The sequence below is a fragment of the Anolis sagrei genome, chromosome 1 (assembly GCF_037176765.1).
Source record: "Anolis sagrei isolate rAnoSag1 chromosome 1, rAnoSag1.mat, whole genome shotgun sequence".
NCBI classification, from domain to species: Eukaryota; Metazoa; Chordata; class Lepidosauria; order Squamata; family Dactyloidae; genus Anolis; species Anolis sagrei.
Window position 1 is genome coordinate 170,792,176 of NC_090021.1, and position 72,089 is coordinate 170,864,264.

The 72,089-nt window shown below is 42.9% G+C and overlaps 1 pseudogene; it reads left to right on the top strand.

The window, feature by feature from the left end:
• The first annotated feature begins 20,821 nt into the window (after positions 1–20,821).
• Positions 20,822–57,133, top strand: LOC132768685 (glutathione S-transferase LANCL1-like; annotated as a pseudogene).
• The last annotated feature ends 14,956 nt before the right edge of the window (positions 57,134–72,089 follow it).

Consider the following 72,089-nt stretch of genomic DNA (forward strand, 5'->3'; position numbering starts at 1 on the left):
GGAATGGGGAGATGACCAGGGCAATTGACAGGATCGCTCCGGAACGTCCCCTCTCAAGTAACCGAGCTAAACCAGCTCCTTGGTTCACTGAGGAGCTGGCAGCGATGAAGCGAAGGAAGAGGGTACTAGAGAGCGTGTGGCGTTCGGACCCAAGCGAGCCAAATCGAACACGGTTTGTGTCCTTTTTAAGGGCATATGCCGCGGCAATAAAAGCCGCAAAGAAAACTTTCTTTGCGACTACTATTGCGTCTGCAAAAAACCGTCCGGCGGAGTTGTTTCGGATTGTCAGAGGTCTTTTAACTCCCCCTACTTCAGGTGGGAGCCCTGACAATTCGGCCACGCGCTGTGAAGCATTTGCTCGGTTCTTTGTAGACAAAGTCGCTTTGATCCGCTCTGGGCTGGACGCCACATTAAATGCAGTCTCCGTGGATGTGACACAAGCACCTGCTTGTCCTATTTTGTTGGATTCTTTTCAGTTTGTGAAGCCCGAGGATGTGGACAAGATACTTGGAGGAATGAGGCCCACCACGTCCATCCTAGACCCCTGCCCATCCTGGCTTCTGAAGGAGGCCAGAGGGGGATTGGCCGAGTAGGTAACGGTGGTGGTTAATGCCTCCCTTCGGGAAGGCAAGATTCCAGTGAGCCTAAAACAGGCTGTTATAAAGCCGCTGTTGAAGAAACCATCATTGGACCCCACCAAATTCGACAACTTTCGGCCTGTTTCCAATCTTCCCTTCTTGGGCAAAGTCATAGAAAGCGTGGTGGCCTCACAACTCCAGGTATTCTTGAGAGACACGGATTATCTGGATCCGGCACAGTCTGGTTTCAGACCGGGACATGGTACCGAGACGGTCTTGGTCGCCTTAGTCGATGATCTGCGCCGGGAGCTAGACAGGGGGGTGTGTGTCCCTGTTGGTGCTTCTGGACCTCTCAGCGGCCTTCGATACCGTCGACCACGGTATTCTTCTGGGGCGCCTTGCAGAGATGGGTCTTGGGGGCACTGCTTTGCAGTGGCTCCGGTCATTTCTGGAGGGTCGTACCCAGAAGGTGTTATTGGGGGACTCCTGTTCAACACCACAGCCTTTGACCTGTGGGGTTCCTCAGGGCTCCATCCTGTCCCCCATGCTGTTTAACATCTACATGAAGCCGCTGGGTGAGATCATCCGGAGTTTTGGGGTGCGGTGTCATCTGTACGCAGATGACGTCCAACTCTGTCACTCCTTTCCACCTGCTACTAAGGAGGCCGTCGAAGTCCTGAACTGGTGCCTGGCCGCTGTAATGGTCTGGATGAGGGCGAACAAACTGAAATTAAATCCAGACAAGACAGAGGTACTCCTGGTCAGTCGTAAGGCCGAGCAGGGTATAGGGTTACAGCCTGTGCTGGACGGGGTCGCACTCCCCTTGAAGGCGCAGGTTCGCAGCTTGGGTGTGACCCTGGACTCGTCGCTGAGCCTGGATCCCCAGGTTTCAGCGGTGACCAGGGGAGCATTTGCACAGCTCAGGCCTGTGCGCCAGCTGCGCCCGTATCTTGGGAAGTCTGACTTGGCCACGGTGGTACACGCTTTGGTCACATCCCGCCTCGACTACTGCAACGCTCTCTACGTGGGGCTGCCCTTGAAGACGGTCCGGAAGCTTCAGCTAGTCCAGCGCGCGGCAGCCATGTTGCTAACAGGAGCAGGGCGCAGGGAGCATACAACGCCCCTGCTGTCCCAGCTCCACTGGCTGCCGATTTGCTACCGGGCCCAATTTAAGGTGCTGGTATTATCCTACAAAGCCCTAAACGGTTCCGGCCCAAAATACCTTGCAGACCGCATCTCGGCCTACGAGCCCACAAGGACCTTGAGATCATCTGGGGAGGCCCTTCTCTCGGTCCCGCCTGCCTCACAGGCACGTCTGGCGGGGACGAGAGAGCGGGCCTTCTCGGTGGTGGCCCCCCGGCTGTGGAACGCCCTCCCTGCTGAAGTTAGACAGGCGCCCTCCCTTATGGCCTTTCGTAGGAGCCTGAAAACATGGCTTTTCGAGTTGGCCTTCAACTGAGTGCTATATCATTGGAAATGATGACCGGAATGGACTACGATTATGAAACCGATTTTGACCCCATGACATGACGAAGCGGATTTTTAGTATAAGTATATGTTATGTAGGAGTAGATTGTTGTGTACTTTTTGATTTATTGTAAACTGTCCTTTCTATGTTGTTGTTCACCGCCACGAGTCGCCCTAGGGCTGAGAGTGGCGGTTAATAAGTGCAAGTAATAAATAAATAATAAATAAGCTTCCTCAGAGATCAGCTTGCCATAGATGCAGGCGAAACGTCAGGAGAAATGCCTCTAGAACATGGCTCTATAGCCCGAAAAAACCCACAAGAACCTAGTGATTCCAGCCATGAAAGCCTTCGACAATACAAGGAAAAGAGATTTTAAAATGGGCTCAAAGCCAACCGTAAAAAACTCTGGCATAAACACTGAGAACTGGGAAGGCCTGGCCCTTGAGCACTCCAGCTGGAGGTCAGCTGTGACAAGCACTGCTGCAGAATTTGAAGAGGCACGAATGGAGGGCGAAAGGGAGAAGCGTGCCAAGAGGAAGGCGCGTTAAGCCAACCCCGACCGAGACCGCCTCCCACCTGGAAATCAATGCCCTCACTGTGGAAGAAGATGCAGAGCAAGAATAGGGCTCCACAGCCACATACGGACCCACAAGAATACTGGAAGACAATCCTCTTCGGAAAATGAGGGATTGCCTAAGTAAGTAAGTAAGTAAGTTTACTAAATGCAGCTTAGGAAAGCTACCTTTAGGACTTCAGCTCCCAAGAATCCTCCAGTCTGCATAACCCTGTTGGTTGAGGAATTCAGGGAGCTGGTGCTGCTTAGCAGTAACTCTGCACCTTGGAGAAAAGCAATGGAAGGAAACAGCAAGGGAAGCAGCAAAGGTGTGGAAGGGTTAAACACACAACACATGTTCACTCCACCTCGCTATAAGTTTCACACTCTTACTGCAGATCTTAGCCGTGGCAGGAATTCCCAGACCCAGGTTCAGCCTGAAGGGTTAGTGCTGTCTGCACAGCATGGGCATCAATATTTGTCTTTCAGCTTCCTTATCATTTCTGCCTTTAAAGGAATAGATCAGTGAAAACGAATAAGGCCCCATGTACACTGACATATGCAAACTTCTTGCCACTAGAAAATTTTAGTCTATGTTTAGCTTTAACCAAGAAAATAAGTAAATAATCATTGTCATGTGTATGTATGCTTTTTTTCTCCTAAAGCGTTCCTTCTATTTATTTCCAATAAATATTAGATACTGTGCCTAACGATAAGTGTACCCTCTTTTTCCCCTTATTATGAATTCTGATGCTGTTTAGTCACACTCCCCTAACTACTCAACACATTGCTGTTGGGGTTGCCACGAGAAGTCACAGACAAGGGATTAAGCTTCATTTTCAAATATGAGAACCAGAAAGTGTGCATGGGAATCCATTTACATAATTCTACTACTTCAATAATGTAAAAGTATGCAAAACGTATTTGAAAGATAATATGTCTTCTTTTAAATAGGAGACCTAAAAAACCTCTAGTTTCCTTTCAGTAATACAGAGTATATTTATTTACATAAATCATGCAGATCAAGTTTTGGGCCCAGCCTTACCGACGCAAATTCTGTTGGTGAGCTTGATGCAAACTGTTTCGCACAACTCAGAGCACAGCAAGAACGAGATCTTGGAAAAGTTGCCCTTTGTGGGGACTTCAGATCGCATAATCCCCCAGCCACTCCAGTCAGTAGCCATGTGGCTAGTGATGCTTAATTTTCAAGCTTTAGAAAGTACTAAGGCCTGAATCGGTGAATCTCAAACGCAAGCCCCTAGATCAGAGCTTTCCAAGCATTGCATGTTGGTGACACATTTTTAAACATACGACTTTTAACTGCCATGGCTCAGTGATATAGAATAATTGAAGCCATTTTGCAAGGCATAGATAGATAGATAGATAGATAGATAGATAGATAGATAGATAGCCAAAGGGTGTTGGTGCCTCACCAATGGGGTCGAGGAAGCACCCTTCCTGGGCTCCTTTTCTTTCTTCTTTTCAAGGGAGCCTCGATTTGAGGAACAGGGTCAAGGAGGCATCCTTCCTGGGCTCATTTTCTTTCTTCCTTTCAAGGGAACATGGGTTTGAGGAATGGGGTTAAGGAAGCATGTGCCACATGCTCCCAAATAGAAGGGAAGAAGTCACTCTTGGCAGTCAAGCAGGCTGTTTCGGGCAAAAACAAAAACAAAACTCATAGCAGCTGAGCCCTTGCCATTATGGCTGTTCAGAGAAGCAGAAGAAGCCAAAGGAAAATGGTTAAAACGGATCTTTGCACAAGTGCAGTTTCCATTTCATCCCTTATTGTGACAGTTCTTATCGCTTCTGCTATAGGTTGATTGTGCCAAGCTGAGCTTCACACACTTACAAGGAAACTTTTTTTTCTGGAATGCTAGAATCAACTTCATAGTGACATTCAATTTTGGCAGAAGCTTTCTGTGAGCCCAGGGAACAAATTTTCCAAGTTTTTTTTCCCAAAGGCTCTTTTAACTCCAAACATTTGCCACCACAGAGGGATGACTACAGAGAGCAAAGGAAGATATGCTAGTAGGTTTGTCACCACGTAAGCTGTAAATTACTTACTCCTCCTTTTTTCATACCCACCATTTCTAACAGGTTAACATTTGTATTTGGTTATCACATCCTTCCCATGAATTCCTTCAAGGAGTCCAAAATCTCCATGTGTGTTTTTTTTGTTTTCAGAATCAAAGTACCTCTGTGTCTGTCGGCCCTGGATTCCCATCTGGATAGAACTGCGCTGTGAAAATCGGCTTGTTCTCGTGCATTATTCCCTGCAGAGATTTGTAGAAAGAGGTTACTCGTTCTCCTTTCTGGGAACAGGAAGATTATCAAAGTGCTACTTAGGCAAACCTGAACAGCAAAGGAAGTTTAAAAGGCTGATAAGATAAGGGGAAGAACTGAAACGTCTACATCCCAGGTGGTTTTCAAACAGTGTTTTATCTAGTGCTTGAAAAAGTTAACATTTTTGAAAATAACTCCCAGAATCTGCTAGCTAGTAAGGCCACCGATCATGCTGGCTTACAGATTCTGGGAGTTGACATTCAAAATGTTACTTTTCTAAACTTTGATTTTATTGATTGAACTGCTGAGCAACTCATTTTCTGGTGACTGCAATGTATCTGGAATTCATTGAACTCTGCACATGTTCTGGGAAGGATTTTAACTGGATTCCCTTTGGGGCTTCTGCACTCTAGAACTATTGAAATTGATACGACTTTTAACTGCCATGGCTCAGTGATATAGAATAATTGAAGCCATTTTGCAAGGCGTAGATAGATAGATAGATAGATAGATAGATAGATAGATAGATAGATAGCCAAAGGGTGTTGGTGCCTCACCAAAGTACAACAACTATTATTTCATAGCATTGAGCCATGGGGTAAAAGCTTGGAAGAATATGTGAATATGTTTGAAAAATTGTCAAAAATGTGTTTCTCGGGTGTTTGGAAACCCTTCCAAGGAGAATCCTGCATTAACAAGAATCTTCATCATTTAGTGCCTATTGTGTACAAGATTCGCATGCAGTAAATAGTGTTTTTATGCTCAGGAAACAGCAGTTTCTGTATAGAAATATTTTTCTGTGCTGTTTCCTGAGCAAAAAAAAAAACCACATGTGAATGTTACAAAGAATACACCTCAAACTGCAAAAACTGCATTTTCAAAGAGTTTCTCACAGTGGAAAGAAAATTGCTAAAATTATTCATTGTTTCCTCCAAGAACTAAATTGGCAGCAATTATATCCCTATATGAACATGACTGTGCTGGGAAGATGGCAAGAAAGAAGGGGCAACAGAGCAGTAAAGACATCAGAAGAGCTGCAAGACCAAGAACAAGCCACGAGAGTAAAGATGAAGATCCACCCAGAGGAAAAGTCTTCCTGCCATACATCAAGGGTACCACTGACCGCATAGGGAAGCTGATGAGGAAACACAACATACAAACAATCTACAAACCCACCAAGAAAATCCAAAAAATGCTACGTTCAGCAAAGGACAAGAGGGATCCTCTCACCTCTACAGGAGTCTACCGTATACCATGCAGCTGTGAACAAGTCTACATAGGGACCACCAAATGCAGCATTGCCCAAACACAAATCAAGGAACATGAAAGGCACTGCAGAGTACTTCAACCAGAGAAGTCAGCCATAGCAGAGCACCTGATGAACCAACCTGAACACAGCATATTATTTGAGAACACAGAAATGCTGGACCACTCCAACAACCACCATGTCAGACTACACAGAGAAGCCATTGAAATGCACAAGCATGTGGACAATTTCAACAGAAAGGAGGAGACCATGAAAATGAACAAAATCTGGCTACCAGTATTTAAAAAAAACTCAAAAATTACAACAGCAAAACAGCAGAGAGGAAACAACCAGGCACATCTTAACACCTCTCAACAAAAGATTTTCCCAGGCTCAGGCTGGCCTTCAAATGCTAATGAAGGTGGTCAGCTGAAACATTCACACCTAGCCTCAGCAGAGAGCTCTTTGCCCCACCCCAGCCATTCCACAGATATATAAACCCATTTTCCTATTTCCAACAGACCTCACTACCTCTGAGGATGCTTGCCATAGATGCAGGCGAAACGTCAGGAGAAATGCCTCAAGAACATGGCCCTATAGCCCGAAAAAACCTACAAGAACCTAGAGCAGTAATAATTGGCTCACTTATCCAGACCGTACTGATGGACTCAGAGTATTGTGATATACATTCCAGCCAATGGTGCTCCTTGTATATCCATATCAGTGCTGGCACCATCGATTCGTTAATGGCGGACGCGACCGCGCAATACGCTAAAAAACCTCCATATGGGACAGGGGGAACTTTTGAAGCTTCCCTCTCCCTCTGTTGTTGACTGTTTTTTTCACTGATTAAACAAACAACAACTATAAAACTTGCCCCAGACATGCGGAAATAATAACGAAACGATTTCAAAACGATAACAAAACGAATACAAAACGAATTCGAAACAATTACGAAACGAATTGAAAAATTCGTTTCGTTTTTTAGGTGCTCCTGAATGGTTCGTTATCGCTTCGTTATAAAAAAAATAACGAATTTTTAACGAATTACGAAATTACGAAACGAAACCGCCCAGCCCTACTGTATACCCCCTTTCCTTGACAGTGATATACTGGTTACCTAGCCCTTAAACAGGTGACCTGCATTTAGAGTCTTGGTGGTGGGTCTGTAAGTGACTGTAGAGACCTATGACCTCATCACACTCACCAAATTCAGCATCCTAGGATGATAGAGCCCCATACTGGCCATCACACAATGTTGTATGACTTCCAGCAGAGGTCTCACCCCCAATCGGGGTGGAAGCATCCTTGGACACTTCCCTCATAATACAGAATCTTCCCCAGGAGGGCTATGTTTCCCACATGTGATTAGGAAAGTGAAGCCAAGAGAAAGCTGCATGTGGGGTAACGGATTCGCCCCACTGCTCCTCACTTACAGACCCACCACCAAGACACTTCACCTGGCCTTTGTAATAAGGTCACAATTCTAGATCTGCATGGTCTTTCACAACGAGGACATACATTTCTAGATGGAATGCGGTCCCAACAAGGGTTTGTTTGATGCACCTTCCTCTTGTGCATATTATACAAGTACTGACGAACTTGCCTTGGCTATCTATTAGCATTCAAATCCAGTTCAGATCTTGCTGTTGACATAAGAAGCTTTGAACACCTTGATATTTATTTATTTATTTCCAACATTTATATGCCACCCTGAAGAAGACTCAGAGCGGCTTACAATTTATTTATTTATTTCGTACACTTTTGCCCCGCCCTTCTCCCCTCAAGGGGGGGGGGCACTCAGGGCAGCCTCACATAAGCACCCACGATGCTATCAACATATAAATAATCAACATTTACATTAAAACATTAAAAACAATTCTTTACATTAAAACATTAAAAACAAGATATTTATACATAGAATATATTATATTATTAGCATAACACAATATCAGTATTATCAGTATTATATATTACTATATTGTTCTATACCATTATATGGTAATATATTGTGGTACATAACTTCCCCTGTTGTTTGCATTTAATCATTTTTACCATTTTGTTCAAATCAATATAGTAAGTGGTACAGAAATAGGCTCAATACATAAATAGCTCCATAAGTCATCCATTTTGCCTCCATCCCCCCCCCCCCCCCAATATATTAAAGTGATATATGCAGAGCTGGCTTGGGTGGCTGACTTCTGATGGCAAATTTCTGATGGCAACAGAGTGTACTCATTCAATTGTTGCCTCCTTGACTCTATAATCCTGATCTCAAGTTTCTAAACTGTCATCTTTCTAGCAAACAATAGAATCAGCCAGTTTTCTGAATTAAAAGAAGGAATATGGTGGAATATGGCGGAATTAAACGATACCTCATCCATCATGAGGAGACAGCAAAGCCTAGAGAAGACAATTATGCTGGGGAAAGTGGAAGGTAAAAGGAAGAGGGGCCGACCAAGGGCAAGATGGATGGATGGCATCCTTGAAGTGACTGGACTGACCTTGAAGGAGCTGGGGGTGGTGACGGCCGACAGGGAGCTCTGGCGTGGGCTTGGTCCATGAGGTCACAAAGAGTCGGAGACGACTGATCGAATGAACAACAACAAAAACGATACCTTTGGGACTGGTGTGAGTTTCACAGTTTTCAGTCCATTTCTTCAAGTGCACCAAATATATTTACACCAAAATCCAGAACATTTCTAGTCCCAAACATTTTAAATAAGAGATACTCAATTTATAAGAAAGGACAAATATTAGCTCTAGAGCAATGGTTCTCAACCTTCCTAATGCCATGACTCCTGAATACAGTTCCTCATGTTATGTTGACCCCCAACCATAAAATTAGTTTCGTTGCTACTTCTTAACTGTCATTTTGCTGCTGTTATGAATCGTCATGTAAATATCTGATATGTAGGATGTATTTTCATTCACTGGACCAAATTTGGCACAAATAACTGATACGCCCAAATTTTAATACTGGTGGGATTGGGGGCAGATTTTGTCATTTAGGACTTGTAATTGTTGGGATTTATAGTTCACCTACAATCAAAGAGCATTCTGAACTCCACCAACAATGGAATTGAGTCAAACTCGGCACACAGAACTCCCATGACCAACAGAAAATACTGGAAGGGTTTGGTGGGCATTGACCTTGAGTTTTAGAGTTGTAGTTCACCTACATCCAGACAGCACTGTGGACTCAAACAATGATGGATCTGGACCAAACTTGACACAAATTCTCAATATGCCCAAATGTAAACACTGAGAGTTTGGGGGAAATAGACCTTGACATTTGGGAGTTGTAGTTGCTGGGATTTATAGTTCACTTACAATCAAAGAGCATTCTGAACCCTACTAACGATTGAATTGGGCCAAACTTTCCACACAGAACCCCCATGACCAACAGAAAACATTGTGTTTTCAGATGGTCTTTGGCGACCCCTCTGACACACCATCACGATCCCTCCAGGGGACACAACCCCTAGGTTGAGAAACACTGCTCTAGAACCCCCTCAGGGAGATAAGGAGGAATTTAAATAACGTTGTTGTTGTTGTTGTTGCTGATGCTTCTGCTGTTGTTAGCTTGGGTCATTATCTGGAATGGTGTGTTTTCCTGTTTGGCTTGATATAGCGCACTGAATGAATCTGTTCATCCAAAATGATAGAAACAGGGGTGGACTTGAAAGTAAGAAAGGGGCTTGACAGAAAAACCATTATAATTGAGGACTCTTATATAGGATCACATTTTCCCAAGGTACCAACAATTTCTTCTTATTAACTAAAGCATTTTGCACTGTCCAAGGCTGTCTTTCTAGAAGTGATGAGCTTCACTTCAGCAGTAGCATCGTCACACTGCTTGACTGTGAAGTAGTCCCAAAGCGTCTTTTGCTAAGTGCACTAGGATTCTTCTGGATGATTTACAAAAGGTAAATCTAATTTATTTTGGTTGTTGTTATTTAAATTATAGGTAATAGAATTTGTTGCAGTTTTTCAAATATCAGCAAGTTGCATAAGGCATTTCTATGGCATGTTGACATCCCCGTGAAAAGACAGATGGTTGCACACCTTCAAACTCTTTAAATATTCCAGAATGGTTGTGCGCTGATACCAACGACTGAGTGTGTTCACCAATTGAGAGAAATTAGATGTCAAATTAAACAATTGCTATGAAATATTCCAAAGTGTGTTATTTTACTTTTTTGAATATGTAGATTTTGCTACTGACCAAAATGAATTAGGCTCTTGTTTTTAATATATGATTTTGTAAGCCTGCAGCATACATAAATATCCACAATCAAGCTACGATTATTATAGAGTAATCCTGATAAATTCGGCTGGTTGGCTCTAGAATAAGTGAATTAGTGGCTTGCTAAGCAGCTGTAGTGGCTTGCTCAGTGTGAATGCCTTTCTGGAAAGCTATTGCTATCAATAATTAATTATATACTAATATATATACATTTTAAAATTCTCTCTTGATATTCTATTGCACAAAATCTTTCCATAATATAGATATCATTACTAAAGTAACATGGAGGGAGGGATGAGTTTAAGATGCATGTTAGAACTGGCCAAATTTTGAAATCTCCCACTACCAAAATCTTACCAAATACATTAGAGATTTTTTTTAAAAAAGAAGAAGAATGTTACAAAGATATAACCATGTGAGACTATGGTTGTATTGGCTTTCCATTGTCTCCAAAGTCATTGAGAAACACAATGAAGGGAAGCCAAATATCCTTCTGTAGAAAACTTTGCCAGCCATTTCTGCCATTCAAAACCCTTCAACCATTTATTCCAGAGCTGGTTGCAGAGGCCTTTTCAAAGCCCTGAGTCAGAGAAATGCTGAGAGTTTTTGCAGCTGAAGACTTCTCCTAGCTGAAGAAAAAACAAGGACACTATCTCACAGCTCCATTTGACCCACGTTTTCCAAACACCAACTAAGCTCGTAATTGTTATCAGAATTATTTGGATTATAATTCTGATTACCGACAAGACAAACTGGAAGAAATTTACCAATTTTCTGGAAAAAGAACAAATAAAAATTGTCTTAAAATAGGAATAAAAGAAGGACCTTCCGGACAAAGATAGGGTAGGTTATAGGATAATCTTTATTTTAACACTAAATTGTAAAAGAAAGAAGACAAATGCTCACTTGAGGTATCTGGAAGTTAGAGGGAAAATGTCATACTAGATGTTTTGTACGTTGTTGTTATACAGTGTTCGGTTCGTTAGTTTTGTAGATATTATTTGTTGTTTGTTATTTTTGTCAGTTTGTTATGTCAGTTATTAATTATAAAACTCAATAAATATTTATCTTAAAAAAAGAATTATTTGGATTATTACCGATGTGTGAAGATTACGAAAGCCAAAGAAAAGGATATTGCGGTATGTGAGTGGTACCACAGGGTTTTCAAGTTCCTTTGTCCAATTTCTTGGGTAAAGCGCTGGGATGAGCAGCGTGAACAGGGAACTTTTGCTGGCAAGATGTGAATCTTCAACTTCCCTTCATCTAAATTGGATATTCCCTTGGAAAGTCCTCACAGTGGCTATTATTATGACCTCATCTAGATTGTTCAATCAAGCTTTGAATTGTTTCAGCAGATTGAATTATTCAGATATTTTTGTGAACTTTTTGTGAAAAATCTACCAATAAAAATAAGAAGAATTTGTGTGTGTGTGTGTGTGTGTATATATATGGGGGAAACACAATGGAAAAGTAGTGATTCTCTCCAATCAAATGTAAAATTATCCTGTTTGGCTTCTGTTGTTATGTTTTGACTGGTCCAACACTTGACACAACAATATAAAGATTATCTCAGGAACAGGTATAAAAAGGACATTTGAACTTCATGCTGGATACAGATAGGTTTGGGTTTTCCAGGAGTACATCTACATTGACCATTTGTCCCAAAGGCAGAAGGGGGTAAATAATCTCTGTACACAATGGAAATTCGGGTCAATGCTGTCTTGAATTATGTTAACAAAAGTCACAGGTTGCTCTGAATTTTTCCTGAGAATCCAGACCAAACCACATCTTTGGACTCATGTAAACATGTATTCAGGTTCTAAGATGGAACTGGCCACAAGTGTGTGCATGGTCATATCATGTTTCCCAAATTCAAGCAGGTGAAAATATATGAGGTTTTTTTTTACTTTGTCTGTGATAGAGATGTCAGTCCTTATAGTTTTTATCCCTGCACAATGTGGCAGGAAAGCAAAACATAAAATCTCATTTCCATGAGGCAGTCTGATTTTAGAAGTTAGTCCCAGACATTTTCTATGTATTTCTCAGCATGCTTTTATTTTATTAGTAACTTGGGTGCCTGGCAGTACCCAGGTTATTTGAAAAAGTCAGTTTTTATTGTACAAAATGCATAAGGTTGTGGGGGATCTACAAGTCACATCATGACAGGTTAACCCCGAAAAACTCCATCAGTACTTAAAGTTTGGTATATTGGGTAAGTTTGCTCTAGATCAGGCATAGGCAAACTTTTTTGCCTTGGGGCTGCATTGTGAGCCTGACCAAGACAGCTGGACCAGGAGGGAGTGGGCCTGTGAGAGGGTGGGGCCAGCAGAGGGTGGAGCAGGGCCCGAGTCATCCTCAGGTTGTCCTCCCGGCATAGGGATAGGGCTGCTCACCCCATCCTTATGCTGGGAGGAAAATGAGACATACGGCAAGTGCCCCAATCCTCCTCTCCAAGCTTCCTCTCCCGATCTTCAGGCCATCCTCTCGACATTATACTGGGAGGAAGGCAAGACCGGCGATAACTGAGAGCGCTCTGAAGAGCTCTTCGCTGTGGCATGCCTTCCTTGGGCCATCCATTTGGCATAAGGATGGGGCTACTGACAACGTCCTTATGCCGGGAGGAGAGTGAGACATGCTGTGACAGAGAGCTGCTGTGTGCCTTCCTTCCCTGTCCTTTCTGCATAAGGATGCAAAGGGCCATCATGTCCTTATACTAAGAGGACAGGGAAAATGAGGAGGGCCTGAGATAAGCGACCAGGGAACCACATTGGGCCCCTGGGACTTAGTTTGCCCATGCCTGCTCTAGAAGCACCATTGGTGGGGTTCAGTGTGCTCTCTAGCTGTAGGGTAAACTTCAACTCCCACTACGGTGGGTCAGTCCCCTCAAACCCCTCCAGTAGGTTGAGTTAGTAACGGGAGTTCTGTGTGCCACATTTGGTCCAGGTCCACCATCAGTGGAGGTCAGAGTTTCTTTGATTGTGGGTGAACTACAAAGAACAAGAAAGGAAGGTCAGTATCCCCCCCTCCCCCAAAGTCCCCCAGTAATCAAATTTTGGCATATAAGGTATTTGGATTCACAGTGCTCTCTGGATGTAGGTGAACTACAACTCACCCAAATCAAGGTGAATTTTCTCCAAAGACCTCCAGTATTCTGTTGACCTGTATATCCCAGCTCTGCCTCTCCATTTCAGCTTTGTTTTCTTCATGCTTTGAACATTTTGAAAGAGTCTTTCTATCGCTAACTGAAATATCTTTAAAAGCAGCATTCAATATTTTTCTCTTCCTTTAATTACATTTTTTTTTCAAATTGCTCCTGGGGGTTTTATGGATCTCCCAGATCTCTCCTTTGCCTAGTCGGCTGCATTGTTACAGGCTCTGTGTTTATTGCTTTGCTCATATTGCTCTTTATATCTCCCCACCACTTAAATTCACTCTCTCTGGCTGTGTATTAAATGCAGCCAGCTTCAATACTTGGGGTTTCTGCTCTTTTCCAAAATGTAGTGAAACTTTACTGCAGCTGACCCTTTCCAAAATAATCCCCAGTTATGACCTTTTTTTGAGAGAGAGAGAGAGAGATTTAGGTTAGGTTTGAAATGAAGGGGGATTCATTTTTGTCAGTACTCCTCTATACATGCAGAACACCTAGGGTTTAAAATGCAATTAAATATAGTTATCTAGGCTTATTGTGGAAGTATATCTTGTTCTATTAAAGCATAAAAAATAAGGAAACCTAGATCCTGCAATGCTAATTCAATATAACTAAGTTTCTGTATGGTTCCTGGTAGAAAACCTTCGAGACAGGGATAATGTTATTCCACCTGGTACTTACAACGTCTTTTACAGACACCCAGTTGCCACCATCCTTTGGAATCTTGTGGAATCTTGTAATGAGAAGTGTGATAAAAGAAGGGAACAAAAATAGTCCCTGAACGTATAGTAGTCTATAAACATTTATGGGTTGAGTAGGAGGCAATGGCAAATCTTTTCTGAACATAGATCCAGCCTGAGGTGTGGAGGCTGCTAAGACGATTGAGCAATGACCCCTCGCAAACTAATATTCAGGCCAACATAAAGGTAGATCAGATAGCACATTAACTTCTGAAGAATGGGAAACCCAACCTTGCCACCAAAGTAGGAAGGAAACCAATAGTCAGACAACCATCCTCAGAGGATGCTTCCCATAGATGCAGATGAAACATCAGGAGAGAGTGCTTCTAGAACATGGTCATATTACTCACTGGAGCGTCATACAGGGAGCACACCACTCCTCTGTTATGTCATCTCCACTGGCTGCCGATCCAGTTCCGAGCACAATTCAAAGTGCTGGTTTTGACCTACAAAATCCTATACAGTTCCAGCCCGGCGTACTTGTCCGAACGCATCTCCTTCTACGTCCCGCCTCGGAGTTTAAGATCTTCTGGGGAGGCCCTGCTCTCGGCCCCACCTCTGTCACAAGTGAGGTTGGAGGGGACGAGGAGCAGGGCCTTCTCGGTGGTGGCCCCTCGCCTGTGGAATTCGCTTCCCAGGGAAATTAGGTCATCGACATCCCTCCTCTCGTTTAGAAGGAAACTAAAAACATGGATATGGGACCAGGCCTTTGGGTAATCTGGCAGACAGACAAAGGAAATGACGACTAGAATTGGTTAGGATTACGACAATGCGGAATGAATTTATGGATTTTGAGCTCGGCGAACGTTGATTATTAGAGTGATTTTTATTAATTGTGTTGTATAACTGGATTGTTTTGTTTTAATTCTTGCTGATATATATTTTACCTTACTGTTGTATTGCTGGCATCGAATTGTGCCTTCTGTAAGCCGCCCTGAGTCCCCCCTCGCGGGTTGAGAAGGGCGGGGTAGAAATGCGCAAAATAAAATTAAAAATATATATAGCCCAAAAAAACTACAACAACCCACTGAGGGGAAAACCATGGCAGGGTCCAGTTCCTTCCCAGTCTCTTTTTCTTTCTGCTGTTCTTCGAAATGCCACATTGTTAGCCTTGGTGTGGTTTTAACAAGCTTTCTCCACAGGCACCCCAGTGCTTTCGTGTCATGTCAGCCGAGGAAGGCAGCAAAGCTGACGTGCAAGATCTTAAGAAGCAGACCGAGAGTCTGGCTGTGGGGAAGTAATGACTAATCTTGCAAACGGCCTGTCACAACACCTCTGGAAGCCCGTTACGTTGTTCAGCACTTTTCCTTTTCACCGAAGGAAACCTAGCTGGGCTTGATCAGCCGATCTGTAATGTTATTCCCACCGAGCTCCCCATCCATGCCCTTTGGTGTCACCATCCATCACCTCGGCCTCTTCAGATATTCAGAAAGGTTGCAAAGGACTAGGGGAGTCTAAATAATGCAACAGAGCATTGTACATTATGGATACGAACCCAGGAAGGCAGAAAGCATCTGCGGCAGGGAGCGTTACAACCCGGCGTCACTTCTCATAAAACTTTCCTCTTGTTTCGATGGAAGAAAAATCCACGCTGCAAGGGCTGACTTGCGTGAGCAGAACGGCAGTATCAGCACAGGACACTCAAGATTGCCTCTTTTCTTCCATAAGAGGGCAAACCACAATTTCCTGGATTTTCCCCCCCCAATTCATTCATTGCATAATTTTGAGGGGGTCCCACATTCATGAATATGAGCACATTTTATATACCTAATCTGACGGTAATTTTATAAAATAAAATGAAACAAGCTTGTGCACACGGAACTATCGGAAAGTGCAGGTGTCACTATCTCAGGTCCCTTCTACACTGCTATATAATCCAGATTATCAAAGCAGATAATCCACATTATCTTATTTGAACTGGATTATTATAGACTGGATCTATACTGCCCTATATCTAAGGATCTGATCCCAGATTACCTACTTTGAACTGGATTATATGAGGCCCCTTCCACACAGCTATGTAAAATCCACATTGAACTAGATTTTATGGCATGGTGGATAACCCAATTCAAAATAGATTTTGTGGGATTTTCTGCCTTGATATTCTGGGTTATATGGATGTGTAGAAGGGCCCTGGGATATATGGCTGTGTGGAAGGGCTTTTAGTGAGCAGTTTTTACAAGCAAATTCACTGCTAATAAGGAACCAATATTTATAGCTAAAATATTTGGAGCATTAGATAGATTCTGCGCAGCCTAAAAATCATCATTTTTTAATTCTTTAGCAAGTACACATGACGCCAGGCCCAGAATATCAAGGCAGTTAATCCACAATATCTGCTTTGAACTGGGTTATCTGAGTCCACACTGCCTTATAATGCAGTTCAATGTGGATTTTATATAGCTGTGTATAGCTTCAAATTCATATCCGGGTCAGTGCAAACAGAGGAAGGTCAAATCCTCCCTCTTAAGGTTTACCGTGTATTTCAGGATACTAGATGACTTTTTAGGCATGTAAAACCTTATAAAATTTTGGGGGTCGTCTAGTACCCCGGGTATAAAATTAAAATAATAATAAAATTACTGGTAGAGCCTCTTGGTGTGGAGGGCCTCGGCCACGGGCTCCCTTCCTCCTCCGCTGCCTTGGCTCATGGCAGCCTCCCCGTCCTTCCTCTCTTCCTGGCTGCCACACTGGTCATGCCACTCTCCTTCTTCCTGGCCAGGCCCTGCAAGAAGTGCCTCTTTTCCCGCGAGACAACATTGTCTTGTGGGAGAAGAGGAGCTTCTCGTGAGTCCTGGCCAGGAAGAAGGAGAGCGGCCTGACCAGCACGGAAAGCCCTTCTGTTCAGGCAACTCTCATTCTTCCTGGCCAGAACTCGCGAGAAGCACCTCTTCTCCCGTGAGACAACATTATTATTATTATTATTATTATTATTATTATTATTATTATTATTAGATACATAGCAAGATTAGTACACAGCAAACAAGATCACTATGCTGGCTGTTGTATTGGATCACACATCGGACACTTCCCAAGTGTCTAGGACCAGGGGTCCTCAAACTAAGGCCCGAGGCCCGGATACGGCCCTCCAAGGTCATTTACCCAGCCCTCACTCAAAATCAACGTAAGTCTGAAATGACTTGAAAGCACACAACAACAACCAGGGGCGGCTCGTCCATTACGCAAAGTAAGCAGTCGCAGTACACTTTTTTTGCCAGGGGCGCAGAGGCGCTTCTGTAAATGCCCCTCGACCACCACTTGAGGAGAGCCCCCTTGGCTCACAACAGCCCTAGCAGTCCAGAGGGAGCCTCGGTTTCCTTGTCTCACTGCCGGGCGATCCTCTTCCCGAAGGGGCCGGGTCCTTGAGCCTCGCCTAGCCCCTCTTGTTCCTGCTCCATATCAATGATTGGTTGGGGGGGGGGGAATACTGTTTGCTTACCATTGAAATGTACCTAGGGCCGCCTCTGACAACAACAATCCTATCTCATCAGCCAAAATCAGGCCCACACTTCCCATTGAAATAGCTCTCAGGTTACCTGGCATGTAATGAATTTATATTTGTTCAAATTGTTCTTCATTTTAATTATTGTATGACTTTTAAGTGTTTTTTTTGCACTACAAATAAGATATGTGCACTGTGCATAGGAATTCATTCATGTTTTTTTCCCCAAATTATAATCTGACCCTCCAACAGTTTGAGGGACTCTGACCTGGCCCTCTGTTTAAAAAGTTTGAGGACTTTTGGTCTAGGACTGTGTGATGCATCGAGAAATAATGTGTGCAGATCTGAGTAGGGTGGCCTTTTGCAGCTGAAAGATGGTGATTTTGTCAGTGCCGATTGTGTTTAAGTGCAGGCCAAGGTCTTTAGGCACTTACTTAGGCGATCCCTCGTAGTCCGAGGATGATGGTCCTCCAAGTTCGGTGTCCTAGAGGTGGGTTCGTAGGTGGCTGTGGAGCTCTATTCTTGACCTGCATCTTCTCCCACAGTGAGGGCATCAGTTTCTAGGTGGGAGGCGGTCCCGGTCGGGGTTGGCTTGACGCGCCTTCCTCTTGGCACGTTTCTCTCTTTCACCCTCCATTCGTGCCTATTCAAATTCTGCAGCACTGCTGGTCTTTCGGCACTGCACCCACTGGGACCACCTTGACTGGCATCTCAATCTTTAAATCATCGTGTTGTGGATTATTATTATTATTATTATTATTGTAAATAAAATTATTTTTATTGATCACTCAATAAGCCTTTTCAAAATACACAATATTAACACAATGTACAGTATACATCTAGTCCGAATCTATATAAATAAAAAGGTAATGTTCGTTTGTGGGATTAACATAATTCAAAAACCACTGCACAAATTGCCGCCAAATTTGGACACAAGACACCTAACAACCCAATGTGTGTCCTTCACTAAAAAAAATGATTTTGTCATTTGGGAATTGTATTTGCTGGGATTTATAGTTCACCTACAATCAAAGAGCATTCTGAACCCCACCAACGATGGAATTGAACCAAACTTGGCACACAGTTCTCCCATGATCAACAGAAAATACGGGAAGGGTTTGGTGGGCAGTGTCCTTTGGTTTTGGAGTTGTAGTTCACCTACATCCAAAGATGACTGTGGACTCAAACAATGATGGATCTGGACCAAATTCTACAAGAATACTCTATATGCCCAAATGTGAACACTGGTGGAGTTTGGGGGAAATAGAGTCTTGACATTTGGGGGTTGTATGTGCCGTCGCGCCTGGGGGCTATTATTCTTAATGAAGGAGGGATGGACGTGGCATCTTTCCCCCAGGGGATTGCTTCTTGCCCTCCTATAGGAAATTGGAACTCCCAAAAACCCAAAACGCTGTAAATAGCTCAAAATAAGTTTTATTTATCACAAAGTCATTTCTTCAAAGCAAGGAGCTGGAAAACTTTAGAGGGGTAAAGGAAAACATATGTTACAGTCTCAATCAGTCCTGGGTCCAAGGGGTTTGAAGCTGAGAAGCCTCACCAAGTTTCCTCTTTCCTCAATGGCTGTGAATGCCGGAGCAAACCACAACCCCAGTTCAGATGGCCTATGTCTTGAAGATTCAGAATCTTCCTCTGGTGCCAAAAGAACCGGCTTGAAGGCGCCTGGGTCTCCTCAATAATTGTCCAGGACGATCTGGACATAAAGCATGAGCCCCAGGGGTAAAAAACCTCAGAACTGGTGCTAAGAGGTAACTTAAATCAGGGTCCTTTAGAGTCAGGTCTCTTACGCATGTCCATCTGGTACGAACTCTGAAGGCAGAATGAAAAGAAAAAGGAAGTTATCCCCTCTTGCAGGAAGAGGTGGAGCCAAACAAGCAACCAATCCATACAACTATACAAAAGCAGGGTAAAAAGGGGCAGGATTAAGCATGATACAACAGTTTAAATCTTGCAACTAACAGTTCTATACATAGGTGGCGCCACTCGCACCGTCACATTGTAGTTGCTGGGATTTATAGTTCACCTACAGTTAAAGAGCATTCTGAACCCCACCAATGATAGAACTGGGCCAAACCTCCCACACAGAACCCCCATGTGGGCCACAGTAACGCTTGGCAGGGGACGGCTAGTACAAATATTTTATTGATTGTGTCATTTTATTATTCTAAATCCATGTATTTTTTCATTTCATTATTGTCCTTATGTATCATGAAATAATTGCATGTGTGGTAGCATAGTGTCTAGATCTAGGGAAGTAATGCTACCCCTCTATTCCGCTTTGGTTAGACCACACCTGGAATATTGTGTCAATTCTGGGCACCACAATTCAAGAGAGATATTGACAAGCTGGAATGTGTCCAGAGGAGGGCGACTAAAATGATCAAGGGTCTGGAGAACAAGCCCTATGAGGAGCGGCTTAAGGAGCTGGGCATGTTTAGCCCGAAGAAGAGAAGGCTGAGAGGAGACATGATAGCCATGTATAAATATGTGAGAGGAAGCCACAGGGAGGAGGGACCAAGCTTGTTTTCTGCTTCCCTGGAGACTAGGACGCAGAACAATGGCTTCAAACTACAAGAGAGGAGATTCCATCTGTACATGAGGAAGAACTTCCTGACTGTGAGAGCCGTTCAGCAGCGGAACTCTCTGCCCCGGAGTGTGGTGGAGGCTCCTTCTTTGGAAGCTTTTAAACAGGGGCTGGATGGCCATCTGTCAGGGGTGATTTGAATGCAATATTCCTGCTTCTTGGCAGAATGGGGTTGGACTGGATGGCCCAGGAGGTCTCTTCCAACTCTTTGATTCTATGATTCTACGGTATAGTTATTTATTTTAATGAATTTACAATAAAGAATGTTTATGTACAATAAATAAATCCGTCCTCTTAGGAGCCAGGCCTGACGCCTCTCCCCAAACACATAGTGGCAGGATGATGACGTCACCTCCAGAGCATCATCCTCCTGCTTTGGACTCAGGGGCGTGACGACAACCCTTGAATAGTTCCCAGTCTCAAGGTGCCGTGCCGCCCTTCTCCAGCAGGTGGCGCCCGAGAGCTGTTCTAGACACTCCGTTGCGGGGATGGGGATCCGCTGCGCATGCGTCAAGCGGGCTCCTGGCTCACCGCGGCGTGGGAAGAGAAGGGTGCTGGATGCCAGGATGCGGGGCGGAGGGTCCTCCTGGTAGGGTCCCCTCTGCCCCTTCCTTCCTTCCTTTCTGCTTCGATGGGGCTCAGTGATTGGCTGGGCGCCTGGTGCTGCGCGTGCGGATGCTGCCGGCGCGAGAGGGCGGCCGCGCTCCCGGAGAAGGAGCCCTTGGTCAGGTGAGCCCACTCAGCCAGGCACAGTCCAAGCACTCCCGACAGATGGCCTCCCGGTTTCAAAGCCTCCAAAGAAGGATCCTTCACCAGACTCCCAAGCAGAGATCTCCACTACTGAACAGCTCTTACAGTCAGGACATTTTTCCTAATGTTCAGGTGGAATCTCCTTCCCTGCCTTCCCTGCCATTTGAACCTTACATCTGCAGCCCAGATGGTGGTGGGCCTAAAAAACATAAAAAACACCACTGGCGGCCTCCTATCGTGTTTGATTGTTGTGTAATGTTTTTGATTCCTGTACAATATATTGTGCCTATAACAATATATTGCGCTTACGCTTGAGGCTCAGGCGTCAGCAGTGTCTGGGAGGGCTTTCGCACAATTAAGACTCGTGCGCCAACTGCGACCGTACCTCGCAAAGGCTGATCTGGCCGGAGTGGTCCATGTCCTGGTCACCTCTAGGATGGATTACTGTAATGCGCTCTACGTGGGGCTGCCCTTGAAAACAGCTCGGAAATTCCAACTGGTTCAACGAGCAGCAGCCAGGATGTTGACTGGCGCTCCCTACAGAGAGAGGTCAACCCTCCTGTTCAAAGAGCTCCACTGGCTGCCATTTATCTACCGAGCCCAATTTAAGGTGCAGGTGCTGACCTACAAAGCCCTGAACGGTTTGGGACCTGCCTACCTGCGTGATCGCATCTCCGTCTATGAACCCACACGCTCTCTTCGGTCATCTGGAGAGGCCCTGCTCATGATCCCACCTGCATCGCAGGCGTGCTTGGTGGGGACACGAGACAGGGCCTTTTCCGTGGTTGCCCCCCAACTCTGGAACACCCTCCCCAAAGATCTTAGACAGGCCCCTACATTGGCAGTCTTCAGAAAGAACTTGAAGACCTGGCTGTTCCGATGTGCCTTTCCCGAATAGGAAACCTTTTTTCATTACCAAGTCCCACAAGCACTTTATTAAAGCCAAGATCGCTGCACACTGCACACTGCACTTGTCCATAAGCCCCATTTCCACCTGTCACATCAGCACTTTTAACCCTTGTACCCTTACTCTGGCCTGGCCCAGTTTTATTGTGTCTTAATGGATTGTTTATTGCTTGTTGTTCTAGATTGCTTTAGTTATTTTAATTTGTTTAGGTTTGTATTGTTGTATTATTATTGAGGCCTTGGCCTTTGTAAGCCGCATTGAGTCCTGCGGGAGATGCTAGCGGGGTACAAATAAAGTTTAATAATAATAATAATAATAATAATTGCTGTCTGTGCTAGGGTGAGACCCTAGTATTTACAGCCTCTACAACTGACGCAGGGGGTTAAAGCACTGAGCTGCTGAGCTTGTTGATCGAAAGGTCGCAGGTTTGATTCCGGGGAGCGGCGTGAGCTTCCGCTGTCAGCCCTAGCTTCTGCCAACCTAGCAGTTCGAAAACATGCAAATGTGAGTAGATCAATAGGTACCGCTCTGGCGGGAAGGTAACAGCGCTCCATGCAGTCATGCCGGCCACATGACCTTGGAGGTGTCAATGGACAACGCTGGCTCTTCGGCTTAGAAATTGAGATGAACACTACACCCCAGAGTCAGACATGACTGGACTTAATGTCAGGGGACTACCTTTACCTTTACCTTACAACTGTGATCCAATTGTATTGTCGAAGGCTTTCATGGCTGGAATCACTGGGTTGTTGTAAGTTTTTTCGGGCTATATGGCCATGGTCTAGAACAGGGGTCCTCAAACTAAGGCCCAGGGGCCGGATACGGCCCTCCAAGGTGATTTATCCAGGCCTTGCTCAGGGTCAACCTAAGTCTGAAAGCACACAACAAAAAGAAGAAGAATGCTATTTCATCAGCCAAAAGCAGGCCCACACTTCCCATTGAAATACTAGTAAGTTTATATTTGTTTAAAATGTTCTTCATTTTAATTATTGTATTTTTAAAGTGTTTTTGCAATACAAATAAGATATGTGCAGTGTGCATAGGAATTCGTTCACTTTTTTCAAATTATAATCCGGCCATGTATTGTCAAAGGCTTTCATGGCTGGAATCACTAGGTTCTTGTGGGTTTTTTCGGGCTATAGGGCCATGTTCTAGAGGCATTTCTCCTGACGTTTCTCCTGCATCTATGGCAAGCATCCTCTGAGGTAGTGAGGTCTGTTGGAATTAGGACAATGGGTTTATATATCTGTGGAATGGCTGGGGTGGGGCAAAGAGCCTCCAAATACTAATGAAGGTGGTCAGTTGAAACATTCACACCTAGCTCCAGCAGAGAAAAGCTCCTTGCCCCACCCCAGCCATTCCACAGATATATAAACCCATTGTCCTAATTCCCACAGACCTCACTACCTCTTAATGATGCTTGCCATAGATGCAGGCGAAACGTCAGGAGAAATGCCTCTAGAACATGGCCCTATAGCCCGAAAAAACCCACAAGAACCTTATAATCTGGCCCTCCAACAGTTTGAGGAACTGTGACCTGGTCCTCTATTTAAAATGTTTGTGGACCCCTTGTCTAGAGGCATTGTCTCCTGACGTTTTGCCTGCATCTATGGCAAGTATCCTCAGAGGTTGTGATGTCTGTGGATATTTGCCATAGATGCAGGCGAAATGTCAGGAGAGAATGCCTCTAGGACATGGCTGTATAGCCCGAAAAAACCTACAACAACTTAAATGAATCACTGACCGCTTCTCATCACTCCTTGTGGGGGGGGGGGGGGGTGCGACATGACTGGACTTAATGTCAGGGGAAAATCTTTACCTTTACCTAGACCCATATAATGCTGTGTGACTGGACTGACCTTGAAGGAGCTGGGGGTGGTGAGGGCCGACAGGGAGCTCTGGCGTGGGCTGGTCCATGAGGTCACGAAGAGTCGGAGACAACTGAACGAATGAACAACAACAACTGTACTGAACTGCATTACCGTATATGGGTCTACATGTGTAATATAGAGTTCCAAACTGCCTTACATGGCAGTATTGATTCAGTCAATGCTGATTTTTTATATTTGAAGAGAAATGATGGACAACAACATGAGCCCTGGCTGGGGAGTTTGTCTCTTCTTTTTCAAAAGCCTCTTTTGATTTTTTTTTAAATGATCATTGGTGGTTTTGTGTAATGACTACCAGCTGACTGGTTCCCTCCTCTTCTGGGGCTCAAATGAATTAGGCAAGAATTTGGGTATGATTGCAGATCATGAGGATAGATTATCTGAATCTTTGAGTGGGTCAACCTTCAGCGGAAAAAGAGTTATCGCAGTTCTAAAACAAACACACACCTCTGAAGAACTGCTCCATAGATGTCACCTTTTGACCCAGTGTGCGTTTTTGTGAAAAGAATATGACAACGCGTACCCTTTTGCCTTAGAAATATGTGCAGTTTGCTAACTTTACCATAGCTTTCCCTAAGGAAAAGAGGATGTTCCTAAAGCAATTTGTCCTGAATCAATAAGATAAATATCATGGTTTGGACCCAACTTCCTTTCAACAACAGAGTGCACAAAATGAAACTCTCCCCCTTCAGCTCCTTGTGCAACTTCCGAAATCTTTTATGCATGTTGCGGTAGTTTTAAGAAAAATGTGATATATAGACTGCATGTTCAGTACAGTTAAACTGCACTATATGGGTCTACATTGACCACATAATGCAGATTTAGACTGCATTATATGGCAGTGTAGATCCAGCTCGTTTAAATTATTAGATATCTACACAAACCATATTTCTCTGCGTTTTATCTTAATTTCATAATTAAAAGAGAATTGGAAAATATAAGAAGGAAAGAAAGTAGAAGTGGGGAAAAAAACATTTTCAAAGATCATTCAGGAATGCTTTTTTAAAAGCATGTGTTTAAAGGGTGAATTTAAAACCTGTTCCTGGCCCAAAAAAAGTGCATATTCGTATGACTATATATCCCTGCAGTCATGTAAAACAAGTGATTGCCTTCGTATACCCTGGTGTGGATTGCTCCAGCATATGTGCATGTTTTAAAAGCCTTAACCAGTTTATCGAAGCTGTCAAAAATGGAGCCATGGGCACGCAGGTGGCTAAACAGAAGCACAAATGGAAAGCAATTACAATGAGAACTCTCTGCAACCACTTCTTGGTTCTGATCTTTCTGTTATTAAACAAGTCTTGAATTTATAATTTGGTGAGGAGAGAAATAAGAAATCTGCTTTTGTGTACATTGAGATATCCACGTGAGCGCATATACGATCCAGCGCATCACAGAGACTTTTTTTTAAAATAAAACAACTTCTGCCAGATGTCCCTTGTCCATCTTGTGGATTTGTAAAATCTGCTACAAAGAAAGGTGTCAGAATGATGTGGGATCATTTCCTGGGACTGACGCCTGTGTCTGGATTTATTTAATCCAGATTTTGCCACTGTCTGGAAGTGCCCTCTCTCACACTGTGGGCAATTGGCACTGAATCAGGCGAGCACTGTGCAGCTGCCATCCAGTTACCAATCTGGTTCGGGAGACAAAATGCTGCTTATGACCCCTTCCACATGACCATATAAAATCCACATTGAACTGGATTATATGGCAGTGTGGAGTCAGATAATCCAGTTCAAAGCAGATATTGTGGATTATTTGCCTTAATGTTCTGGATTATATGGCTGTGTGGAAGGACCTTCAGAATCCTTCTCCCACCCAGTCACACCATTTCATATACAGGATTCTGTCAACTGGGTTAACGTACAGTTTATACAACTGGAAAGCTGCACTCAATTGTAGCTTCCTAGGCACCTAAATCCAACCATTGGTTCTAACTTGAGTAAATCTATTGATTCAATGGAAGTTACGTAAGTGTTGATTTATCAAGTCTCCTTTAATTAAATGGTTTTACTGCTATTAATAGTTTGTAAGGCCAGTGTGCATTGCTACTTGTATGAAATGCTGATAAAGGAAACTGTTTTTCCAGTGAATACAGCAAATCATCTCATGATGCAGGCGAAACGTCAGGAGAGAATGCCTCTAGAACATGGTCATATAGCCACAAAAAAACTACAGCAACCCAGTGATTCCAGCCATGAAAGCCTTCGACAATACATTCAACTCATGATAGTTAACCTGAATTTACCAGTGACCAAGCTGGAAACATTATAGCAGTGGGTTTCTCTTTCTTTCTCAGGTAAGTAAAATCCATTTTTTAAATATATGTCCATTTTGTTTTTGTTTATGGTAGTTGGTAGATTTCTAAGTTTATTGGTCTTCCTAAGACATGAAGCTTACAGAATAGTCCTTCCAAGCGTAAGAGAGATAAAGCCCTTTTCTTATCTTCAGCGAAAGAGAAGTGACCAAAGTCTTGGTAACAGGACAAATTCCATTGCCATTGGGATTAGTAGTATCAGCTGACACAGAAGACATATGGGACCCCTTCCTGATCCTAACGTGGCATTTATGAAGGCAAGGATTTCAAAATACCTTAGAATAACCAAAATCACAGTGTTTAAGAATAGCTCCCGAAGTAACTGGGGACCCTTCCACACAGCCCTATATCCCAGAACATCAAGGCAGAAAATTCCACATTATCTGCTTTGAATTGGGTCATCTGAGTCCACACTCAGATAATGTGTGATTTTTGCCTTGATATTCCTGCAATGTCAGTATTAAGGGGAAAATATAGGAAATAATAATAATAGTAATAGTAATAATAATAATAATAATAATAGTAATAAACTTATTGTTTTCAAATGCCGGCTGAGATCTTTTGGCTCGGCACCCAGTGCGCCAATGACCACTGGGACCACCTGTACTGGTTTATGCCAGATCCTTTGCAGTTCGATTTTGAGGTCTTGATAGCAGCTGAGTTTTCCTGTTGTTTTTCCTCAATGCAACTGTCACCCCGTATGGCGACATCAATAATCCAGACTTTTTTCTTTTCTTATGATTCCACCAATTCTTTACTGCTGGCAGGTGGTACTTGTGATGTAAGTTCCAATGAATCATCTGGGCCACAGAGTTGTTTGTCGTCCATCTGTGCGATTTTCTTGCAACAGCTCCTAGACACTTGGGAAGTGTTTGACTTGTGATTTTGTGATACGAAATCCAGCATATAGATCTCGTTTGCTGTGACATACTGTGTTTTTGTGTCAATAGTAATAAACTTTAAATCCCACACATAAGTTCGATTCAGAGGCACTTTCCCACATGCAACGAATGCTTTCTCTTTCCTATTCTACCACCACAGTCATCCATTTGCTTTTGCTGTTTTGATATCTGCTGGAGGACTAGAGAGAACACCTTAGACATTTTGTAAACAGATATGATGTCCAGGCATTTTCATATACTACCTAAGATGCCAAGTGGGAGGCCTAGCTAAATTCTGGACAAATCCCATGAGATGTTAAATATGTGATAGCAGTGTATGCAGAATAATATAGCATGTAAGATTATGGTTTTAGTTGTACAGAATTTCATAGGGATTTGAAGCTTAACCCTTAGTTTGAAATACGCTACCTTGAGAACAATCCAACAAAGTGTAATGGCTTGAATATTTATTTCTTTATTTTATTTACAGTATTTATATTCTTCCCTTCTCACCCCGCAGAGGACTCAAGGTGGATTCCAATGTACATATACATGACAAACATTCACTGCCTTAGACACACAACATATATAGACAGACACTCAGAGGCTATTTAACATTCCAGCTTCTGGCCACCAAGGGAGCTGTCGCTTCACCGTCTGTTTGTAACACTAATGAAGTACTTCCTCATTCTTTGCATACTTCCTGGATATTTTTATGGCCTCGTAAATCAGTTAAATTAGCCTCCCCACATAAGTGGTACCTAAATTTCCTACTTAACAGATGCAACTGTCTTTCGGGCTGCAAATGCGACAAGCTACACAATTTTGGTCAGAAGCTCACTCCGACCTGGGCTGGCTTCGAACTCATGACCTTTCGGTCAGTAGTGATGTTAATGCAGCTGACTCCCAGCCAGTCCTGGTGCTGGACAAGGACACTGGGAGAGCAGTGTTTGGATCATCACTCAGCCATGGAAACCCATTGGGTGACATGCTCTGAGCCTCAGAGGAAGGCAAGGGCAAACCCTGTCTGAAAAAATGTCCAAGGAAACCATATAATAGGGTGGTCAAGAGTCAGAAATGACTTGAAAGCACACAAGAACAAATCTTACGGGTAGTATGCAAGGGCTTGAATTAAGAATTGATTTGGTCTCGTAGGCAAATCGGCTTCTTAATCTCTGCTCCCCATCTTAAAATCAGAAAAGTCCATATCCCCAAACTGTGACGGGAGGAATGAAATACAGATCACAGGGTGCCCTTCATCCTACACCATCTGCATGTGATTTGGGTTTATCTTTGACTTTTCCTCTGACGTTTCTCTCTTCTATGAATAAGGAAAGATGTGTGCATGCATTTAGACCATCCAAAAATAATCTTCTTCAACATCAGCTGTGTTTATCGGAATTGAAATGCAGTGCCAAAGGGAAGCCAAGCATCTGCAATATGCCCCAGCCTCTTGGCACCTTTTGCAGATGTTTTCCTGTTAAGCTCAGCTCTCCAACTGGCTTCTTGGCTACCATTTGTTCTTTTCATCGTCTACATGAAACCTTCCCTCCTTTTTTAAAAAAGCCCTGTAGAGTAATCTTCTATTTCCCAAACTATTTTACACACTGCACAATTTTGCTTCAGTGTATGTGACAGTAAACACTGGAAGTATGAAGAACGGAAACATGTTCCTAAATGCTTAGACATAGTAAACTGTCTCAGGGATAGGCCCTGATTCCTTGGGCCGTGCCTGACAAAATTTGCACTCTTTTGAACTTGTCACTGGTGTGCCCATGATACCTCTGGTCTTGCAGTAGATTTGTCCTGCGGTTGATTTCTGGTGAATCAGCATGGGCTGTCAAGCAACATCGCAATGTGCTATTTCCATCCTTTTTGTCAGACTGCAGCCAACTATCAGAAAGTACCACTGAAAACCTGAGTAGCCTCTGAGGGCCCCTCGGGGAGAAAAACAGCAGTGTTGTAGCCTGAAGGTAATGATGTTATAGGTAACCTAGGTACCCTTGGGGGAATACAGCCATAAATATTTAAAACTAGGTTTATAAACATAGATAATTGAAAGAAAAGCAGACTTAAATCAGTTAGAGTCCTGTCTGAGGGTGATTGGGGATTTTGATTTCCCCTCTTTTGGTTATTGCTTCCTGAGCAAGCAATTCTTTGTTTCCTTGAGCTATCCGAAGGAGATCCAACTCGCTCGTTTGAAAGTGCTGAGCATTTTAAAGCATCGTATGCATTGCCAAGCTCTTTTGCTGCAATTTAGTAAACCGCAGTGTGTCATCTGAAACGTAACAATGGTGTTTCTATTCCCACCCACAGCTGACTCCTGAGTTCACACAACACCTGAACAATAAGATCAGAGAGCTTCTGAAACAGATGGAAAGGCAGCTCAAATCTGCAGACCCCAGAGATTGCACTGGCTATACAGGCTGAGCAGGTAGGATGATGGATCTACAAAGATGTGTGAATTTAATGCATCTGTCATTCAGCTAAACTGTATGTCTTGGCCCACGAAGACCTACATCAGGGATGGAGAATTTGTCAGCCTCCAGATTTTGGGCTGCAGTTGTCATCCTTTACATCTGGAGAGCTGCACACTCCCACTCCTTGATTTAGGAAATGCTGAGTGGACATGTGATCTTGTTACATTTCTCAAGTTCAGCACGTATTAGTTTCACTGAGGCCTGAACAAGAGGGGACTACACAGAGCTTAATGAAGGAAAGACAAAGCAAAATGTCATTGATAAATATTTAAATAATTTGAGTTGTGGAACAGCTATGGTGGCTGGTGAGGATATGGGCAATGGTGTGTGGCCATTCCTGAAATCCCTTCAGTATAAATCGTCTTTCTTCTTAATAATTGACATTGTTTGGGCCTACATCTGGTTATAGTCCCAGTTGGAACAGATAAATGGTACTTGAGTGCTTGGTGAATTATTAATTTCAGTGGGTTTATGTCCAGTCGGAATTATAGTTGGGTTGAGCTCATAATAATTCCCTTCCTGTGTGTTTCCATCTTCTTCTTTTTGGTGATCATATTGCTGGTTCCACAAGACACTCCATTCCTTATCACATTTCTCATATGACATTCCATTCCTGGTCCTGTTGTCTTGTGCTTTTGTCATTAACAAGGCACAGAAATCTAGAAAGCAAATAATAAATAATTTGTAATCTTGGAAGAAGTGGAGGGCAGGAAATAACAGAGACAAAGGATTGATATACATTACTCGTACATTACCAGCCAAAATCAGGGCAAGATGGAAGTGTAACAGGTGATAAAAGGAATAGACAACTAATAGGAGAAGAAGGGTTGATTGATCATTGATCATTCTAACTGATTCAAACGTTACACCATTTAGAGAGGGCAGTACATTGGCTACTTGATGGAATTCATACGAGGGCTGAATGAAAAGTAATGCCTCCACCTTCGTAACTCAACAGATGGCAGTACTCGTATGTGGCAGGTACTGGCTTGTTCAGTAGAGTCTCCTCTACAGTTCCATTTTGGTGGGAAGCCTTAGCATTGAATGGTTGTGTTGTTAAAGTGCAAAGTATGAAACCTTCACAGTCGGTCAATTCGACTTAAGCAACGTGAAGTCATTGAATTCTTGACACCAGAAGGTGTCACCTCAACATCTTTAAACTTACTCGCCCAACGACGCATAATATTCACATCAATACAATCACCATAAACATCTTGCATTCTCTGATGAATCTCCTTTGGGGTGACACCTTTTGCTGCCAAGAATTCAGTGACTGCGCGTTGCTTAAGTCGCATTGACTGGCTGTCTGCGCAGGTTTCCATACTTTAACAACACAACCATTCAATGCTAAGGCTTCCCGCCAAAATGGAACTGTAGAGGAGACTCTACTGAACAAGCCAGTACCTGCCACATATGAGTACTGCCATCTGTTGAGTTACGAAGGTGGAGGCATTACTTTTCATTCAGCACTCTTAATTTGTCCATGCTGAAATGAACTCAAATTCTTCATCCATATCAAGGTATTGATAAAACCTATGTTTAGTAAATCCTAGTCAGCTAGTTAAAATCTACACTAATTTGCATTGTAAATAAATTAATATGGATGAAAATTTTCCTTTGTTGGAAAGCATTTTTAAATGTTAGCTATTGAGCCCCATTGTAGCCCTGACTTGCAAAAAATTGTAAGGTGAATTGGACGAACCAATGCAGAGTTAACAATACTTGAACGGGTGTAGCTAATTCCAATTGCAGAATCCTTAAAATGTGATATATGTTTTCTTTTTTAAAAAAAAATCCTAGAGATTGAAAGTTTCACTTTAGGCATCTCTTGTAAAGGTACCTTTTGGGCAGCAGAAGAAGAATTGCACCTCGGTCCCTTCGTGTGAGGCAGGATCTGTGTCTCCATGTTGCCTTTTCTTTATTCTTACCTTCGAGGTTCCAAGTTTTACAAGCTTGTCTTACATGATTGGAATTAAAAATGAGTCTCGGAGGGTCACAGCCAGAGAATGGGATGTGTTGCTATTACAGTGCTTGCCTTTCCCCCTCGGAATCCAAGCTTGCTTAATTGATTCAGTGTGTTTCAGGTTAGAAGAAATTAATTGGGCCAACGCAACAGCATTCCATCTTAATTGCTTCTGCAGGAAAGGCTTGTTGAGCATCTCCTCATGTAGATAATCTCCTGGCAATCTGAAATCAATTGGCACTCATGTGGCAGCTAATAAGAGAAATTGGGAAGGAACAGTCTCAGCTCTTTCCTCCGCAATTCCATTACAAGGCTGAAGGATCACAGTCACGTTTTGGTGTGGGCTGGTGTTGGCTTTCAGAAGCCCAATTCCCTCTGGTTTAATCGTTCCTTGGATTTACACCGTTTATTTATTTGAAACAATTATATTCTGCCCTTCTCACTCCAAAGTGGACGTGTTGCCAGCACCAAGCAGTCTTGCTTTTTGCTTGCACGTTGTCCACCATAACTGCATAAGATTTGTTTTCTTCATTGTGATTGTGTTACCATGAGGGAAGATACGTCTCACCATTTGCAAGCATTCTCTGGTGATGGAGTTAGAAAGCTAGCACCAATTTCCCCATTGGTTAACTCCCAAGTCTCATTGCATCCTACATGTTAGAAGGGTCATGTTACCTCCTTGTCCAGGTCCTGGTTGACAGCTATTGTCCTCCCAACCCTTCTATACGCCTGTGAGACGTGGACTGTCTAGAGATGTCACATGCAACTCCTGGAACGATTCCATCAGCGCTGCCTCTGGAAAATCCTGCAAATCTCTTGGGAAGACAAGTGGATGTCAGCATGCTGGAAGAAGCAAAGACCACCAGCATTGAAGCGATGGTCCTCCACCATCAACTCCGCTGGACCAGCCACGTTGTCCAGGATGTCCGACCACCATCTCCCAAAGCACTTGTTCTACTCCGAACTCAAGAACGGAAAACTGAATGTTGGTGGGCAGGAAAAGAGATTTTAAAATGGGCTCAAAGCCAACCTTTAAAAACTCTGGTATAGACACTGAGAACTAGGAAGCCCTGGCTCTTGAGCGCTCCAGCTGGAGGTCAGCTGTGACCAGCAGTGCTGCAGAATTTGAAGAGGCATGAATGGAGGGTGAAAGAGAGAAACGTACCAAGAGGAAGGTGTGTCAAGCCAACCCCAACTGGGACCGCCTTCCACCTGGGAACCGATGCCCTCACTGTGGGAGAAGATACAGATCAAGAATAGGGCTCCAGAGTCACCTATGGACCCACTGCCAGTACACTGACCTTGGAAGACTATCCTACTCAGACAACGAGGGATCGCAGAAGAAGAAGAAGAAGGAGAAGAAGGAGAAGAAGTAGAAGTAGAAGTAGAAGTAGTTGACAGGTGCACCTAGTACCACCAAGAGCCAATGATGGTGGCCTTGGCTTTTGGTTTACTGGGTCACTCAGTTCCCATTGGGAAGTTTGAAAGGTAGAAAGCTGTACTGTTAAAAAAAATGAGGAAATGCAAGTGACATTTGCCAGAGACGTGTGCTATTTGTTGACAATATAGGAAAGAAGCATCCTTCATGAAAAATGAAGAAAAATGGGCCCAAAATGGACCTTCTTTCCTTTTTTTTCAGGAATCCCTGCTTTTATTTTTTTCCCTCTGTTTCTTATGTATCCTTAGCTTTTCTCTTTGGTGCTAATTTTGCCCACTCCTCCCCTTTCCTAGTTACTCACAGTCCTGAAGAAGAAATTTAAGAGGCTTTTGTAAAGACGTTCTTTAACAGCAGACTAAAGAACGACTGCTGTTACATCTTTAATTAAGATGCTTGAAACATTTGGGCCTCAAACTATGCTGAGTTTGGTAAAAGAAGGTGTTTGTAAAGCGATCCAAATCTGACCCTTCTTTTTTGTTGACTACAGTAAAACATACCGCATTACCTAGTACTATTTTTGCTTTGTGCAACGATTAGGAATTATTAGACTGTATCACTTTTCATCTATAAAGCAGCAAATTTAATGTTTGCTTAAGGGAAGAAACCTAAATATTTACATATGAAACTGTTTCTTCTGCAGAGTTTGCTGCCAAAATTAGCTTGCAGGTGGCAAATCCTATTTGCATATTAAATGAAGATACGTTTGATGTCTTGTTACTCTTCTCTCTTGGTAAAATATTAAATTAAAGCTGGGACATATTGTGTGTGATCCAAGCAATTGTGTGCATCTGTTTATAAAGGTAAAGGTAGTCCCCTGACATTAAGTCCAGTCATGTCTGACTCTGGGGTGTGGTGCTCATCTCCATTTCTAAGCCGAAGAGCCAGCGTTGTCCGTAGACACCTCCAAGGTCATGTGGCCGGCATGACTGCATGGAGCGCTGTTACCTTCCCACCGGAGCGGTACCTATTGATCTACTCACATTTGCATGTTTTCGAACTGCTAGGTTGGCAGAAGCTAGGGCTGACAGCGGAAGCTCACACCGCTCCCCGGAATCGAACCTGCGACCTTTCGATCAACAAGCTGAGCAGCTCAGTGCTTTAACCCACTGCGCCACCGGGGGCTCCTGCCTCTGTTTATACTTGCTCCTTTTGACTCAAACCAATTGCAGGCAGTCCTCCACATTTGCAGGTTTCACTTTTGCAGATTTGATGATTCGCCAGTTTGATTAATATGTTCTGCCTAGTGACTTTATCACATTGGGATATAATCTGTTTACATCAGTATGCACCTCATATTGTTTTAGGACTGGATGCATACTGTATTGAGACAGGATGCATACTCTCCTCATCACACCTGATTATTAGTAATCTTATGATTTGAAAATTCTGCGCTTTGACTCATCACACCATGGAAGGCCAGCTCCTCCCAATCCATTCAAAACACCCCCTGCATCGCACTATGACCTTTTAAAAAGTATCATTGCTAATGGGGTGCATACAGATTTTCTTATCATACACAAAAACAGCGCTTCAGCAATGGATGATTCGGTAGTATTTCAAAAGACACTATTAAAATTTTGTCTGCAAATAATCTGTGTTTGCGATACTTTGCAGACAGCTTCCAACGGAATACTGATGGGATGGGATAAACATCATGTGATGGGACCTGTCTGAAATAATTCTCAAACAGTCTCAGAAATGGAGTATTTCCTAATGTGATAAGGTCCTAGGAATCTCTAGATCAGGGGTCCTCAAACTAAGGACCGGGGGCCGGATACGGCCCTCAAAAGTCATTTACCCGGCCCTCGCTCAGGGTCAACCTAAGTCTGAAACGACTTTAAAGCACACAACAACAACAACAATCCTATCTCATCACCCAAAAGCAGGCCCACACTTCCCCTGAAATACGAATAAGTTTATATTTGTTATAATTGTTCTTCATTTAAATTATTGTATTGTTTTAAGTGTTTTTTTGCACTACAAATAAGATATGTACAGTGTGCATAGGAATTCATTCATGTTTTTCAAATTATAATCCAGCCCTCCAATAGTTTGAGAGACTGTGACCTGGCCCTCTGTTTAAAAAGTTTGAGGACCCCTGATCTAGATCGTCCAGACACTGATTCACTTTATTTTATAATGCAACTAATACTATTCAGAAACAAACCCTTCAGTTAACATAAGTTCAACCAAAAGAACTTGAGTTAAATGTTAAGTAGAACTAATGCTTAACATTGACTTATTCTTCTTTTATCTATCTCTGAGAGTACTTTGCATGTTTTATTATGTATAGCCTACATATATTCAGTTCTAATAGGAATAATTAGTAAAACAAATTAGTGTTTTATTGGAAGATATAAATCATGTCAAAGCTTATTATAATCCGTTTTTTAAAAGTAGTCTTTTAAAGCAAGTTCTTTTAGTTGAACTTCCAGAATTGTTAACGGTAGAAAGTATTAAAGCATAGTTTGTCAAGCTTTTTAACACAGAAAATAATGTATTGTCGAAGGCTTTCATGGCCAGAATCACTGGGCTGTTGTAGGTTTTTCAGGCTATATGGCCATGTTCTAGAGCAGTGTTTCTCAACCTGTGGGTCCCCAGGTGTTTTGGCCTACAATTCCCAGAAATCCCAAACAGTTATACCATGCAGCTGTGGACAAGTCTACATAGGGACCACCAAACGCAGCATTGCCCAAACAAGAATCCAGGAGCATGAAAGGTACTGCAGACTACGTCAACCAGAGAAATCAGCCATAGCAGAGCACCTGATGAACCAACCTGGACACAGCATTTTATTTGAGAACACAGAAATGCTGGACCACTCTCACAACCACGTCAGGCTACACAGAGAAGCCATTGAAATCCACAAACATGTGGACAATTTCAACAGAAAGGAAGAAACCATGAAAATGAACAAAATCTGGCTACCAGTATTAAAAAATTCTAAAATTGCAACAGCAAAAACAGCAGAGAGAAAAACAGGCAGGGACATCTAATCACCTTTCAAGAAGAGTTTGCTCCAGGCACAGTCAGCCCATTGTATGCTAATCAAGGTGGTCAGTTGAAATATTCACACCTAGCCCAACTTACAAAAACCCCTTTGTCTCACCCTGGTCATTCCACAGATATATAAACCCCTTTTCTTCCCATTTCCAGCAGACCTCACCTCTGAGGATGCTTGCCATAGATGCAGGCGAAACGTCAGGAGAAATGCCTCTAGAACATGGCCATATAGCCTGAAAAAACCCACAAGAACTGAGTGATTCCGGCCATGAAAGCCTTCGACAATACAGTTTACCAGCTGTTAGGATTTCTGGGAGTTGAGGGCCAAAACGTCTGGGGACCCATAGGTTGAGAATCACTGTTCTAGAGGCATTCTCTCCTGATGTTTCGCCTGAATCTATGGCAAGTGTCCTCAGAGGTAGTAACCTCACAACCTCTGAGGATGCTTGCCATAGATGCAGGAGAAACGTCGGGAGATAATGCATCTAGAACATGGCTATATAGCCCAAAAAACCTACAACAACGCACAGAAAATAATGTTTCATGTTAAAATGAGTCCATGACCAGGCCCATAGTCCGGGGGGGGGGTGTCTTTAAGGGTTTAACCCCCCCCCCCCGAAATGAGTCAGGCTAAAAAAAACCTGGTTTGCTCATGAATTGGTTAACTAGTTAAAGTTCATGTGTAAACCAGTTTGTTTTAACCTGACACATTGATTTAAATATCAACATTGTTGTTCAAGGGCAGTTCTTACACTTCCTGTGCAAAGGGTTATTCTCTTCTGTGGACATCTTGTCCATTTACACAGCCCTGACCAGTGGTGTGTTAGCCTAGTGCTATGAAAATGACTGCATCCTACAATTGGTCTTTCTTTTCATAAGAATAGTTCCAAGTACACACCTTTTGAAGATGTGGCTAATGGTAACATGCCTCTGCACTGCCCTCATTGGGAATGCTAAAACTGTGAATGCCTAGAGAACAGACAAGGTTATTAACTTCAGCAGGATATGGAAATTTGCCCGTAATATACATGGAGAATTGAATAATCTGTGGTGTGAAGCTTTGGAGATTACCCATGCAAAATGAGAAAATGATCTAAATTTAAAACTCTCCCCAGTACAGCGGAAAGTAATTTTGAAGGCTGCTCCTTTTTTTCTTTCATTTTTTTTAGCTGCATTGAAATCTGCCAACACCGGCTCTCTTAATTTAGTCTTAAATGCAGAGACCTGTGTTGTCTTACAAATGGTTAATGAAATGGAAATACGCTGCAAGGGATAAAATGAGAAATCTGGAAATGATGCAGGCCGCTGGGTCCCATTATATTGTTTGAGGATGCCCACAGACCTGTCTTCGGTTCAGTTTTCCAACAAGCAGGGTTTTGTGTCCTGTGACAAATTGTTTGAAAGAAGTTATACCAATGGCCTTTAAGCTGAACATAACGTACGGTCCATAGAGCTCTATTTATGAGGAATGGTCTTGATATTTCTGATAACCACCCCAGGTGAATCAGTGTTCCTATCTGGGCTTTGGGGAATATTTTAAGTATCTGTTTAAAATATTATTGTGAATTGCCAGTTAGATTTCCTGCAGCTCATTCTTTACAGCAGAGGTGAGAACTGGAGAGTCTTTCAGGTGTTGTTAAATAACATTTCTTATAACTAGATACACAAAAACATTTGGAGAACTGCATGATGTTCAACAACCTTATGGCATGGCTTATTTATCATTCACATTAATTGGTGTAACTTTCCCAAAGCTCACAAGTCCATAGCACAGACAGGATTTGAATTTAGATCTGGTTTGCCTTTCATACCAAACCAAAGTGTTTAAACCAGAAAACTGGAAATAGAAGGACAGCAAGTTGTTAAAGTGTTTTGATTGTGTATCCTTTGATTGTGTTATCATACATTCAGCTCATGATTAACCTCACATTAATACTAAGCCCATTTTAGGCATTGCACTTTGAATCTCCGGCCATATCTCCTGCAACCATTACTGCTTCTGTATACAAAGGAATCTACCTAAGGGTATACCTACATGGTCAAATTAATTCGGTTTGACACCATTTTAACTGCCATGACTGGATAGCATTGAATCCCAGGAATTGTAATATGATGTGGCATCAGCACTATTTGATAAAGAAGGCTTAAAGACTTCATTAAAAAAATGATTCTATAACATTGAACCTATGGCAGTTAAGATGGTGCCCAACTGCATTAATTCTACAGTTTAGATGCAGCTTGAGTTTACTTCCTCAGTTGCATCTAAGAAAGTAAACTCACTCTATGAAACATCATGCTACCAACTTCATTATCTCATTGGATCCCCCGGTGGCGCAGTGGGTTAAACCCCTGTGCTGGCAGGACTGAAGACCGACAGGTCGCAGGTTTGAATCCGGGGAGAGGCAGATGAGCTCCCTCTATCAGCTCCAGCTCCTCATATGGGGACATGAGAGAAGCCTCCCACAAGGATGATAAAAACATCAAAAACATCTGAGTGTCTCCTGGGCAATGTCCTTGCAGACTGCCAATTCTCTCACACCAGAAGCGACTTGCTGTTTCTCAAGTCACTCCTGACACTACCAAAAAAAATTATCTCATTTATTATTTATTTTTTAATTTACTACATTTATATTCCGCCCTTCTCAGCTCGCAGGGGACTCAGGGCGGTTTACAGTCAGTATCAAAGACATAAAATACAATTAAAAAACCGTCAATTTAGACATAAAACCAAATAAAACAATCAATATCAATAAAAACATATATCAATTTGAGTCTCCTAATTAAAAGCGTTATCCAATAGTATCGTTGAGAAGTTCCGTTTTTTCCCCATGTCTTTTTTATAGTGTCTGCAAGCACTTGTTCAAAGAGCCACATCTTGACCTGCTTTCAAAATGTTAAAAGGGAAGGGGCCGATCTAATATCCCTAGGGAGGGTGTTCCATAGCCGAGGGGTCACCACTGAGAAGGCCCCGTCTCTTGTCCCCGCCAGCCACGCTTGTGATGAAGATGGGATCGAGAGTAGGGCCTCTCCAGACGATCTTAAAGTCCTGGAAGGTTCATAAGGGGAGATGCGTTCGGACCGGTAAGTTGGGCCAGAACCGTTTAGGGCTTTATAGGTTAGAGCCAGCACTTTGAATTGTGCTCGGTAGCAGACTGGCAGCCAGTGGAGCTGGCGCAAAAGAGGAGTTGTGTGCTACCTGTGCGCCGCTCCCATTAGCAACATGGCTGTCGCTCGCTGGACCATCTGGAGCTTCCAGACAGTTTTCAAAGGCAACCCCATGTAGAGAGCGTTGTAGTAGTCTATACGGGATGTAACCAGAGCGTGGACTACTGTGGCCAAGTCAGATTTCCCAAGGTATGGGCGCAGCTGGCACACCGCTGAAACCTGGGATCTCAGGCTCAGCGATGAGTCTAGGATCATACCCAAGCTGCGAACCTTAGTCTTTAAGATAATACAAGATTCCTTTGCATACTGGTATTTCCAGATTAAGTTTGAATTCTGCTCCCATGTTTATGGTCCAAAGGAAGGAAGAATTGTTAGCTGAAAAAGCTGAGAAATAGACTATTGAGTTTTTCAACATATTACGTTCATGATGGTGTCCCTGGTGGTGCAGCAGGTTAAACCACTGAGCTGCTGAACTTGCTGACCAAAAGGTTGGTGGTGTGAATCTGGGGAGCAGGGTAAGCTCCTGCTATTAGGCCCAGCTTCTGCGAACCTAGCAGTTTGAATACATGCAAATGTGGGTAGATCAATCGGTACCGCTTTGGCGGAAAGGTAACCGTGCTCCATGTGGTCATACTGGCCACATGACTTTGGAGGTGTCTATGGACAACACTGGCTCTTCAGCTTAGAAAGGGAGATAAGCACCACCCCCCAGAGTTGGACATGACTAGACTTAATGTCAAAGAGAAACCTTTACCTATGTTCATAACATATTAAAATACTGTAATGCTCATTTTATTTTTAAAATTTAAAATAACACATGGTTTGAGTGTTTCATTAGGACTCTGGAAGGCCAGGATTTTAGTTACGTAACATCCAGGCATTAATCTGAGTGGTGTTCTGTTTTTCCTAAATCTTTTTTCAGGCATTGCTTTGCTATACTTGCATCTATATGATGTGTACGGAGACTCGTCCTTCCTTCAGATGGCTCACGAGTATGTCAAGAAGAGCCTCGGCTGCCTAACAAAGCGATCCATCACCTTTTTATGTGGGGATGCTGGACCTTTGGCGGTAGCTGCTGTGGTATCCCACAAGCTGCAGAATGACAAGCAGGCAGAAGACTGCATTGCTCGGTAATGTCTTGAGAATGTGTGAGCGGATGGCTTCTCCTCAAGTTGGGCTTTCAACAGCATAAGTTTAGCAGTCTAAATTTCATGGAGAGTAGTGCATCGGAAAACTGGGGCAGAGAGGATCGTCTTTGTTTCCTGTTGCAGCCCTCCTTCCCACCTTCCTCCAGGATCTTTTCCAAAGGTCTCCAGAGTCAGATCTTGCAAGTAGAAATGGGGAGAAGAATGATTGTTTTGCTGGTGCTGCAGCACCCATGTGGTGTGGGATATAGGCCAGCGTATCATCGAGTGTAGGCAAGGTGAATATGTGGAAGGGAAACAAAGAGGCCTCTTCAGTTCTGTTTTCATGGAAACTCAAGCGTATTGAGGAGATGCAGCTTTCCATTGTGTCAGCTTGGAAGAAACCCAGTGCAGCTTGTTACCAATGTAGTGCAACCCTCCTGTTTAAGGAGCTCCATTGGCTGCCGTTCATTTTCCAGTCCCAATTCAAGGTGCAGGTGGTCACCTTCAAAGCCCTAAACGGTTTGGGACCCGCCTACCTGCATGACCGCATCTCCGTATATGAACCCACACGATCGCTCCGATCATCTGGAGAGGCCCTGCTCACGATCCCACCTGCATCGCAAGCGCATTTGGTGGGGACGAGGGACAGGGCCTTCTCTGTGGTAGCCCCCCGACTCTGGAACTCTCTCCCCAAGGACATCAGACAAGCCCCAGTGTTGGCAGTCTTTAGGAAGAGCTTGAAGACCTGGCTGTTCCAGTGTGCCTTTCCAGAATAGGGAACTCCCATCATCATGTTCCAAACACACTTTATTAGAGATTTAAGATTGTCTGCACATCGCACCTACCCCTAAAATCCTTTACATTTCACCTGTCATGTCCAGCACTTTTAATTTTTTCATTACAGTTGGCCCGGCCTTTAGTTTTAAATGCGTCATAATGTTATTGTTTTAATGTTTTACTGTTATTGCTTTAATGTTTATTGTTTTGCTTTATGAGTTTTATTGTATTTGTTATGCTGTTGTTTTATTGAGGGCCTTGGCCTTTGTAAGCTGCACCGAATCCTTCGGGAGATGTTAGCGGGGTATAAATAAAGTTATTAATAATAATAATAATAATAATAATAATAATAGCGTATACTGAGATTATTGAAGGAGGAGGGGACAGGCAGGGTTTTTATGAGGGGTGTGTGTGTGTGTATGTCTGTGTGTATTTATATTTGTACAATATAATTCATTTATCAAAATATTTACACAATTTACCTTATAGTTCTCAATACGTAATTGAATATAATGCCGTTGTGAACTATTTTTCAAGTGTTGCAAACGGTGTGACCAATTCTAATATGGGCCTGGAGTTGCAATAATTGAATAGGCATTTCTTGAACCTTATCCATAACTAAAGAGCCTTCTTTATCTATAGTAATTCAGCTAGATATAGACCACATGTGTTAAACTCAAGACCCACGAGCCAAATCTGGCCCTCCATGTCGTGTGTCCCGTCCCCCCCCCCCCAAATATGCTGGACTCATCATTAGACATCAAGACTAACAGATGGGAGTTGTGATACAGTAACATCTGATGGGCTGCACTGTTCTATTTAGACATGATAGTGAGGTTTGAATTCAGATACAAGGCTTGTGGATAGGATTCCTGACTTGAAATGCCCTTTAACCTTTCCCCAACTTCTTAATAATAATAATAATAATAATAATAATAATAATAATATTAATAATAATAATAATAATAATAACTTTATTTATATACCACTCTATCTCCACGAGGGGGACTCAGAGCGGTTCCCAAGTAACATCACAGAAACATACAAAGTAAACAGCATAACATAAAATTCACAAAACGACATAAGCATAAAATTATCACAATAACACATGTACATTAAAAAAATATTCCTGCCTATTCAGAGCAATTAAAAAGCCGGGCCAAGGCTAGTGCAAACTCAAAATACGTCCCGCTGTAACGGTCTGGATGAGGGCGAACAAATTGAAATTGAATCCAGACAAGACAGAGGTACTTCTGGTCAGTCGCAAGGCCGAACAGGATATAGGGTTACAGCCTGTGCTGGATGGGATCGCACTCCCCTTGAAGGCGCAGGTTCGCAGCTTGGGTGTGATCCTGGATTCATCGCTGAACCTTGAGCCCCAGGTCTCGGCGGTGACCAGGGGAGCATTCGCACAGCTTAGGCTTGTGCGCCAGCTGCGCCCGTATCTTGGGAAGTCTGACTTGGCCACGGTAGTCCACGCTCTGGTTACATCCCGCTTAGACTACTGCAACGCTCTCTACGTGGGGTTGCCTTTGAAGACGGTCCGGAAGCTCCAACTGGTCCAACGTGCGGCAGCCATGATACTAACAGGAGCGGGACGTAGGGAGCATACAACCCCCCTGTTGTACCAGCTCCACTGGCTGCCGATCTGCTACCGGGCTCAATTCAAGGTGCTGGCATTGGCCTATAAAGCCCTAAACGGTTCCGGCCCAAAATACCTAACTGACCGCCTCTCGGCCTATGAGCCCACGAGGACTTTGAGATCTTCCGGGGAGGCCCTGCTCTCGATTCCACCTGCCTCACAGGCACGGCTGGTGGGGACGAGAGATAGGGCCTTCTCGGTGGTGGCTCCTCGGCTGTGGAACACCTTTCCCGTGGACATCAGGCTAGCCCGCTCCCTGCTAATATTCCGCAGGAAGTTAAAGACCTGGCTATTTAAGAAGGCATTTGATCAATAGTGCAATGACTGGCAATTGACCATAGGAATGGAACACCGGAAATGAGATCGGATTGTGGCTTGCCGATGAGACGATTCGGAATGTAGTAGTAAATTTGTAGTAATGTTGTTGTCTGTTAAGATGTTTTTATGATTATGATGAATTGTACACTGTTTTGCACTATGCTTTGTAGATTGCACTTGTTTTCTTCATGTTGTACACCGCAATGAGTCGCCCTTAGGGCTGAGAATTGCGGTATATAAGCGCAGTAAATAAATAAATAATAAATAAATAAAATATGAGGGGCCGGGAATTAAGTACAGTGCTATAACAGGCTAATGGCAATAGCAGGTACAGGTCTGTGGCTGCTCATTTCCAGGGCCTGTTAGAGGGATGACCGAGATAATAGGTAAGAGTGCAAGGGTATTCAACACTGTTTGGGTTGGACTAGAACTTGTCATTCTCAAATAACCAGAATTATTAGGGTTGTTGAGTTGCAATTACTATTATTCCCAGTCTGCATGGCAGATAATCAAAAGTGTTGGGAGTTGTCATTCAGTAACATCTGGAGACTCAAACTGGGAAAAATTAAAGAGCATTGACCACTATGTATATATCTTTGCGTGGATAATTGGCCCTCTGTATCCACTACTTCTCTGTCCATGTATTCAACAGCCCTTTGAAGGCACCTATAAGGCTGATGCTAGCCCTCTATGAAAATGAGTTTGACACCCCTAATTCAGACATCGGGTTTCATTCATTTGCCACTTTTATGTGTTACTTTTCTGCCAGTAGATTTAAAGTAGTTTACTGTTTGCGAACCAACCCCTACTCAACCATAGAAGTGTACTGGGTAGTCTTGAACAAGTTACCTTTCACAGCCTTAAAATAAGGCGATGGCTAGCTTCCTCTGAAATAATGTATTGCCGAAGGCTTTCATGGCCGGAATCACTGGATGTTGGAGGTTTTTTCGGGCTCTAGACCTTCCTCTGAAATATCTTGCTAAGAAAACCCCATGCGAGAAATTGGATTCAACACTTACTGAAAGTAAGTTTACTGTTTATAACAATGGCATGCTGTCTAGAAGACATAAAATAGAATGAAAAGGAGCTTGGAAAGCAAAGGAAAATGAGGATATTTAGTCTCCAGTTTCCATACACCACCACATAATAGCTGCGGTGATGGTACAGAAAAAGAACGGTTCAGAGAGGAATAATGTAAATCTTAGTTGGTTGTAGGCAAGCTGTTGAGTTAGGTCATCCTATTATACCCCCTTTCTCAGGTATCATTCCTGTTCATTTGCTTTGACTCCTTATCCTAGTATACTCTGTTGTGATTATGTGTATGTGATTATGTATGTGTAGTTTCAGCCAACAATGGGTCAAACCCTTGTGTTGGCAGGACTAAAGACCGACAGGTTAGAGGTTTGAATCCAAGGAGAGCACGGATGAGCTCCCACTGTCAGCTTCAGCTCCCCATGAGGGACATGAGAGAAGCCTCCAAAAGCATGGCAAAACATCAAAACATCCAGGTGCCCCCTGGGCAACATCGTTGCAGACGGCCAATTCTCTCACACCAGAAGCGACTTGCAGATTCTCAAGTCGCTCCTGGCACGGAAAAAAACCGCCCAACTACATTTATATTATTCTTTCTCTGAACTGGGCTCATACTAGGTGAATCATAACTATATAAGGATGATGCTTTGTAATGTGCTACACAGCTGGGATCCAGCCCGCCAAACACAGCTGGCATAAAATGGTTTGCCGGAAAACACTGCTATAAAAAGAACAACAACAACAACAACAACATATATATATATATATATAGAGAGAGAGAGAGAGAGAGAGAGAGAGACTACACTGTAGCTGGACCCAAGGCTGAGTATCCCTTCATATACATATATTTCATATACAAACCTTGCACAAATAACCTGAAGGCAGTTTTATACACAATACTTGCAGTAATTTTGTGCAGAAAATAAAGTATGCATACATTGCACCCTCAGAAAGCAAAGGTGTCACTGTCTCGGCCACCCTCATGGAGAATTTTGGGATTTTATTTTGGAATTCTGGGATTCCAGATAAGGAATACTCAACCTATACTTCCCTGATTGTGTTCCAGCTCCTTAAAAGGTTAGATTGTCTTGTAAAGTAAACATTGCTAAATCTAATTTGAATTTATTTTTAATCAACATATTGTGAGCCTTCTCTATGTATGTCACATGTCCATATTTCCTGTTTTACAGTTAACCACATACATTTTATTTATCATTTTTTATAATTTTAAACAAGCACCCCAACTGCCCCAATTTGTCATCTTTGTATGTTGTTGTGCTCATGTGACTCTAACCTTTACAATAAGCATATGCCTGATATTGCTGATGACAGATCACATTCTCCCTCCTAACAATAATCACAATCTCTCTCTTTGGTTAATTTCAGAAATTGGTCCTTTGTTCCATTTTCTCTGTGGAACGGCTAAATCAGCCCAATCCCATGCTGCCATCTAATGGCATTGTGAACTAGTGCTGGGAAGGGACTTTAGCTGTTGTCTCATTGGCAAGATTGCCTATAAAACAAACTCATAGGCCAGAGAAATAATTGAACTGTTTTCTTTTGATATCTGTTTCTTGACATTCACAGAAGTACATTTTATCCAGTGTGAATTGGTTGCTCCTTGACCCATCCTGGTCTTCCTAATTTATTACAATGGTTCAAAATGCTATCATGGCCTCGATGTGAAACCCATTTTTTTAAATAAAGCAGGTCACTGTCCCAGTGGCATTTAGAAGGTCACAGATTTCCTACAAAAACATTCTTTCCAATATCAGTTTTCTACCACTTTTCATCTTTTTAAAAAATCTTTGAAGCTCCTTGGTGTATATTATCTTAAAATGTTATAAATCAATAATAAATCACCCATCAGTGTCAGTGTCAACTTATAAACAGCTCAAATGGGCACTGATTTTTATTTTTGTCAATTTTGCTTTGTTCTTTATTTTTTCTGCCAATTGCTCAGAATTAGACTCTATTACAACAAGCTTTCATGCTGCTTCCGATTTGACTTGTTTGACTTTAGCAGCTAAATATGAAGGTTTCTTTCTCCAAAGTCACGATGAAACACACTTCAGTGCAGTGTTTTGTCTGTAACTGGCATATAATTGATGTTTGGTCAAAAGAGCCTAAGTCTTAACAGCCTAATTTTGTCTGTGTGCATCAATAGCATGCCAGTGATATAGAAAGTGTACAAAATTCTATTAAACAGTTCATTTATTAAACTGAAACAATTCTCAGTCTGATGTCCGTCAGTGTTAATGCATGAAGCAATCTCATTGTAAGCCTCTGATTGTTTCTATTGCTAGAACATTGTAATCCTCTTAACTTTTGCTAGTTTTCTTTATAGCTACCAGTTATCCTATTGCTTGTTCAGGTGTCTTTGATGCGGAATTAAAGTTATGTCTGGTGTTGTTCGGATTCAGCCTGTGTTTCACCCTGAATCTGTTATAGTGTTTCCCGTTTCTAATGTTTCTGAGCCTGTCTTGGATGTCAATGAGGATGAGGTGCACTACCTCTGAGGATGCTTGCCATAGATGCAGGCGAAACGTCAGGAGAACATGGCCCTATAGCCCGAAAAAACCTACAAGAACCTAGTGATTCCAGCCATGAAAACCTTCGACAATACATTAAAATGGAGACACTTTGGACAAAAAGCTTACTACAGACTCTGATCGAGAAGGGTCAGGGGAAAGGCTAAGTTCTCATGAGAAAATCCCAGGCTCGAGTTTTCAGCAAAGTTCACTCCCTTCTCCAGGCTCGAGTCTACAAAATAGTTTCACACCTGCAGTCAACGAAGAGATAGATAAGACCAATCGCCGGCTGGAAATTAGCCAGAACCGTAGGGAGGCCCAATGTTTACGCAAGTCAGAAAGTTCAAAGACTAGGGGGAGTAGAAATCAGTTTCTGGGACTTAAATTGAACTCTTAGGAAATTTCTTTCAGACCAGGCAACATTTGGTTTCAAGTCAAGTCTTTTGGATATTCTTGTGGCCTAGGTTTCCTGGCTTTTCAAGTGGGTTAGCAGTGGCTATGCTAATGGTTTTTATGGAAGGCATTTGATTTTTTTTTTGTATCTGAATTTAAACAGCAAGCTTTTGGATCTTTGATATTTTTCCTATGTTTGGACACTGTTATTGTTTCTGCTTATTTGGCTTTTTGCTTTTGGAGTATTATCAACTTTATATTCATCTCTTATTGGCTCCAATTATTCTTCAAATAAAAATCACTCTTTTTTCATCCAAGGTGTGGTGTAATTAATGATTAGAGGGTCCCGTTCCTACTCTGGGGTGCAACAGCATGCCTGGTCTCCAAAATCCCTCTGATTTTTAACACACCCTCTTTAACACACCCAAGGTAGAGGCGGTATATGGAGCTGCCTTTGAAAAGTGTCAGAAACTGTTGTTGGCCAAAAGACCAACAGCCAAGTTGTTTACTGGGGATGATGATGATAATAGTAGCAATAATAGTAATAATAATTTATTACTCCTCTTTCCTTGTGGCTTGAGGTGGGGAACACATAATATCTACAGGAAATATGTAATTCCTTTACCACAAAGGTTTGACTAGCTGCCAGTTCATTTCCAACCACAATTCAAAGTGCAAGTTATGACTGATAAAGACTTATATAGTTCATGTTCAAGCTGTCTGAAGGACCTAATAGCATCCTGTATAAACCTGCCTAATCTCTTAGATCACTGGTGTCAAAACTGTGGCTCTTCAGAAGTTTTGGACTTCAGCTCCCATAATTCTTGGCCATTGGACAAGCTGTCTAGGGCTTCTTGGAGTTGGAGGCCCAAACATCTGAAGGCCCACCTTCGTCTTAGATCTTCAGGGAAGGCCTTTTTTTCAGTCCTACCATTTTCCCATGCCAATTTGATGGGAGCAAGGGAGAGGGCTTTCCTGGTTTCTACTCCCAAGCTTTTGCACTCCTTCTTAAGAGAGAGACTAGGATGGCTTCTGCCTTGCTTTCCTTCTGTCACATTTCTCTTCCTACAAAATTAAAGAATTGAGTGATGGGATTTTCATGGTTACTGACTTTTCATCTTCTATCTTTTAATTGGTTTTAATAGTTCTGGAAGTTGTTCAATGGCATCTTAATAATAACTCTGTATTTTTAATTGATGTTTTTCTTTATATTTTCATCTTTGTGAATTGCCTTGAGCCCTTGTATTAAGAAAAAAGTGGCTTATGAATTAATGTTGTTGTCCAGAAGTCTGGACAGTGAAGATGTAGTAATTCATAGAAATGGATAAATTAACAATGTTGGAGGATAAGTCACTGAACATGTTCTTGGAAGAATGGAAACTATTTTATCAATACATATCTGAGGGAAAAGGAAAGACTTTATGTACAGGTTTGGAGACATAAAATGTTGGGATTGTCACTAGTGTTAAAACAAGAAGAAGTAAACAATTTGCTGGATATAAAGTATAAGAAAAATGTTAAATTTATAGAGAAATCAACAAAAGAGAAGCTGGAAATCCACTTTTAAAACTAATTTATGTATAGGTTGGTAGGTTTAGAGTTACAGGTAGAGTAGAGACGTATGATCATTAATTAATGGTTGGCTAAGTATGTCTTTGTTTATGTATTCATATGTTTATTCATTGTTGCTTTTCTACTTGTGTTTTTTGTTGTTAAAATCTTTAAAAATATTGAAAAAAATGAATTAATGTTGTTGCTTCTAATCTCTCTTTTTTATTTCAGGTTTGTGAGGCAGTTTTGGCATCTGGTGAAAACTTAGCTAAAAAGCGAAACTTCACAGCCAAGAGCCCACTGATGTATGAATGGTACCAGGAGTACTACGTAGGAGCAGCCCATGGCCTTGCTGGGATTTATTACTATCTCATACAGGTGAGGACCTTCTTGTTGAACTGAGAAGGCTCCATTCTGCCTCACCTGCTATTTTAAGAGGTCTCATGACTATTTCTTAGCCGGCATCGCTACCACTATAATGGTCCAATTCACAGATCCACAATTGTAGAGGGCCAGCTGTAGTTCTGTAACAGCCTTTGCTAATGTTTCCTTTCCCGGAGTACATTATGCCAAATTACTAGTGAAGTGCAGATGACTCCAGTCACTTTAGAGGTACTTGAAATGATAAGCGATAGATAGACAGGAAGATTGGATCACCTGCTTCCCCTTCAGAGACCTGTTCAGTGTGCAGCTATTTTCCAGAGTGAGGTTTTTGACAGGAGAAGGAGGATTTCCTTGGTCATAGTGTCCTAGCTCTGGAATGGCCACATTGTTTGATCATCAGGTTCCCTAACTGCTCGCTTCCTGGAGATTTGCTGGAAAATACGCTTTTTCATGGTACTTTTATTTCTGAATTTTTGGAGCTGGTTGTTTTATTGTTTTGTTACCTTTGTTATTAACCATATTTACTTGAGTCTAATGCTTACTTTTGGGAGTAAATTACTCAAATTGATTAGATTCAATCAGTCACGCACTTAAGCTCTCTTGCGCTGTTGAGCAAGAGATCCCAGCTGGGGACACATAAGGGAGAGGAAGCAGTGACTGGGAAAAGATTGGTGAGAAGGCCAGATGGAAGGTGCGGCTTTCCACCATGCTTTTCGTAGCCGCCACCACCTGATGTTACATTTGAAAGCAAATCTTTTTTTTTGTTTTTGTAATACACACCTTAAAAATTGAGATGTGCATTACATTCAGTGGTGCATTATTCTCAAGTAAATACAGTGCCTTATGAATCCCTGTATTTAATAGGTCATCAATAATCCTTTTTAATATGTAGCCATAACATAGGTCATTAGTCACGGTCAATAATATTTTATTTATGTATTATTCAAACTTATATGCTGCCACTCCCCTGGGGCTCGGAGCGGCTATATATGGAGCAACCTGAGCTTGCACCAAGGCTGAAAGAGTTGGGAAAGTCGTGGCACCTTTAATAGCTTTATAACCAGTCCCGACTGTTGGACAAAGTTTCTGCTTATCACAGATGTAACAGAGTGTCTGTTTGTCTGTCTCAGCCCGGCCTTGGAATGAGTCAAGCAAAGCTACACAATGAGGTCAAGCCAAGTGTGGATTTGGTCTGCCAGCTCAAGTTCCCATCAGGCAATTACCCCCCATGCATTGAAGACAACAGAGACCTGCTTGTCCATTGGTGCCACGGGGCTCCCGGTGTTATCTACATGCTCCTCCAGGCCTACAAGGTAGATGTCTTACTGGGAAGAAAGACATGAGTAGCCCAGCAAAGTATTATTATTATTATTATTATTATTTACAGCTTTTATATTCCGTCCTTCTCACCTCGCAGGGGACTCAGGGCGGATTACAGTGTACACATATATGGCAAACATTCAATGCCAATTTTGACATACAACATATACAGACATAGACAGAGGCTATTTAACTTTTTCTGGCCCCCAGGGAGCTGTCGCTTTCATCATCCATCTGCAATGCTGATGAAGCACTTCCGCATTCCCCGCATGCTTCCCCGCTGGAATGCTTTGCTGGAGTCTTCTTTATGGCCTCATAAATCAGTTAATTTAGTCTCCCCACACTTTTTAAGGTGGTACTTTGTTTTCGTACTTGACAGATGCAACTGTCTTTCAGGTTGCAAAGGTCGACAACAGGCTACACATAATTGGTTGGAAACCCACTCCAACCCGGGCTGGCTTCGAACTCATGACCTTTTGGTCAGAGTGATCTTAATGCAGCTGACACTCAGCCTGCTGCACCACAATCCTAGTGCATTGTGGCTCTCATCTGTTCCTAAATGAGGTTATAATATTTAAATACAGTAACTTTTCCTCCCCAGCTAAAATGGAAATTAGACTTTTACAAATGATTCCCAGAGATGTCCCCGTTATGCCTCCTGAGTGCGGGACATTCTTATTGCTCAGAGGATTGGCCATGTGTCCTGTTCTCTGGCGGCTGACTAATGGTGACAGCCAGTTGCGACTTAAATAATGGCAGCGCTCCTTCCATTTATCACTCCAAAAATCTTTGAAGGTAAATGGCAAAGTCGTTGTGCTCTTGTCCAAGTGAGGGAGGCCACTCCTTGATGAAAGAGCTAATTAGCAAAAATATGCTTCACACACTTTTCTGTCCCAACCTTTGTTGATACAAGGGACAGTTGCTAATACAGTGGGGCTCCTTCTCTCTACAGGTATTTGGGGAACAGAAGTACCTAAGCGATGCCTTGCAATGTGCGGAAGTGATCTGGCAGTGGGGGTTGCTGAAGAAAGGTTACGGTCTGTGTCATGGTACAGCTGGCAACGCATATGCCTTCTTGACACTTTACAACCTCACTCAGGACATGAAATATCTCTACAGAGCTTGCAAGGTGAGCAGAAGCTGCAAGAGAGAGGAGCAGGCTTCGGGAAAGGCAAGAAGGAATGTGTGTGGCGTGAGCAGAACAGGCTTTAGTTTCTGGGAAGTCATTAAAAACAATTCTGGATGGGAACAAGGTTATTTTGACATTGAGTTTCATGGAACTAAACACTGGTACTAATGCTTGATTATTATAAATGGCAGATGAGTAACAACAGAAATGACAGGTGACCAATAAATATCAGCAGCTACTACTACTACTACTATTGCTACTACTACTACTCTTTTTCCTAAGTTTGGGACTCAAGGCATTTTACAAATTAAATTAATTACATTTTAAGTAATTAACTTATTAGCTAACCTATTAATTGTAATATAACAAATTAAGCTATTCACCATATGAAAGTAATGTAAGCATACTCTTGTAAATATATTATTTATTGAACATATATGCTTTGTTTCTCCTGAAACGATTAATACAATGTGATTTAAAACAATAAAGCATGCTCTTAAACCCTTTCTTTAAAAAACATTAAGTTCTGGAAAAAAACCTCCTTGGCTGCAGATGGAAGAACAGCGAGAAGGAGGCATTTTATTTGCTCTACGAAGAGAAGTCCAGATTCTAGGAGCTGTTACTCAGACGGTCCACCTGCATTCCCAAATCTGAAGGTGGTGGGACTAAAAGAAGAGCCTCTCCTATAGGTCTCAGGGTCTGGGCAAACTCATACAGGGAGATATGGCCAAATTTCCTGTATCACATCAGTCAATATGCCTTTCCTATTCAGGTTGTTGTGATAATGCCAACAGTTCTGTTGAACTTTTGGCATCAGGACAAAAAGTACTTTTCAAACATTGTGATGAACATGAGTAAAATTCCCTGACCTGGAAGGAGCTATTCTGTTTGTATAGCTTAGGATCCATCGCATATCTTTCTGTGCCTGATCCAACCGTACATGCATATTTACGTCTATGTGATACTCTGCCCTGCATGTTCCAGTCACACAGACGTCTCCTTATTTAGGCACACTGACTTTTAGATTTCTCTATTCTAACTTTCAGCCTCCCTCTCTGGCTAGCACTTAAGGGTAACTTAGCTCACTTGGGTTACGTCTTGTCTTTCAGGCTAATGGCTATTTTTATAGGCGAGGTGGCATGACCTGCATGCAGGCCTAAGTCACATAATTCCTCATTTTGAAGCCGAATCCTGAATATTTCCCTTTCTTTGTACTCTGCTTCCCAGCAGTCAAGACCTTGGCTTACACACAGAGCTGATCCTGTCACTCCCGCACTCCCGGGCTTTCTTCAATCTAACCCAGTGGTTCTCAACCTATGGGTCCTCAAGTATTTTGGCCTACAACTCCCAGAAATCCCAGCCAGTTTACCAGCTGTTAGGATTTCTGGGAGTTGAAGGCCAAAACAGCTGGGGACTCACAGGTTGAGAACCACTGACCTAGCTGATAATGTTTGAACACTCCTGATGATTTCCAGAGTTATGTTATTTGTTGATATAGACAGCAGCTGACACATTTGTTATAGTGTATAGCTAGCTCAAAACCTTTCAGTATCCCCTTACTCCTTGCAGTCTCTGGCTGTCTTAAGAGTTTTGAGCCATGGATTGAACTACCTCTAAAATATTTCTTAAGAAAATGGAACACATCTAAATTGCAGATGACAGACATTGACAATCTATGGAAAATAGTTGCCTTTATTTTATATATATATATATATATATATATATATATATATATATATATACACACACACACACACATACCGTAATCCACACTGTATTATTTGGGTTGTTGTAGGTTTTTTCGGGCTATATGGCCATGGTCTAGAGCAGTGGTTCTCAACCTGGGGTCCCCAGATGTTTTTGGCCTACAATTAACAGAAATCCTAACAGCTGGTAAACTGGCTGGGATTTCTGGGAGTTGTAGGCCAAAAACATCTGGGGAACCAAGGTTGAGAACCACTGGTCTAGAGGCATTCTCTCCTGACGTTTCGCCTGCATCTAAGGCAAGCATCCTCAGAGGTAGTGAGGTCATAGATGCAGGCGAAACATCAGGAGAGAATGCCTCTAGACCATGGCCATATAGCCCAAAAAAACCCTACAACAACCCAGTGATTCCGGCCATGAAAGCATTTGACAATATACTGTATTATTTACTTGGGTTTTTAAAAATTGTATTGCGCTTTTTAAATTATGACCAAAGAGTGGAGTTGTCAGCCACCTTGAGTCCTCGTGGGAAAAAGGCAGGGTATAAATAAAGCAAGTAAATAAATCAAATAAAATGTATTCCCTATTTATAAGTAAATTTTGAAAGAAGAACTTCCTATAATATGTGCAACGGGTTTGTTTCAATTTTTCTTTGTTTAATTTGCAGAATTGTGTTTGAGTTATGGACAGCATGGGTGTCGAACACCAGACACACTGTTTTCTCTCTTCGAAGGTAATCTCGGTTTCCTCTTCTTTCACTCATGTGACTCTTTCTCTTTGATCACAGATAACTAGTGATGATGAGGTGGAATATGTTCTCCTAGCAGAATATTCAGAAAAGAAACGTACACATGACCTGGTCAAATCAGTTGTGAAACTGTAGTTCGAGGATGGTAGGTTTTTAAAATCCTTGTGTGTTACTGTTTATATTAATTGTATTGTTTTTGTTTATTTTTTGTTTTTGTTTTATTGATGTGTTGTTGGGCTTGGCCTCATGTAATCCGCTTCGAGTCCCCTTGGGGCGATGGTGGCGGGGTATAAATAAAGTTGTTGTTATTATTATTATTATTATTATTATTATTATTATTATTATTTTAGTTCATGGAAAACACTATAGAGCAGCTGTGGGCAAAATGTGACTATCAAGACTTCATTGGATTGTATATCTTAGCAATCATGGCCAGCTTGCCCAGTTGTGAAGAATGCTGGGAGTTGCACCCAGACATGTTATACCTTTTTCAGACCCTCCCCATTATAAAAACAAAGAAAACGTTCGAAAGTTGGCATAGAGATATCCAAAAATTCATATGGAAAGGGGGAAAACATAGAGTGAGCTTTGTCAACTTATGCGACAGTAAAGATAGAGGTGGTCTTGCACTACCAAATTTGAAGCTCTACCACGATGCATCAGCCCTATGCTGGGTCAAGGAATGGATTAGCCTAAAAGAAAAAAAGATACTAGCTTTGGAGGGCCACGATTTAATGCAAGGCTGGCACAATTACTTATGGAGAGGGAAAGCAAAGAAAGAAAGAAACTTTGAAAACCATTTCATTAGATCCCCACTCTTAAAAACATGGGAAAACTACAAAAACAAATTCCATTCCAAAGTGCCGCTATGGTTCTCTCCTAACGAGGCCAGCCAGATTAGAGGAGCCAGCAGAGAAAAATGGCTGACATATAAAGAAATAATAAAAGGTACACCAGGCAATCCAACCCTAAAATCCCAAGAGGAGTTAAAGAGTTATGATTCTACACTCTCGTGGTTTCAATACCACCAGATAAGAGAAAGTTACAACTTAGACCTTAAAACAGGTTTTGAAACAGAGAACCCCTTTTGGGAAAAAATCATCAACTCCGATGGAAAGCATATACGGAAAATATACCAGGTGCTACTAAGGTGGGAGACAGAAAAAGAACAAGTTAAAAGTAATATGGTAAAATGGGCTAAAGATATCGGCCGCCCTATCAACTTTAAGGAATGGGAGGGGATTTGGAAAAAAAAATTGAAATATACATATTCCAACGACTATAGGGAGAACTGGTACAAACTATTTTTTAGATGGTACCTGACCCCAAATCAACTGGCCAGATTCAGTAAAGGGAAACTGGAACAAAAATGTTGGAAATGTAAAAAAAATACTGGAACCTTCATACACATGTGGTGGGGGTGTAAAAAAGTGAGACTGTACTGGAGAACAATTCATAGAGAGATAGAGAAAATTTTGAAAAAGAAATTCCCCCTAAAACCCGAATACTATCTCTTGGGCATAACGGACCGTGAGTTTGACACAAATAGTAATGAAAGTAAGACGTTTTTTCACCTCTCGACAGCGGCCAGAATCCAATTGGCACGGCTCTGGAAATCCGGAGAGGTTCCAACAACAGAACAATGGACTCTAAAAGTCTATGATGTGATGAATATGGACCTCCTAACCCAAAGACTAAGAGTCAACAGAGATAAAAAGAAGAACACAGATTGGAGCGATTTTTTGGAATATCTTGAAAAGAGGAAATAAAAACCCATGATGATATAGTGAGACTGAGACCAACATAGGAAGAAAGCTGTTGTATTATTAGTCACTAGTAATGTATAAAAGGAACAATTATCTGTCTGTTCAACCTGGAAGTCACGATGTTTTTATTCCCTTCCCCTACACCTCCCTCCCCCTCCCTCTCCCTATACCCATCCCCACTCCATCTCAAGTGTACACACCATACCCAGTTTCCCGACCCCTCCCCTGACCCAGCTATCCATCCCCCTCAACACTACCTCCCCCTACTTCACCTGTTGATGTTTTAATATATGTAAATTAAAAATTTTGCAATAAAGATAATTTAAAAAAAAAAAAAGAATGCTGGGAGTTGCTGTCCAGCGTTGCACAATAACCGACTCTTCTATAGAGCCAGTCAGCCTTTGTTGTACTTGGCTTGGCTTCTCTTGCACCACTACTTTAAACTGAAACAACAGTCAGTGATTCATTGGAGCTGAAACAAACAAGGAATGCAGCAGATGTCATATTAACATTTGTTCCACACAGTTACATTGGAATTATCTTCCAGTCCAGTCCTCTAATTATGGTACTAAACATGTTGTTGTAAAGCGCATAGATTTCTAGTCATCCTTCATTGTGACCACATTGTTGATTTAAAAGAGAGCTTTTCTAAAGGCCACTTGACATGAGTTCATAGCAGAGGTGGAATTTGGGACAAGGATTGTTTCACATACATAGTCACTGGGCTGCATGAGCCTTCAGTAGAGCTTTCTGCAAACATCCTCCTCTCTTAAGCAGCAGCTTGACTTTTTTTCCTGTGGCTTTTGTCATCTGCAACCAAACCAAAGGGAGGACTCCAGAAACAGACTTTGCTAGACCCACCTGATCTGCTTTTCCATGCCCACAGAGGCAATCATATACTCATATATAAGTCAACAACATGAATAAGTCAAGGGCAGATTTGAGGGCCAGATCTATGGATTTTGATATGACCCTTGGATAAATCAAGAGTAAAACATACTGTTATATAGCAAAGGATGTAAAGGACAAAGCAAAGAAAAACAATGTCAAATTGCATACATAATTCTCACTGGAATAATTACAATGCATCGTGGATTTCGTGTCAGGAGTGACTTGGGAAACTGCAAATCGCTTCTGGTGGGAGATAATTGGCCATCTGCAAGGACATTGCCCAGGGACATCTGGATGGTTTACCATCCTGTGGGAGGCTTTTCTCATGTTTCCACATGAGAAGCTGGAACTGACAGGCGTGAGTTCACCCCGCTCCCCGGATTCGTACCGCCGACCTTTTGGTTAGCAGTTCAGCCAGCACAAGGGTTTAACCTGTTGCACCACTGGGGGCTCCTATGTGATGAACTAGCTCATGGGTTTTTTTGCCACCCTACTCAGAGAAGGGGGTGATTCCTATTTGGACAAGAGTTTAAGTATGTTGTTTACATTAACCAATAAATAAGCCAATCTAAATTTCATCAGTATAAACTGTCATTTTTCTGTGTTTAGTATGTTTACTGTTTCTATTTTCTATCTTTTTCTTAGGAATGACTGGAACAATATATTTCCTTGCTGACCTACTGGTACCCAACAAGGCCAAGTTCCCAGCTTTTGAACTGTGAATGTCACACTCAATAGATTTGGGCATGAAACCGGTTACATTTTATTTTTCAAGAGTCAAATTAAACGGGCCACCATTTCATGTATTTATTGGCAAAGCCAAATCTTTCAGGATCTCGTTTTACATTCTTTTCTGGTTTTGACATGCCATTAAAAGCTAGTCACCTTCATTTTAGTTTTCTGAGTTGATTTCCTTTACTGGAGGGTGGCCCTTCAGGTAGTGTCAGTGGGATTTGCAGCACCATTTGGAGGAGCTCATAATTTCTAGCCGTAGTGTACAGAAGATGAAACTGACTCTTTGCACAGATTTCTTAAAAATCTCAAGTGTATTGCTATTTTATGTACCTGAATTTGAAAGAGTTTTTTTTTCTTCTTGTTAAATACAGATTTGTCAATTTGGGCTAGTTCTGCCATTTTAATAGCGCTGTCATTTGGTTAATGTGAGGGTATTTTTGGAAGATGCAAAGGGGAAATACTGTATGTATATGGAGTCCCAGCTGTTTTGGCTTTCTTTTGTAGTAACTAGGACAGATTCTTCTTTAAGAAACATATAGATCTTATTCTTTTGGATGGCTCTTCATGAGGTTGCAATGACTACTTTGACAGGTATGTACCAAAGTCCAATGTAAGCTCTCACTTTCTTGCTTTCTATGCAAAAGTTCCCACTTGTCTGGTGCTTGCTTAAGCAGCAGGACTCAGCAAGCTTCTCACACTTGAACTACCGTGTCTCTTCCACAAATGCTTTAAGCTCTGGGGCTGTCCATATGCAACAAGCATCTGGGACATCCTGGTCTATCGCCCCACGCTTTCCTTTTCATCTGCAAAGTGAATGCATCCTCTCTAGCACAGCAGTGTACTGTGAGATGTTTTGATAAATGACTATCCATCATTCCCTGCTTGTCAGCAGCCTAAGGTTAATCCAGGCTGCAGATGTTCAAGGGGATGACTGAAAATTCAAATGTCTCCTTCTCGTGTCCATTTATATAAGCACCAAATATCATCCAGTGTAAACGACTCGTATGAAAGCTTAAACGACTGCTTTACCCATTCCAGTTCATTTCAAGAAGGCACAACTAGTTCAGAACTTTCCCCAATTCCATTGCAACAGAAACAACTTTAGATCTTCTTATAATGTTTCTTATAATGGGCAGCTAAAAAGGACACTCCTACAAGAATGTAGGCCATCTCTTTTAGACAGCAGCATTAAACACTTGAGTATATGCTGTATAAGGCAGGCACTATGAGACATGCATTGTCATTGACAAAATATTTCAGCGTTGATAGTTCAGAAGATTAATGTGAAGCTTTTGAAACACAAGGTGGCTAATCTAGCTGTTGCTGAGTGTCGTGGCTTTAGCAATTAAACCTGCTTTGGAAAACACTTCGTTTTGTTTTGTTTTTTTCCCCTCCCTTCTAAGGAGTGTACATGGGGCAAGGAAACTAAAATGTTGTTTTAAGGAATAGAGGATGCAAGGGTCCATATCCAGGGTATGAATGTGTTGCGTAAATTAATCCTACAGTGTGTGTGTGTGTTTGTGCCTTGCCTTTAACCTTAAGAGATTATTGATATAAATAAAAGTGTAATGTTTGTTTGTGGGATTAACATAACTCAAAAACCACTGGACGAATTGACACCAAACTTGGACACAATACACCTATCAGGCCAACGAGTGATCATCACTCATAAAAACACTGAAAAACACACCAGAAGGGACTTAAAAAGCCAAAAAACAAAAATTACATTACAACGCATGCACAAAACCACACACACACACACATATATACACACACAAGCACATATATAAATATACTAGCTGCACCCGCCATGTGTTGCTTTAGCCAACCTTCCTTCCCTCTTTTTCTCATTTCTCTCCTTCCTTTGCTCCTTCCTTCCTTCCCTTTTTTCTTTACTTCTCTTTCCTTCCTTCCCTTTTTCTTTATCTTCTTCTTTCTCTCCTTTCTTCTTTACCTCTTTCCTTCCTTCCTTCACTTTATGCTTCCATCATTCCTTCTCTCTTTCCTTCCCTCCCTCTTTCCCTTCCTTTGCTTCCTCTTTCCTTCCTTCCTTTTTCCTTCCTTCTTTATCTCTTTCCTTTCTTCCTTCCTCCCTTTTACTTTTCCTTCCCTTTCTCTCCTTTCTTCCTTCTCTACCTCTTTCCTTCCATCCTTTGCTCTTTGCTTCTATGTTTCTTTCTCTCTTTCCTTCTTTCTTTCACTCCCTCTTCCTTCCTTCCTTTCTCCCCTTCCTTCCCTCCTCTTCTTTCCCTTTTTTCTGTATCGTCATTTAGCTTTTTTGAGGTTTTAAATCCTTTCCGTTGTATTTGGGGGGGTTTTATGAGTGATAGTCACTCGGTCTGTTAGGGGTATAGTGTCCAAATTTCGTGTCAGTTCGTCCAGTGGGTTTTGAGTTATGTTAATCCCACAAATGAACATTACATTTTTATTTATATATATATACATTCACATACACATATACATACACAAAACACATATAAACGCAGACTGGGCCACAGCAATGTGTGGCAGGGGATGGCTAGTTATTCCCTAAATATGGAGTGGGACTTGACCAGGAAAAAGGAGAAAATTACAAAGGAAAGAAGTTCCCTCTTCTGTCCCAATAGAAACCTTGGTGGGATAAATCTTCACTCCCCTCAAATATACTTGTTTCTTGGTAAGTTCACGAGAAAAAACTTTCAGTGGGGGCTGGGCACGTTCCCTGCTTCGTGTTTCATGCCATGTCCACAATGTGATCAAGCACCGCTAGTCCATCCATCTTTTAGCTATCAATTTTTTCAGCTAACTGATGACATTTGACAGTGTACTCTATAATTTACCATCTGGATTCTATTTTAATATATTTGTAGCTACTCTCATACAAAGCCATGTGTATCTTCAAGTATTTGAATGTGTTTGAAAATGACAGATAAAAATAGTACATAACTTTCAAGCTGGGTGTATTTAATAAGATATAGAGCAAACCCTTGATATGGTGATAAACTATCTATCTATATATATAACTAGCTGTGCCCTGCCACGCGTTGCTGTGGCCTATAGTAAAACTTATCAAAGTTGAGGTAGATATCTGGACTATTATGAAAGAGAGGTCCCTACCTATTCCTTCCCCCTTTTCCTCCCCCTTTCTCTCCTTTCTTCCTTCTCTACCTCTTTCTTTCTTTCCTTCTTTCACTACTTGGTTTCATCCTTCTCTCTTTCCTTCATTCCCTCCCCCTTCCTTCCTTTGCCTTTCTTCCCTCCCTGTTTGCTTCCTTCTTTCACTTTTTATTTCCTTTTATTTCACCACCATCATAACAATAACAATAATGCAATGCATTGCCTCCGGGACCTGACACCTCTCCCATTCCCCCTAAAAGGATCTCATAGGAACAATAGCATAATAATAATAATAATAGAAATAACAACCTTTACCCGCCACGTGTTGCTGTGGCCAATCTTCCCTCCCTCCCTCCCTCCCTCCCTCCCTCCCTCCCTCCCTCCCTCCCTCCTTCCTTCCTTCCTTCCTTCCTTCCTTCCTTCCTTCCTTCCTTCCTTCCTTCCTTCTTTCCCATCTTTCCTTCTCCTCTTCTTTCTTTCCTTCCTTCCCCCTTTTTCTTTCTCTTCTGCTGTCTCTCTTTTCTTTCCTTCCATCTTTCCTTTTCTTTCCTTTTCTTCTTCCTCTAACTTTCCTTCCTTCCCCCTTTTTCTTTACCTCCCTTTCTCTTTCTTCCTTCTTTCCTTCCTTGCTGTCTTTCCTAGATTTTGACAGGGCGGGAAGGGGCGGGGTGGGGTTTGGAGGTGGCCTGAAGTAAAAGGAGGTAAGATTGGGGCAGGGGAGTGATGGAGCGTGGGGTTGCGTGTGTGTGTGTGGCAGCGGGGGGAGTGATGGAGCGTGGGGTTGTGTGTGTGTGTGTGGCGGCGGGGGGAGTGGGGTTGTGTGTGTGTGTGTAGCGGCGGGGGGAGTGGGGTTGCGTGTGTGTGCGGCGGTGGGGGGAGTGATGGAGCGTGGGGTTGCGTGTGTGTGTGTGGCGGCGGGGGGAGTGGGGTTGCGTGTGTGTATGCGGCGGCGGGGGGAGTGATGGAGCGTGGGGTTGCATGTGTGTGTGCGGCAGGGGGTGTGTGTGTGCGGGAAGCGGCGCGGCGGGGCTTGGAGTGGGCATGGTTTCCGCAGAGGCAACGTTGGCCGGAAGGCCATGTGCGCGCGCCAGGGAACTTGCGGCTGGGCACCAATGCGCATGCTCAGTTGTTTTGCCGTTTTGTGAGTGTGTTGTTGTGTTGTTTTTCATTTTGAGTAGATAGGTTTGTACCTTGTGGGTTGTGTTATGGGTATGGGAATTTTGGTTAAGTTTCGTTGGGGTTTTTTTGAGTTTTGTTCTTTTGCCGTTTTGTGAGTGTGTTGCTGTGTTGTTTTTCATTTTGAGTAGATATGTTTGTACCTTGTGAGTTGTGTTATGGGCACGGGGATTTTAGTTAAGTTTCGTTGGGGGATTTTTGAGTTTTGTTGTTTTGCCGTTTTGTGAGTGTGTTGTTGTGTTGTTTTTCATTTTGAGTAGGTATGTTTGTACCTTGTGGGTTGTGTTATGGGCACGGGGATTTTGGTTAAGTTTCGTTGGGGGATTTTTGAGTTTTGTTGTTTTGCCGTTTTGTGAGTGTGTTGTTGTGTTGTTTTTCATTTTGAGTAGGTATGTTTGTACCTTGTGGGTTGTGTTATGGGCACGGGGATTTTGGTTAAGTTTCGTTGGGGGATTTTTGAGTTTTGTTGTTTTGCCGTTTTGTGAGTGTGTTGTTGTGTTGTTTTTCATTTTGAGTAGGTATGTTTGTACCTTGTGGGTTGTGTTATGGGCACGGGGATTTTGGTTAAGTTTCGTTGGGGGATTTTTGAGTTTTGTTGTTTTGCCGTTTTGTGAGTGTGTTGTTGTGTTGTTTTTCATTTTGAGTAGATATGTTTGTACCTTGTGGGTTGTGTTATGGGCACGGGGATTTTGGTTAAGTTTCGTTGGGGGATTTTTGAGTTTTGTTGTTTTGCCGTTTTGTGAGTGTGTTGTTGTGTTGTTTTTCATTTTGAGTAGATATGTTTGTACCTTGTGGGTTGTGTTATGGGCACGGGGATTTTGGTTAAGTTTCGTTGGGGTTTTTTTTAGTTTTGTTGTTTTGCCAGTTTTGTGAGTGTGTTGTTGTGTTGTTTTTCATTTTGAGTAGATATGTTTGTACCTTGTGGGTTGTGTTATGGGCATGGGAATTTTGGTTAAGTTTCGTTGGGGGGTTTTTGAGTTTTGTTTTCTCGTTGGATGCCCCTAACAAATTTATATCTATCTATCTATATAATAAAAGAGAGTGTTTGTGGGCGAGGGAGGACAGAGGGAGGACGTAGGTAGAGTTTGTGGCAGCTTTCTGATTGGCTGCCACTGTGGTGCTATTTGCATATGGCCTCTGATTGGCCTTCTCCCAGCTAGGCCCCAAAAGAGGCAGCCATCTTCCCTCTTCTACATTGTGTCCAAGAAGGCAGCTTCTGACTGGGTGATCTGAAAAGGCATTGTCCTTCTACAAGCTATGGCACTACATCATTCCAATGAAAGCAGAGAAAAACAATAATTATATTTTTAATGATGCCTTTTTATGCTTCTGAACATTTCTGGCCCCCAAAGCCCCCTCACCCCGGCCTCCTTTGACCCTTCTGCCAAATCCTTGCAAGCCTTCTAGGTTGCCTTCTCCCACCTAAGCCCCAAAAGAGGTAGCCACCTTCCCTCTTCTTCCAATGTAGACCTCTCATGACCCACTTTACGCCCTGGTGTGCTTTGACCCAGAATGGACCATGGATTATGGGACTTGCAGTACCTTCGCTCCATTCCTGAGACCTCTGCAATCCTCATCCAATTACCAATAAAGAACAAACTTGATACACTGAGTCTCCATGACGCACTCAAAATCCTGTTGTGGTTTGGAGGAGGATGCACCATGGATGATGGGACTTGCAGTACCATCACTCACATTCTGAGACCGCTGTTAACCTCATCCAATGACTGATCAGGACCAAACTTGGCACATAGACCTCTCATGACCCACTTTACATCCTGGTGTGGTTTGGCTGGGGATGGACCATGGATTATGGGACTTGCAGTACCATTGCTCAATTCTTGAGACCACTGCAACCCTCATCCAATTACCGATAAAGACCAAACTTGAGACACTGAGTCTCCATGACGTACTCTACATCCTGGTGCAGTTTGGAGGAGGATGCACCATGGACGATGGGACTTGCAATACCTGCACTCCCTTCCTAAGACCATTACAACTGCCAACAATGATGGATCAGGACCTCAATTTACACAGAGAGTCCGCATGACCCACTCTACATCCTGGTGTGGTTTGGAAGAATTTGACAATGGGTGATGGGACTTGCAGTCACTTCACTCACTTCCTGAGAGCACTGAGACCCTCGCCAATGACTCATCAAGACTAAACTTGGCACATGGAGCTTCAATGACCCACTCTACATCCTGGAGCAGTTTGGAGGACGACAGACAATAGATGATGGGACTTCAAGTACCTACACTACCCAAGACTGCTGCAAAACTCATCTAATTACCAATCAAGACCAAAGTTGGCACACAGAGCCCCCATGACCCACTCTACATCCTGCTGCAGTTTTGGAGAAGGGTGGACCATGGATGATGGAACTTCCAGTACCTTCACTCACATTCTGAGACCTCTGCAAACCTCATCCAATGACGGATCAACACCAAACTTGGCACATAGACCTCTCATGACCCACGTTACATCCTGGTGTTGTTTGGAAAACTTTGGAGATGGATGATGGGACTTGCAGTACCTTTGCTCACTTCCTGAGACCACTGAGACCCTCGCCAATGACTAATCAAGACTACACTTGGCACATGGAGCTCCAATGACCCACTCTACATCCTGGTGCAGTTTGGAGGAGGACAGACCATGGATGATGGGACTTCAAGTACCTCCACTCCCTTCCGAAGATTGCTGCAACCCTCTTCTAATGACCAATCAAGACCACACTTGGCACACAGCGCCCCCATGATCCACTCTACATCCTGCTGCAGTTTGAAAGGGGATGGACTTTGGATGATGGGACTTGCACTACCTTCACTCACTTACTGACACGACTGCCACCCTCATCTAATGACTGATAAAGACCAAACTTGGCACACAGAGCCCCCATGACCCACTCTATATCCTGCTGCTGTTTGTAGGAGGATGGCCCATGGATGATGGGACCTCAAGTACCTTCACTCACTTCCTGAAAATAATGCAGCCGTTATCCAAAGACCAATAAAGACCAAACTTGGCATTCAGAACCGCCATTACCCACTTTCTCTAATAACCCGGGCAACGCCGGGTCCCCAAGCTAGTATATAATAAAAGTCAATGTTTGTGTGCGAGGGAGGACAGAGGAAGGAGGACGTAGGTAGGAGTTTGTGGCAGCTTTCTGATTGGCTGCCACTGTGGTGCTATTTGCATATGGTCTCTGATTGGCCATCCTGAAAACTCCAACGTCCTCAAGTGGCTGAGAGTGGAAAGGAAATTTGCATATGGTCTCTGATTGGCCAGCCTCAATAGGACCCCTGGTGGTGAAGAAGGTTAATGAAAGAAGCGGGGACATAAGAGAAGCCTCCCACAAGGATGGTAAAACATCAAAACATGTGTGCCAAGTTTGGCTGCCAATTTCACAGGCCACTGTGACCAACACGGGTGACGCATCTGCACCAAACTTGGCACACATAACCCCCATGACCCCCTTTACGTCCTGGTGAGGATTGGGGGAGGTGGGCCACGGATTATGGGATCTGTAGTACTTTCAAACAGTTTGGTTCCACGCATCACTGTGGCCCCCAACAAACACCGATAAAGACCAAACTCGGCACACAGAGCCCCCATGACCTACTCTACATCCTACTGCGGTTTGGAGTAGGGCAGACCATGGATGATGGGACTTGAAGTACCTCTACTCGCTTTCCAAGACTGCTGCGACCCTCAACAATGACTGAATAACACCAAACTTGGCACATAGACCTCTCATGACCCACTTTACAGCCTGGTGTGGTTTGGCTGTGGATCGAGCATGGATTATGGTACTTGCAGTACCTTTGATCAATTCCTGAGACCAGTGCAACCATCATCCAATTACCGATAAAGACCAAACTTGGCACACTGAGTCTCCATGATGCACTCTACATTCTGGTGTGGTTTGGAGGATGATGCACCATGGACGATGGGACTTGCAGTACCTTCACTCACTTAGTGAAACCACTGAGACCCTCATCCAATGATCGATGAAGACCAAACTTGGCACACAGCCCCCATGGCCAACTCAACGTTCTGGTGAGGTTTGGGGGAGAACAGACTATGGATGATGGGACTTCAAGTACCTCCACTCACTTCCCAAGACTGCTGCAACCCTCATCTAATGACCAATCAAGACCAAACTTGGCACAGAGAGCCCCCATGAGCGACTCTACATCCTGGTGCTGTTTGGAGGAGGATGGACAATGGATGATGGGACTTGCAGTATCTTCACTCACTTCCTGAAACCACAGTGACACTCATCCAAATATCAATAAAGGCCAAACTTGGCACAGAGAGGTCCATGGCCAACTCAACATTCTGGTGATGTTTGAGGGAGTCTATGGATGACGGGACTTGCAGTACCTTAACTCAGTTTCTGAGACCACTGTGACCCTCATCCAATGACTGATCAAGACCAAACTTAGCACACAGAGCCCCCATGACCCACTCTCCATCCTGGTGCAGTTTGGAGGAGGATGGACCACAGATGATGGGACTCGCAGTACCTTCACTAACTTCCCGAGACCACTGCGAGCCACATAAATAACTGATAAAGACCAACCTTGATACACAATTCCTTTCTCAAATAACCCGGGCAGCGCCGGGTCCCCAAGCTAGTATATAGATAAAGAAGAGTGTTTGTATGCGACGTAGGGCAGAGGTAGGACGTAGGGCGGACGTGTTTGACAGCTTTCTGATTGGCCAGCCTGAAAGTTCCAACATTCTGATTGGCTGCCGCTGTGGTGCTATTTGCATATGGTCTCTGATTGGCCAGCTTCAATAGGAGCCCCTGGTGGAGAAGAGGGTTCATGGCAGAAACGGGGCATAACAGAAGGAAATTTGCATATGGGCTCTGATTGGCCAGCCTCAAATCCAACATTCCGAGATAACAAAGAGAGGAAAGGAAAGGCCGGGGGCTGGGTCAGAACACTCCCAATACAGAACAGACTTGGCACACAGAGCCCCCATCACCCACTCTACATCCTACTGCAGTTTGGAGGAGTATGAACCATGGATGATGGGACTTGCAGTACCATCACTCACATTCTGAGACCGCTGTTAACCTCATCCCATGACTGATCAGGACCAAACTTGGCCTCTCATGACCCACTTTACGTCCTGGTGTGGATTGGTCAGGGATGGACCATGGATTATGGTACTTGCAGTACCATTGCTCAATTCTTGAGACCACTGCAACCCTCATCCAATTACCGATAAAGACCAAACTTGGCACACAGAGCCCCCATGACCCACTCTGCATCCTGCTGCAGTTTGAAGGAGGATCGACTTTGGATGATGGGACTTACAGTACCATCACTCACATTCTGAGACCACTGTTAACCTCATCCAATGTCTGAACAGGACCAAACTTGCCACATAGACCTCTCATGACCCACTTTACGTCCTGGTGTGTGTTTGGCTGGGGATAGACCAAGGATTATGGGACTTACAGTACTTTTGCGCAATTCCTGAGACCACTGCAACGCTCATCCAATTATCAATAAAGACCAAACTTGGCACACTGAGTCTCCATGACGCACTCTACATCCAGGTGCAGTTTGAAGGAGGGTGCACCATGGACGATGGGACTTGCAATACCTGCACTCCCTTCCTAAGACCATTACAACTGCCAACAATGATGGATTAGGACCACAATTTACACAGAGACCCAGCATGATCCACTCTACATCCTGGTGCGGTTTGGAAGAATTTGACAATGGATGATGGGACTTGCAGTCACTTCACTCACTTCCTGAGACCACTGAGACCCTCGCCAATGACTAATCAAGACTAAACTTGGCACATGGAGCTCCAATGACCCACTCTACATCCTGGTGCAGTTTGGAGGAGGATAGACCATGGATGATGGGACTTCAAGTACCTCCACTCCCCAAGACTGCTGCAAAACTCATCTAATGACCAATCAAGACCAAAGTTGGCACACAGAGCCCCCATGACCCACTCTACATCCTGCTGCAGTTTTGGAGAAGGGTGGCCCATGGATGATGGAACTTGCAGTACCTTCACTCACATTCTGAGACCACTGCAAACCTCATCCAATGACGGATCAACACCAAACTTGGCACATAGACCTCTCATGACCCACGTTACGTCCTGGTGTTGTTTGGAAAAATTTGGAGATGGATGATGGGACTTGCAGTACCTTTGCTCACTCACTGAGACCACTGAGACCCTCGCCAATGACTAATCAAGACTAAACTTGGCACATGGAGCTCCAATGACCCACTCTACATCCTGGTGCAGTTTGGAGGAGGACAGACCATGGATGATGGGACTTCAAGTACCTCCACTCCCTTCCAAAGATTGCTACAACCCTCTTCTAATGACCAATGAAGACCAAACTTGGCACATAGAGCCCCCATGAGCCACTCTACATCCTGCTGCTGTTTGAAAGAGGATGGACTTTGGATGATGGGACTTGCAGTACCTTCACTCAGTGACACCACTGCCACCCTCATCTAATGACTGATAAAGACCAAACTTGGCACACAGAGCCCCCATGACCCACTCTATATCCTGCTGCTGTTTGTAGGAGGATGGCCCATGGATGATGGGACTTCAAGTACCTTCACTCACTTCCTGAAAATAATGCAGCTGTTATCCAAAGACCAATAAAGACCAAACCTGACATACAGAACCACCATTACCCACTTTCTCTAATAACCCGGGCAACGCCGGGTCCCCAAGCTAGTTATTTAATAAACAAGAAAAGGCATCATAAAAGTTTTATTTTCTATCATTCAACTAACAAACCTGAAATATGCCTTGGATTTATAGCTACATGCTAGTTAAGATGTCAGGCCTTTTTAACAAGTGAATGGCACAGTAATTGGAATAAATCATTCAGTCTCCAAGTGTTGCATTTCTTATTTGTTTCAGATTTTGCTGTTGTATGCTTTCAAGTCATTTTTGACTCAAGATGGCTATGTCACAGGGTTTTCCTGCCAAGATTTGAGGTTGCCTTGGAGAATATAACTTAGCCAAGGTCACCAGATGAGTTTCAATGGCTGAGCAGGGATTCGAATCCTGGCCTTCAGAGTCCTAGTCCAACACTACACCATACTAATATAATAAATAATGTTCTTACCAACCTCTCTTCAGGTGAGGTGCAATACATTTAAAAATACGTATTGTGTTTATGTATATTAAAACATTTGTATAAAATACATACCATGTATTAAAATATACAGAACAAATACAGTAAATGCAAGACATGAGTTTAAAAAATGGTTAAAAATTGACTGGGTGGGTAGGCCTACCGGAAGAGAGAGGTCTTCCAATGGCTTGTTTAGCTGTTGGAGCTCCACAGTCCTGGGGCAGCTGATGAAAAAATCCTCTGAGTTCTGGCAGACTGGAGTAGACACCTCTAAACAATTCAAGAGTCTGGCGCAGGAGAAGGTGACCCTGTAGATAATCTGGACTCAAACCATGTAGTACTTTAATGGTCAAAACCAACACTTTCTACTTTACCCAGAAACTAATTGGCAGTCAGTTGTATTGGGGTGATATGCTCACTCCTAGATGTTCATGTAACTAGTCTGGCTGCCGTGTTTGGAACTAATTTAAGTTTCTGAACTTGGTACAGTGGCCGTCCAATGTAAAGTGAATCGCAAAAGTCCAACCTTGAGCTTACTAGTGTGTGCACTACCATTTTAGGTCCTCCAATTCTAGGAAGGAACACAGCTGGTGGGTCAGCCGAAGCTGGTAACTCTTGACCATCATATTTCCCTGTGTTGATATTTGAAGAGACAAATCAATGAGAACTCTCAAGCCATGAACATAGTCTTTCAGAGGAAGCGTAACCCCATCCAGAACTGATTGATACTGGCAAGCACCTCTTTCTTGTCTGGATTCTGTTTCAATTTGTTTTCCTCATTCAGCCCATTACCTCCTTGAGGCATTAATTCAGAAGACACATACTATCTTTGTTGAGGCTGTTTTTGAAGGCATGGAGAAATATATTTAGGTGTCACCAGCATAGTAATAACACCCCGCCCAATTTCTACAGATCATGTCTCCCAGTGGTTTCATGTAAATATTAAAAACCGCTAGGAATAGAATGGCACCTTGTGGAATGCCACATAACAGCTCCTTTTTTGAGGAGCGGCTAACCCCAAGCACCACTATCTGGAGCCTGTCTGAGAGGTATAAACACAACTACTGTAACTCAGTGCTTCTAGTTCCCAACCCCTCCTGGTCCTTTAGGTGTATACCATGGCCAATGATATCAAAAGCTACTAAGAGGCCTAGAAGTGCCAACAGGGATGCACACAGTTTGTCAGTGTGAAGATTGAGATCATCCACTAAGGCACCCATCACAGTCTCAACTCAGTATCTGCTCTGAAGCTGGTTTGAAATGGGTTAAGGAAGTGTGTGTCACCCAAGACTGCCTGAAGTTGGAGAGCAACTGTCTTCTCAAGCACCTTGCCCAAAAATGGAAGGTTGTAATTATTTGTAATTATTGAGATCCAGGGGATGCAGGGAAGGCTTTTTCGACAGTGGTCTAACCATTGCTTCTGTTAAAAAGGATGGAAAGTTCCCCTTCTGGATAATTTGTTGTATTTGAGATGAAATTTATTTATTTATTTATTTATTTATTTATTATTTAAACTTATATGCTGCCACTCCCCTGGGGCTCGGAGAATAGCTAAAATCTAACAAAATTTAAAAGCAGTTTAAAACAATTTAAAAACAACAATATCAAACATTAAAAGCCTGTCGAAACAGGTATGTCTTACATGCCCTGCGGAAAGCTGGTAAGTCCGGCAAGGCACGGACTTCAGGTGGCAGAGTATTCCAGAGTGATGGTGCCACTGCTGTGAAGGCTCTGCGTTTAGTTGCTGTTAGATGCAAGGTCTTGACACTGGGGACTTCCAATAGATCTTGGTCCTCAGAACGGAGGGATCTCTGGGGTTGGTAGGGGTGAGGCGGTCCCTCAGGTACATCGGCCCCAGACCATGCAAGGCCTTAAAGGTGAGTACCATCACTTTGAAAGGGATCCGGTGCTCAATTGGTAACCAATGCAGCTGTAGTAAGATTGGTGTTATGTGGCATCTCATCAGAATTCCCGCAAGAAGCCGAGCAGCTGCATTTCCTCCTTAGAGAACCAGCCAAGAGGGCTTTTCCCAACAGCTTACTTGCCCCAGCAGCAAAAGATGTCCCATGTTCAAATATTTGCTGGAATATCGAAGAGAGATGTTTCCCTTCCAGCAGGTGGTAGTGAAGGTCAATGGTTTTTGAGTCATCGGCAGCAACATCTAGAATTCAGATCAAGAACAATGTAAGTAAGGCTGCCAGATCCCAGCTCTCACTCTCCATTGTGACACCTCAGCAAAGCACAAAAGCTCTCCAGACATTTGACAATGAAACCCTCCTTTCAAGTGCTACATGGAATTGTCTCTTTCTGAATGTCAAAACTGCCTGGTATTTATTTCTTTTAATCACATACTGTTGCCACTCTTGAAAACAAACCTTTTTTCTCTCATAGGCACAGGGAATACTGGAAAGTGAAACTTTTGATGGATGGATTGGACAGGAAAACCTGAGCTTGCCAAACTTCTATGTAACAGTTTTAAAATCACTGAAACGGGACAGAAGTGGGGGGAACAGAAGTCATCATTGGGTGGTCAGTAAAGCCATGAAATTCTTTAGATGAAAACTGATGATCTATTGGAATCTTTGGCCATTATGACACTAAAGGAGGAGGAGGAGGAGGAGGAGGAGGAGGAGGAGGAGAACAACAACAACAACAACAACAACAACAACAACAACAACAACGTTATTTTTCTACTCTGCCTCCATCTCCCCGAAGGGACTCGGGGTGGCTTACATGGGGCCAAGCCCAGGGCAACATACAGTTAAAAACAAAACAATAACATATTAAAATAGCATAAAACAGTATAAACAATAAAAACAAGCATCAAAAGCAACAACAGACTCTTTTTGGAGGGGGGGCACTATGCGAAAATGGTTAGAGGATAGGGTGGTCAATAGGGTGGATAGAAACGTGTAGTAGCACAGGAAATAGAATGGAAACAGAGCAATTAAATGGGATCAATTCAGCTTAACAATATAGTAATGAAATATAGGAATTTGAAATCAGATCATGATTCAGGACATCTGTCACAGGAGTCATCAGTCAAATGCACAATGAAACATCCATGTCTTTAATTCCTTACGGAATGTGGATAGGGAGGGTGCCAGCCTAATCTCCCTGGGGAGGGAGTTTCAGAGATGACGGGCCACCACCGAGAATGCCCTTTCTCTCGTCCCCACCAGCCGCACCTTAGACGGAGGTGGGAGCGATAGAAGAGCAGCCCTAGAAGATCTTAAGCACTGTGTGGTCTTATAGGGGAGGATACAGTCACGAAGATAGGCAGGTCCTGAACCGTTTAGAGCAGGGGTCCTCAAACTAAGGCCCGGGGGCTGGATGCGGACCTCCAAGGTCATTTACCTGGCCTTCACTCAAGGTCAACCTAAGTCTGAAATAACTTGAAAGTAGAAAACAACAACAACAATCCTATCTCATCAGCCAAAAGCAGGCCCACATTTCCCTTTGAAATACTTATATTTGTTAACATTGTTCTTCATTTTAATTATTGTATTGTTTTTAAGTGTTT